Source organism: Ricinus communis, chromosome 3, assembly GCF_019578655.1.
Source record: "Ricinus communis isolate WT05 ecotype wild-type chromosome 3, ASM1957865v1, whole genome shotgun sequence".
In the NCBI taxonomy this organism is placed as follows: domain Eukaryota; kingdom Viridiplantae; phylum Streptophyta; class Magnoliopsida; order Malpighiales; family Euphorbiaceae; genus Ricinus; species Ricinus communis.
Window position 1 is genome coordinate 22401476 of NC_063258.1, and position 72089 is coordinate 22473564.

At 28.0% G+C, this 72089-nt stretch overlaps 3 protein-coding genes across 3 annotated transcripts; all 3 read right to left on the minus strand.

Annotated features, from left to right (window-relative positions):
* Positions 1 to 7445: 7445 nt before the first annotated feature.
* Positions 7446 to 11050, minus strand: LOC8262026 (probable receptor-like serine/threonine-protein kinase At5g57670). The gene is made up of 9 exons (XM_048371633.1): positions 10575 to 11050; positions 10348 to 10475; positions 10084 to 10202; positions 9868 to 9983; positions 9279 to 9689; positions 8811 to 9065; positions 8460 to 8617; positions 8156 to 8371; positions 7446 to 7842 (listed from the first exon to the last, which is right to left on the minus strand). The coding sequence occupies exons 1-9, from the start codon at positions 10708 to 10710 to the stop codon at positions 7546 to 7548; spliced, it is 1836 nt and encodes a 611-aa protein (XP_048227590.1). The 5' UTR covers positions 10711 to 11050; the 3' UTR covers positions 7446 to 7545.
* Positions 11051 to 13428: 2378 nt separating this feature from the next.
* Positions 13429 to 15944, minus strand: LOC8262025 (PTI1-like tyrosine-protein kinase At3g15890). Its single transcript, XM_002534297.3, has 4 exons — positions 15819 to 15944; positions 15529 to 15688; positions 14985 to 15247; positions 13429 to 14558 (listed from the first exon to the last, which is right to left on the minus strand). The coding sequence occupies exons 1-4, from the start codon at positions 15863 to 15865 to the stop codon at positions 13859 to 13861; spliced, it is 1170 nt and encodes a 389-aa protein (XP_002534343.2). The 5' UTR covers positions 15866 to 15944; the 3' UTR covers positions 13429 to 13858.
* A 28845-nt stretch (positions 15945 to 44789) lies between these two features.
* Positions 44790 to 46157, minus strand: LOC8267914 (protein GLUTAMINE DUMPER 2). The gene is made up of 2 exons (XM_048372470.1): positions 45291 to 46157; positions 44790 to 45082 (listed from the first exon to the last, which is right to left on the minus strand). The coding sequence occupies exon 1, from the start codon at positions 46055 to 46057 to the stop codon at positions 45545 to 45547; it is 513 nt and encodes a 170-aa protein (XP_048228427.1). The 5' UTR covers positions 46058 to 46157; the 3' UTR covers positions 44790 to 45082; positions 45291 to 45544.
* Positions 46158 to 72089: the final 25932 nt, after the last annotated feature.

Below are 72089 nucleotides of genomic sequence, written 5' to 3' on the forward strand. Positions count from 1 at the left end.
TAATTCATGCTATGGTGACTACGTCGTAAACTATACAATACATTTGTTATAAAAATAAAAATTTATCTAATGTAAAAGAAAATATTCGAACTTAAAACGTTTCACTCTCAAAAATAAATATTTTTATCACTTGAACTTGATATTAAATTTTATTATTTTATAACTATAAACTATTAATTAATTAATATATGGTTTTATCTAGCATATAAATTGCAAAAGATTTTTATCTAGATTTAGAAAATTAATAACAAAGCTTAAAGCGGCCACAACAACAAAAATTCATTTAATCACAATAGACCGTGTTAGCATATCATTTTTAAATTTAAAGTCTTGATACAATGATGTCAATAACCATTACATACAGTAAATAATAGAAAATAGTTTCCATTAATATATAGTTCATATGATCCATTAAGCTTTCAATGAATAAAAAAGAAAAAGTTAAAAAACAATCCCCTTGTTCATAAAAGATAAAGAATCTTTTTTATAGGAAGAATCCTTTTAAAATTAAAAAAAAAAAAAAAAAAAAAAAAAAAAAAAAACCAACAAGGAAAAATAAAACATACAAAGCAAAACCACCATAAAAATTACTTTTCATGTCTCTTGATCTCTCTTCATCTTCCTTTAAGCCTAAGCCCTCTATGTTTCCTTTAGTTGTTGTCGGTTTCGCTGCATTAGTGGCAGCCCTTTTTCTCCTCTTGTTGTTTTTCACGTTTAGCTGTCTATTATATCATTTATAGCTCTTTTTTTCTTCTTTTTCTTTTCTTTCTTTTGCAATTTTATCCTCTCTTGGCATCCTTTAAGGTTTGCTTTGAGTTTTTCAATATAATTATCTATGAAAAAGATCTAATTTGTTCATATCTTATCAAGATCTGTAGCTTTTCTGATTTTTTCAAGTAAGTATAATTTTGAATTCTAAAAAATAATACTTTATTTTTTTCGATAAAATCAATTTCAAAAATTTAAAATATTGAATACATTTAGTCAGAATTTAGAAGAAGCTAATCCGAGTTAGCTTCTTCAATAATTTTTACATAAAAATTTTATATTGGGTTTTTCAACTTCTTTAAATGGCATAATAATTTCAATAATTCTCCATGTGATTTATGTTCTATAAGTTAATCTATAAATAAATCTATTCATTGTGTTGGAAGAAAGATTTGTGTGTCATTAATGTCAAATCCATAATTGTCCAAAAGAGAAAATCTGTTAATTATCCAAAATCAAAAGGGCAAAAGAAAAAAAAGAGAAGAAAAATCTTCTGATATCAGATTGAGGGGATAATGAACAAAAATAGAGGGTCAGGGTCCGCTTGCATGTGAAGTGGGAGGTGGGATCCAGAAGAAGCAGACACAATGGTGGACCCAACCACAACCCCCCCTTCACGTGCGGCCCCGGCCCATGCCAGTGTTAAGGGGTTGCATTGTAGGCTAGCCCTTGTCTGAGCAGAAGTGGTCCATGATATGCCCTTCATTACTGCTGCAGTTCTCACTTTTGTCCGCTTGCTCAATTCAGTCAACGGCTTGGATTAAAACATACTGTATCAGCCGATTCAATCGAAAATTGGTATTCAATCCGATTTAATAATTTATTATATGATTAAAATTTAGAATTGAATTAAATTGAATCGGATTAAATTAGAAAACATTATCTTAATCGATTTTTATTGTTCTAGTTTTGAAAAGACTGATTAAAACTCTATTTTTCCTATTTGAGTTTTCAATTATGAAATTATTGTTTCACTTTCTACATACAAAATAATTGAAGGTGTTGAGAGAGGGATACAATGTTTATGCCTCTAGCAAGAATTAATTTTATCAGAATATTATATGAATAAATGAGGATTTAAATTTAGAAAAGAAAATATCCAATATTAAATTAATTCATTTAACAAGTAAAGGTATTATCAAATTCTATGAAATGTCAAGGGAAATTAATTACCTTCCAATGTGTCGAATCGTAAAAATTATATTTACGATTTATATTTTATTAAGTTAAATAAACAAAAGAAAGAAAAACTTGGGAGCAAAAAATATTTTACCCTTTACAAACAGATAAATTATGATTTGTTTTTTCAAAACAGACAAATCATGGTTTTACACATGGCTAAAGACAAGAAAATGTTTAGCTATCCAATTGCAAAATATCTGTCCGTCATTATTAATATAAATTCAAAGTCACAGCCCACAGCCTTGAAAGGATTACGATAGAATTTATTTTAGAGCAATTCTTTTTTTTTTTTTATTTCACCTATTTATCGTTTTTCTTTGAGAATTGAATACATGCATCCTTAGAGAAAGAAAAGTTTAAAAAAATTTATCCTATCCATCTCTTTTCTTTTCTTTCGATTTTTTATATTTATCAAAATTGCGTCTTTTTGGTTTATTGCTGATATTTTTTTTTATATTATCGGTAATTTTTATATTTGTATTTATTAATTTTAATAGATAACTATTAGCATATTTTTTAAAAAAATTTATAGTTTTTTATTATAAAATAATTAAATTCTTTTTTTAATATGAGTTTTATGATTATCAACTGTGAAAGTGTTGTGTTATCTTTTTATGAGAGTAATAAAAAGAAAAAATAAATTTAATTTAATATTTAAATAATTAGATTCGTCAAAAATACTTATAAAGTCAATATAGCTAGTTCTACTAAGTGAAGTATTTTTTCTGTAAATTATAATTTTTTACACCATTAATACAATTAATAATTATTAAAAATAAATATTTACATATATCTCTTGACATTTAATATTTATTTTAATTTTTTATATTAAAATGCATTTGTTATTTTTTATTACTGAAATATCTATATTTTTTCTAAAAGAAATACAGAAATTCATAAGTTTGGATACCATTAATTATTACTTTTCTCTTTTAGATTATATTATTAGTTAATACTTTCAAAAGATTTAATTTATTTTTATTTTTAAACTTAATATTAAATATCTAACTAATAAAAAATAATTCTTTTATCAAACTAGATATTTTTTTTTAATTTTAAGGTATGACAATATTAAATTACACTTTTTAATTAATACTTCTTTATCCCATTAGAATAAAAGACTAAGCATTGTAAATACCAATGTAGTTTTATGCTATTCTTTTTTTTTTTCAATATATTATGAGTTAAAGATGTTTCAGTTTTTGGTTTTAAAAAAAAAGATATTTTAATCTTTGTAATTTTGATGAATATGTGAAAGATCAAATAATAACTAGTGAACTCAAGACTTTTTTTTTCTCATTGTTTTATATGTAATTTAATTTTATAAAAAGTTTAAAATAAAAAACGATGTTAATATCATTACTATTCTTAGATATTATGTTTGGATTGTGCCAAATCTCGAGCAATTAAAGATATTAATATTTTATCTTTTGTTAGAAATGAAGATTTATTATTGCTAATAATAAATGCTAAATTCTAATTTGATTTATGTAAAAAAACTCTAATTTGATAAATTTTAATTTTAAATGAGTTTAATATTATTATATAATCAAAGATATAATTAGAAATATTACTTAATTATATTTTTATAAATATTCAAATTAAAATATGCTTTAATTAAATATTTTGATACTTATATTAAATTTAAGAACCAGCTTTGTATTATTAATTAAATCTTGTACTAGATTGACTTATGTTTAAAAGCAAAAGATATAGCAGTTATTAACGGAATAAGAAAAAGAATATAAGAGTGTGTTCACTTATAGAAAATTATGTCTAATTTTTTTTAAAATTAAATAAAAATAAAAAATAAAACTTTGTATTTACTTGTGCTATTTTTCTAAAATGAAAATAGAAAACAGTTTTTATATTTTTAAAATTATAATTAAATTTTAAAAACAAGTTAAACATGTTCACTTATTTTAAATGAAAATAAGAAATTTTTACTTCATTTATTTCAAGAAGTTTTATGTAAGATAAATATATTTTATAAATTTTTTACACTTTTCTTAAAAATTAAAAAATAATTCCAAGTAAGAGAGCTGATATAGTTAATATGGTAAAATATCTGGAAGAGAAACATAATTTTCTGTACATTTTAACAATGTGTGTCTCATATTGTGCCCTTGTACAATTTCTATACAAATATTGACACTAAAATATTGTAAAAGTAGATTAAAAGCTTTTATTTGAATAAGTGAAATTTAGATTTTGACTGTTTTTAAGAAATCACTATTATTAAATTAAGATGTCAATTGTATGAATAATAAATTTTGCAGTATGTATAGTAAAATAAATATAAAATAGAAGCTCTTTTTAGAAATATATTTAATAAAATATTTTAGTTCTCAAAATTTTAATGGAAATATCAAGCTTCGTTTAATTGTAGAATTTATTATTTTTATTTCCTAATTTTAAAAAATAATACTTTTTACTTTCAAAAAAATTTATAACACATATTTATTTGTTATTATATAATTCCTTTTTTCATTTGGATAATGTTTAAAATTTAAAATATAAAATTAAATAAATAAATCAAATTATTATTTTTTTTAAATGAAAATAAGTGTATAAAAATATAAATATAAGAAATAGACATATTAAAACTCAATTTTCAAAGTCTTTTAAAGTGTAGCTAAAATTTTAAAATTATCAAAAAATATTTTTTATTTTTATTTTAGAAAAGTAAAAAAATAAACACAAAATTTTATTGTTATCTTCACTTATTTTTTTATAAAAAACTGATATAGTTATTTTATAATTAAACCTACCTCAGTTTCTCTTTTTCTTTGGGAGAAATAAGTATTCTTTGGAAAGTGTAATAAGCCCATGTTAGATTGGCAAAAGGGCCTTCAAATTGATTGGACTATTGTTGGATCTGGACCACTGAAATTTATTGGTGCATCAAAGAACTAACCATTCACCAATATGTTTTTGTTTCAGAATAATGTAATTGTTAAAGAAAAATGAGAAAATTTCACAAATACTGAAAATGGGGCACACTTTATTACAAATACGGTGTCCCATAATTTATTATAAAAATATCGGAATTTTAAAATAATATTAAACATATCTAAATTTTTAAATATAATATAAAAATTACCTAATTTTTTGAAATAAAATATAAAACCTAAAAGCAGATAATAAATCAACACAAATTCATTAAATCAAATAAAAAAAAATAGATTGATGAAATTTTACTTCCAAAATCCAGTTTAAAGCCAAAATCGATAACTATATTAAAAAAAAATATTAGTTTCGAATCTTTCAAATAAAATTATAAATCTTACATAGTTGTTTTATTTTTCTTCAAATTAAAACCAACATTGATGAGATCGACACATTTACAGAATTTTTAAAAATAATTAATCAATCCGAATTGATTTTAGAAAATTAAATCTGAAAAAAAAAAATAAAACACAAACCCAGAAATAATGTTAATCTATTATACAAAAAAAAAAACACCAAAAGTAAACCAAAAAATCAATATATTAGAAAAACATATCTAATATCATAAAAATAAATAAAAATATTGATTTGTGGTAAAAATAAACTAAAAAACAACATAATTGAAAGTAAATTATAATATAATAAAAAATAAACTATTTAAAATAAAAATGTTGATTTTTTGTAAAATAAATAAAAAATCATAAACAAAAAAAACAAAAAAACATATTAGAAGGTAAATCATAGCATGATAAAAATAAACAAAAAAATGCTAACTTATTATGAAATAAATAAAAGATATTAAATTGTGGTAAAAATAAACTAAAAGATTAATATACTTGAAGGTAAATTATAGCATAATAAAAAATAAATTAAAATTTGTATATTTTGAAACCAAATATTCTTTTGTAATAAGAATTAAAACAAATATAAATAAAAAATAGAAAAACAAGAAAAATCAAACATAACATGCATATGATATGTAATATGACATATGACACATCAAATTATTTGACCATCTAACGTGAGTGCATAATAAAAGGACACATGGCATACATGCAAAATGTCACACTAAAAACATTTAAAAAAATATCACACATAGCATGCATGTATAAATAAAGATTCTTTCTCATTTTTTTATTTTCTACCATTTTTATTTTTTGACTCCTTCAATTTTCTTGTTCTGTTTCTCTTCTTTAATTATGACTTTATTTTATTTTTATCTTCAAAAATAAAAATTCATTCTCCATTTTTGCTTGAAAGATGCCTCATTTTATCATTTTTTTCACTTATAAAATACACATAACATTTATGCAAATAAAAATAAAATTCTTTCTTTCTTTTTTTCTTTACCACATATTATCAATCATTAACAACTCCATTTTTTTTCTTATTTAATATATTTTGAAATTATTCAATTCTCTTTTCCATTTCTCTTTCATTGAGTACTTTTCTAACTATTTAATTGTAAAGCTATTTATTATAACTATTGTCAATCTCTTTAATATTATATTTAAGAAATATTTACTGATTAAAATGAAACTATTTAAATTTAATAAGAATCATTTAAATGGATTTTGTAGAAAAAATATAATTTTTTTATTAAATATGCTGAATAATTCTTTTTTAATAAAAAAAATATAATAATCAATTGTCAGTTTTTTCTAATATATTCACATTCATTTTTTTATTGTTTGAAATTCTTTAGAAAAAAATGGGAAGACAACCCATTAAAGAAAATAAGAAATAAAAAATACCGTAAAAAGAAAAAAAAAAAACGTATGAAAAAACACGGCAGCGTAACCAAGTCTCATGGCGAGTTCAGTTTTTCTTTATTCCTTTTAAAACTTTACAATATAATTTTTATTGTTTGTTAGATGAAATCAATTGGGTCAATCAGACACAACTGTACCTTACCTCATTTGCCCTAATTTATTTTGTAAACTATACCTTAGTATTTTGCTGGATACTTTTCCCCTTTTTATTCTTTTTCTTCTTTCATTTGAGTTTTATTTGAGATGTTTTTAATGAAGCTGCAATGTTTAGTTTTCCTTTTTCTATTTTTGATAATATAATATTCCTTTTTCTCAAAAAGAAAAATAAGAATTGCGATCTATCAATGCACTTTTTAAAATTTTTTTCTTTTAAATTTTAAAAATTAATTAAAAAATAGTTAAAATTGATATTTCTTTACAAGAAAATTAAGTTTGATAAAAATAATTTAGGAAAAATAAAAGAATCAAATTTCGTTTTTAACACTCGCTATGAATTGCAAATAGTATAAATAAAATTTTATCTTAATACATAATAGTAAAAAATTTTATTTGATTCAGTTGGATATTCGTATCTATACACCAAATTTATAGATGATTAATATGTTTTTTAATTATAAATATAAAATATATGTCAATTATCCAATACTAAAATATAAAATAGTTGTATGTATACATGTTAGTTTTTTTTATTTGTTATGTAATATATCCACCCCTGTAAGTAAGAATCTTCCCATATTAATATTTAGCTACAACCAAACCCATGGCTTAATTTTGTTACCTGAAAAAGGCCCTCTTATTATGAGGCAAAATTCTTGTCCTTAAAGAAAAAGAACAAAAGAAGAAATTACAGACATGAAAATAAGAAAAGCTGAAACTACAAATAATCCTCTAAAACAATATCAACGGGAACATCATATCCAAAAACCATGGAGTAATCATCCAAGTCTTCAGAGGTAAACTTAGGCATTCTCCAGGTTTTTGCAACTTCAGAGTCACTGCCAGATGTTAGAAGCTCTAACACTTCGCTCATTGATGGGCGCCATATTGATGATTGTCTCACACAATATGAAGCTGTTAGCACTACTTTGTGCATTTGATCTTCATCAAATTTTCCTTCTAGTTCCGGATCAGCCAGCTCTGTTAAGCTTCCAGATTCCATCAAAGGCTTTGCCTGCACATTTCAGTGCTGTTTAATTTTTACAGATATAATTTACATTTGGGATAAATACAAAAAGAATTACCCTGTGCTTTCATTCATTGGCAAAAACAGTTCTGCAAATTTTTTGTGATAAAGACTACCATGCGGTTTACTCTGTGAATAAATTGCTGCCAAGTATGCTAACACCATTGCATAGTATTGCACTCTATGGTTTTTGTTTGTGACATTTTCATAATGACTTATTGAATGGAAGTTAGATAAATAATTATAGCAGAAAATTCTCCATGAAGAATATTAAAATGGAAAAAAGCATATATGTGCATACCCATATAAGAAGGTTTTGCTTTGATGAGTCCACAGGTCTCCGGCCAGATATAATCTCCAAGAGCAGGACCCCGAATGCAAAAACATCAGTTTTTTCATCCACAATTCCGTGCATGAAATACTCTGGTGCCAAGTATCCAAATGTACCCTCAATTGGAATGACAGCATGGTGAGTCCACTTGTTAGGAAGCCATTTCGCCAGCCCAAAATCAGTTATCTACACAAACAGTAACAGGGGAATTAACAAAAGAAAATGAAATAAGAAATTCAAAAGTGCTATAGTTTTTCTTGCAATGCTTATTCACCTGTGGTTCATAATCAGGTCCAAGAAGAACATTGGAGGCTTTTATGTCACGGTGTATTATTCTGTGCTTGCAGCATTTATGCAGATAGTGTAAACCTTTAGCCACTCCCAGGGCAATCTTGTATCTTAATTCCCACTCCAGTGACTTGCTTGTTTTTCCTGATGATCATCCAAACATTTTCTGTTTCAATTCCCAGAAAAGTGGTATAATTCTAACATGGTGCAAAAATTCTACAAGTCAATAATGGTTTAATAATCAAAACATAGCAATTTGCCGTGTAAAATGTCTTTAATTAACGCATTCAAGATCAAATAGTCATCAGGTTTTTGTGAATAGAATATGTTGGTTTACCATGCAATGCAGAAGCCAGAGTTCCATTCTGAGAAAAATTGAAAATGAGATAAAATCCATTCTCAATGCAGCAGCCAACTAAGTTAGCAGTATTGGGATGGCAAACATGTCCAATAATGCCTAATTCTGTCAGGAAATCTTTCTCCTTGGTAGCATCCTTGTTGTCCTTAGCTAACCTCTTCACAGCAATTGTTCTTCCATCAGAAAGATCACCTCTATACACTTCTGAATAGCCGCCTCGCCCTACTATATTATCTGTTGAATATTGTTTCTACATCAGATTAGCAGCATAATACCAACATAAGCTAAAAATGTGTCATTGGGCTAGTAAGCCAGTTGTCAAGTGCTTTCCTCAAAGTCAAGTATCCTGACAGCCTATTTCTCTTTGAACATTTGAAAGAATCCAAATGAGAAAAAGAAAGAAAGAACACAAAGAAAAGCACATGAACCTGAAATTGGCATTCTTACCTGTATGGAAGTTATTTGTGGCATTGGCAATCTCTTCATAGCTGAAGCAATTGAGCAAAGGCTGTTGCTTTTCTTTATTGGAAAAGCTGCCATTTCTTTTTCTTAAAGGTGAAGTAAAGATTGAGGAGATAATTTTACAGGCAGAGATTTGCTTTCTTGATTTCGATCCGGTTCTGAACTTGGGAGGCAGCGGTGATTCTATGCTACTTGAGCCTTCAATGCTAATGGAATCATCTTCTGTGCTGTGAGATTCTCCATCAACTTCAGCTAGTACAGTTCTTGGTGATGGACTTTTCTGACTCTTTGTTTCTGATCCATTATCCTTCTCAACAAGGGAATCGGTTCTTCCACTGTTGAAACTGTTGGAAAGATTGTAATTGCATAACCACCTTGAACTCGATTGAGGAATTTCTGCAATGAGTGAAAAATTAACTAGGAGTTGGTTTTGTTGCTACCAGAGAAACTTTCTTGAAGAATTAAGTTAACATTCTATGCTACCAGAGGAGTCTGGTTGGTATTCTCATATCGTTTTAAGGGCTTACTATGCTGAAAAAAGAAAAAGAGAATAGAAAAGAAACAGAACACTCACCTTTCACCAACGTTGAAATTGAATTCTTTGGAGGTTGTTCACATTTCCCAATAGAAATCACTGTACAGCCTTCAGGGGCATGCTTGAAACAATACCTTATAACATCATGCCAAGTTCTAGTCCGCACCAGGAAAAAATAAGAAAAAGGGCAATGTCATTTATGAATGATCAAATGAAAGAACAACGAAAATCTGAAACACAAGCTTCCATTCTCACCTATTTGATCTGCTTCTCAAGCCGTGAAGAATAAGATAGTCAGCTGAAATTGATTTTACTTCCTCAATTAGACCTTTAGATATGCTAGAGCTAAATCCTACTCTAGCCTCCAAATTGATCTGAAAGATAGTGAAATAGAACACCAAACTTGGCCTTAATGACATTGGCAATTCTAATCAGAACATACATTATGCAGGATTACAAGAAAAGTGTATATATATATATATATATATATATATATATATATATATATATATTATATACCTGCTTAGATTGGCAAGTCGTTGCAAATTCTCCAAGCATAGAAATAACATGAGTTTTCGCTTGGCGAATTTGTGATTGTCTTCTCCTAATCAATTCACGCTGCTTCTTCTTCTTCTTCGTCTCACCAACTATATATTTAGCAAAAAAAAAAAATGTAACAAATACAAGAAACAAACAATCTGCACTAAAATTTAATTTTCAGAGTATAAATGGAAAGAGATGCTAACCAAGAACATGGACAGCAACAATGTGGTCATTAGGCTGAGCAAGAACAGTAATTGCCCATGACAGAAGCTCTTTGCTATCATCAGGGTCTAAAGAAAGGCCAATTAGTATTTTAGCAGGAGCTCCTGAAGGGGTCATTTTTTTGACTGTAAAACTCAATGTTTCTTGGCTTTTTTTTGCACAAGTAGTATTGCTGGAATATAATGGACACACAGGGAGAGTGAAACTGAGGAGCTTAATAATGACTAGAAGGGAGCAACAGAATGATTAAGGTTAGTAGATTAGGTTTGATTGTATAATATAGTCTTGTTTAACAAGGCATAGGAAAAGGGTAATTTACAATGGCAAAGAGATTGGAAGAAGTGATTTATTTAGAATTATAAGTCTTATGGTTGGGTGCTTTGAGGTATAAGCAAAGGTGGTAGAAAAATGGGGCTATATGTATTTGATATGTCTTGCTATTTAAGCTAAACAAAAACTTCAGGAATTGGATAGACAAGAAGTACTAGTTTGTGGGATTTGGTAGGAGAGGGTCTATTTATTTGCCACTTAAGAAAGAGAGAAGAGGCCCTTTACCTTTCATCATAAACGAAAACGTTGCAATGAAACTAACGGTTTCACTTTCCACATGGGAGAGAGAGAGAGATTCTTTATTCAATTAAGAGAACGAGACAATTGCAGTTTCGTATTGGACTGTACACTCCAACCTTACATATGGCAATATCATATTTATATACTTTTGTCTTCCTCATGTGCATCAGATGTATATATATTTGATATTATTGCAACAGAATGTGCAATTTCAAATTTAACCCACAAAAAATATCCTGGAATTCTACATGCTTTCATTTCTTTTTTCATCAAATAAGTTCTTTGATTCTGTAATTTTATATAATTTCATAAGTTTTTCTGTGAAATTCGAATTTGAAATCTCCTGGTAAAAGTCTGAAATACCTACAACCGATTAACAACAAAAAGTTATTCATTTCCGAAACATATATATAGTTTTGCAGAAAGGTGTTAATAGCAAGGAGAATTAGATGGTTGCTTTTCCATGAACATTTGACAGTTCGGCACTAGCACATTTCCTTTTAAAAGTTTTGCTTTCTTTCTCCCCTGCAGCTGAAACTTTACTTAAAAGCTCCATTGATGGCACTATTTCTAGCATTTACCTAACCTTGAGCACTCCACTGCTCTACTATATCTTCTTGTGTAAAGTGAGTGAACCCATGAACACTATTATTATTTCAAATTTTTCTTTTCCATTTTTTGTTTGTTATTTACTTTAGGGTGGCCTGGCCCCCCATTACTCTCCCTATTAAATTTGTCAGCAAAACAAATTTCAGAAAATTACAATTACACTGTTACTTCACGAACTTCATTCACAAATTCACTAGATGTTAGAGAGGCAGTCCTACTTACCATCAGGATAGCTGCAGCAGGTGGTTTTGGTCTTTATTGTGTCAGATTCCAAGGTTGTGATTGATGCTACATTAGAACAAAATCAATACACCTTGAGAGATCTGTTTAGCCATTTAGGGTATCAGGAACTCATCCCATAATGATTACGTAGGTTAATTTTTATCTAAAATCTGGAATATATTTCTATTTATATACTAAATTAATAGATAATTAACATATAATTATTAATTTTATATAATAAAATATGTATCATTCTCATAATTATTTTGATATAAATCTAAATAATAATTTCCCGTCATCTAATAACTTGGCCGATTGATCGGCGAGAGACATGGGCAATTTTTTTTTTTTTCGTGTCTAGTTCTCTAGTGATCCTGTGGCATCAGATTCAACTTCTTGTGCTCTCTCTCATTACTTAATTTTTTTTAATAGTAATGATAATGATGATGATGAATTACATAAATATGCTATACTCTTTTGTTGCCAAATTGCTTCATTAAGGGATTTTCTGAATATATTTAAGCCAACTGATTATCAATGATGAGACACTCTTAATGCATTGCTAGACATAATCTTTTAATGAGTGATGCCTAAGCCATGGCAATATAATAGTCTAATGATTGGGTGACTAACACAAAATTCCACCCTCTGCATTTTATGGGTGTATGTACAACATAAAATTCTAATCAAAGAGGATTCCCAATATTTCAAAGGGAAGGAAAAGAAATAACAAAGTGATGTATTCTGAAACATAATTGGATTGTAATCATAAAATACTCCGTTTCTTTGTAAAAGTTACAATATCAAAAAATCAAAAATTAAATCATTTGATAAAAATATATGTAATCTGTGTATAATAGCATAAAAAAGCCAGTAATATTTAGGTAAAGATCTAAATCTAGACAGTATAAAAAATGACTTATATAATATGATCATAAAAATGACTTACATAAATTATATGTATAAATTTTATAACAAGCATTTATGAATTTAGGGTATGTTTGGTTCGACTGATTAATGCAGTTGGTAATTTGTGGCTAATAGTTGGTAGCTAATAGCCGATAACTGGTAGCTAAAGACTGATAAATTGAACTGTTTCGTAAAATTTTATTAGGAGTTGCTGTTAGTATGTTAAATGACGATTGATAGTATAACTTATTATTAAATATTTTTTAATTTATTATATTATATTCAATAATATAAATTATTAAAAATAACTTATAACAATTAAAAATATTATAGTTAATTTTATTTAGCTCAATTATAAAATATTTATAAATTTGATTTTAAAAATAAAAATAAAATTTAATTTCTACTAATAAAAATTTCTAATTTTAAATATCATATTATGAATGTCATAATTATTTAACTATTAAGAATAATTTTAAAATAATAACTATTTATTGTAAAATAAAAAAAATTTAATTATATGAGATCAATTTAAAATAAATTATTATTAATAAATTTTAATAAGAATAATAATGTCCAAATAAAAAATAATCAAATATTCTATAAGCTGATAAAAAAAATACTAAAATAGAAATAATACAGTCAGCAGCTAATTGTGACTAAATCAGCCATCAATTGTTATTTTTTAAATCTTTATTAAATACTTTAATATAACTTTCAGTGAGCAAAAATTACTAGCTGCATCAAATTTCTAAATCGAATACCTTCTTAGTCGATCTTCATATGAATAAGATTTCTTACTTCACATTTTCCTTGTAATTAAAAGAAAAAAAAGTGTACATAAATAAATATTATATATAATGGATCAACAAACTTTCCGCCTGCAATAATAGAAATATTAAATTAATTATTCGTCTTCGTATTGACAAAATATGTGGAGAATAAACAAGTTGTCCTACACATATTTAGCCATTTTCATATTATCACCAAGACGCCTGTAAGGATCTTGCATTTTCTGAACCTCCATTGCACCAAAAACACCGTACTCACTTTCATCAGGGTCGCCGCCACCACCACCACCATCATCACTAGTTTGGTCAAGTGCAAGCAATTCTTCCTTATATTTAGCACTGTCAATCCTTGTTTGCATCACTCTGCCTCTGGAATCGTACCCTTTAAGCATGCTGACCACTTCCTTCATACTGGGTCGCTTTTCGGGCTCATTTTGCACACATAAGGCAGCAACATTGATAGTCTGTTTAAGCTGAGTTTCATCAAAGTTTCCTCGAAGCCTGGGATCAACAAGGTCTTTGATTCTTCCTTTAATGATCAATGGCTCTGCCCATTCAGTTATAGTCCTCTTAACACCGCCGGGAAGCTTTTCTATAGGTTTTCTTCCGGTAATAATCTCTAGCAAGAGGATTCCAAAGCTATATACATCACAACTTTCAGAGACTTTTCCCCACATTGCATATTCAGGTGCTAAGTACCCCAATGTGCCTTTAACTCTAGTTGTCATATGACTAACACCTTCTGGTATTAGCTTTGCAAATCCAAAATCTGCAACTAATGGCTCAAAGTCTGAGTCCAATAGCACATTGCTTGCCTTTATGTCTCTATGAATGATGTGGGGTGTAACTTCATGGTGTAGGTACCTAAGAACATTAGATTCAGAAGTTGTGTTAGAACTTGTTATTGTTTTAGGTTGTTCATAAAAACATATCAGGACATATTGGCTACACTGACACTCAGCACCTGCACAGTGTCTAAAAAAATTTCATTTCACCTTAATTAAAAAGCATATATGTAGATTTATCTGATGATTTTTTAATTACTTTATATGTGAAGTATTAAATAATTCTACCACGAAAGTATGGGTATAATATAATATATAAAGCACCATATTATAATATTAAATATGAGAAATGAAGCTTAGGCTATATTAGAAAAACATATTATTGTGTCTTTTCTCGTAGTTGTAAATTGACCTAAAATTGAATATCATATAGGACTTGTTGTTAAAATTATATAAGGTGAATTTGAATTTGAATTTGAAATGAGAGTGTAGATTAGTCACTAACAAGAGGCCTTCTGCTGAACCAATGACAATCTTCATCCTCCTCCTCCAATCTAATTGCACTTCACCAGCAAATTGACCATGGAGATGAGACAATAAGCTTAGGTTAGGCATGTAATCATACACTATAAGCCGTTGATCTGTCCCAACGCAGTATCCCCTTAGCCCTAGCAAATTCCTGTGCCGAACCCTTCCAAGCACTTCTACTTCCACAGCAAATTCCATTTCTGCTTTTGAGTTCATCGCTTTCAACTTTTTCACTGCAATCTACCATCAATAAACCATAAAAATACCTTCGACTTTAGACTTCATCAAATTTAACTTAAGTGTAAATTATTGAGCCCACAATCAAACTTTTTTAGTAATAAAATGGGAGGCATATATGCTATCTCATCCTTCATACTATAAACTTGCACTAAGTGAGTTTTTACCGTTACAACGAGTGTAAAAAAATGATTATTTCCTATGGTATAGTCTACTGCCTGTTAACCCTCGCATGGTTGAAAATAAAAATATTACATTGTATAAAAGTATCATAAAATATGTACCTGAAGACCGTCGGTGGTTTTACCCCAGTAGACACTGCCGAATCCACCTTCTCCAAGCTTGTTATCATCACTGAAACCATTAGTTGCAGCATGTAACTCCTTGTACGTGAAAAGCCTCCATGAAGTAGCAGTATTATTCCCTCCACCAATTAAGTTTGCCCTGCCAATACACAACCAATCAAATAATATGACTGTAGCTAGTTAACACTAATGGAGTTTAGCACTCAAGCATAGAGATGAAAGATTAATATAGTATATTATTATTGAATATTGTGCATATATATTTATACCCATCATCGATCTTCTCATTGCCACAACAACTTAAGGATGATCCCATAGTGCAAAAAGCTATGGGAGTACTTCCTCTCACAAGGTACTCAGTTTGATTTGTACCCTCAAAGGGAAAGCTTAATTGATCTGTTGTAAACAGAGAATATAAAGAAAAGGAAATAAATATGGCTATTTTCTATTGCAATTCTAGCCGACCCTGGCCGGCCTGTGTTTAGTAAGCAGCTGGTCTGAACGGATTTAACTAAGTATTATTAATGGAAGCTGTTTAATTAAATAATGAGTTGACAATAATTAGAAGTTAGGATTAGCTTAGGTCAGTCATTTTAGTAATAATTAATTAAAACGTAAACACTTTTTTGTCTACCATTAATTATTGCAGTTGCGATATACACTGAGTTAACCTTTTCATCATCTAAGTGCACCTACTAGACTTAGGCTAGCAGTCTGTCGGGAAAAGATTCAAATTTAAAATTTCCTGCCTTTATTTTAACCAGAAGAAAAACTTCCATCCAAGTAAGATCTATAATTATAAAAGACTGATATAAATATGTGTAGACGAGATGATAAGAATTTTTTCTAATTTAATTAAAATTTTAAATTCGAACTTTTGACATGCAGCTTCATTAAAATTTTTAAAACAGTGTTTTATCATCTATAAAAATTTTGCCATACATGTTCTAAATTAACTCTACATATATAATTTGATGTAATTTATTACGATTTAGTGAATCATTCACTAAACAAGTAATAAATATTAAAAAAATACATAAACAAATATTATATTATTGTAATTATAAATATTAAATTTAAAGGTAATTATTGTTTCAGAAAAAAAAAGTAATTATATTTAGTTTAACATATTGAATATATCTAAAAATCTCTTCCTTTATAACGAATAATTTATAAATAAAGAAAGCTACTATAATTCATAAATCTTGACTTATTGATTTTTTATAAATCAAAATAAATAAAAATATTATTTGAACATAAATATATAATGGAAATAATAATATGACTGGACCAAGATTTCATTGACCAACATTTTATCATTTTTCTTATATATATTTATCATCTATGCACAAAAGGAGTTCAATTTTTATAACATGTATACTTTATAGACTTAATATTGTTAAAGAAAAAGAAAAGGAAGAAAGGTGTAAAAAAAGATTGTGTCGTATCAGTGTGTCTGTCTCATGCGAGTGTCTAGGAAGCTGCCAATTGGCTTCATTTTCTTAGTCAAAGGCACCATTTTGTCAACGAGTTCCATTATTAAGTATTTCCGTTGCAGCTTAAGATTACAAACATGTCATTACACACGGACAATGAAAGCATATGCTTTTATTCCTTTATAAATCACAAGTCATTATAGCATGTGCATGCCGTATTTCACATTTATAGGTATATAACATATTACAATGAGTATTTAACCGCCAAGGGCCCGTAGATAAGATAATAACTCTCTGTTTAATCTTTAGAATTACATTTAATTCTAGACTTAATTAAACCATAAAATTATTTTATATTAAATATTATTTAGTACAAATATGTTAATTTATAGAATTAACTAATTTTAATTTTATAATTCTACGTTTATAGAATTATTTAACCAGATAAATAATTGTTATAATATTAAATTACTAAAATACTCTTTGTCCTATATATAAAACTTGTATTTCTTATTTTTTTCTTAAAAAATCTTTTAAGTTTATTCATCCAGTCTGCATCAATTTTTTGGCTTGAACTACTATTTTTTACTTTAGGATATACTGATATAAGCATAGATAATGTGAAATAAATTAAAAAATTAAGGTCATTTTAGAGAAACAAAATAAAAACTCAAGGTTATTTTAGGGATCGAAATTTTATTAATTATGCATTAGTGATCCCATTGGATATGGCTTACTAATATCATGGGGAGCTTGGTTTTAGGTAAGACTTATCTCATAAATTAGTTAAGTCTTTATGATTATTAAGCTCAACCTTTATCATATATACCAAACATAGTGTTACTTACTAATACTATGGCTTAGTTAAATAATCATCACGTACCAAACAAATTTCTTCTAGCTTAACTCGAGTTCGAATTTAGATATACAGCTGCATTACAATTCTTGAGGTAATATTTTACTACTCATAAGTATCCTATTCGACACGCTCTAAATTAATTCTAGATATATGTATATAAAAAAGAAATAACTTTAACCTCTTAGAGTAAGTTATCAGGTTTTAATGGATCTCCCTTCCTCTTCTTCTACCACTTTGTCAATGAGTTCAATTATTACGTATTCTAGTTGCCGAGTAAGATTACAGATATGTTATTACACAGTTACAACAAAAGCATATGTCTTTGTTCTTTCTATAAATTATAATTCCTTCCAGCATGCATCTAGTGTATTTTATACCTATAGATATAACATATTATATTGAGTAAACAAAAAACAAATTTTAACTTATTAGAGTAAATTATCAAGTTTTAATGGATGCTTCTCACTTCCTTTTTCATTTCTGTTACTTATTCAACAAATGGTAGATAATAGATTTTAATAATTGAAACTAAAAATTAAAAATTTAATTACTATAATTGCACTACATGCATACTAAAAAAAGCTATAAATTATAGAAAAGAGATACGTTAAAATTACAATACATGTCTTTAATATAATGAAATAGAATATAAAGCTATACAAGGGAGATTATTTTTGGACATAAAAGGGTACATAACTTGGTAATATGTAATATGTTTGGATAAAGGCGACATTCGATATTCGAACCCTATGAGGGAGCAAATTGCAGACTCGAGGAACAAAAATAAGTTTTGTAAGTTCCATAATGGTCATGGGTCATGACACCGAGGACTGCATTCATCTCAAAAGAGAGATTGAAAAGTTAATTGAGAGAATTAAAAAGTTAATTGAGAGAGGTCACCTTAAGCGGTTCATTGCTGGGGGAGAGGGTCAGTTCGGCAAAAGCAGAGGTTCTGGGGGATCCAGAGGATCAAGGGATAGAGATCAGGAGAGGTCCTCGGAAAAAAAGATAGGACATAAGTGGAGATGTGAACGTGATCTTTGGCGGAGCCATGTTTGTTGCTAAAAGCTCCAAGAGAAAAAGGGGCCAAGTTATGATGGTCGAGCATGAAAAGCTCCCAGATATAGTCTTCTAAGAAAAAGATGGAGAGGAAATTGAGATGCCTCACCAGGACGCCCTAGTAATCTCAGAATTTATTGAGAACTACTGGGTAAAGAGGCTATTCATTGATCACGGAAGCGCAGTCAACATCATGGCTCTAAAGTGCTATAAGGCCATTGGTGGTGGGGTAATGAATCTGAAACCTTGTACGACACCACTTCTAGGCTTAGGTAGCCAACCAGTGCAACCTTTAGGAATTGCAGAGTTGACTGTGGAGCTCGGACAGAAAACTAGAAAGGTGGACAAAATAAAAGGGTTAACCAATATGTGGCGAACTTCATTCATGATAGTCGATATCCTATTCGCATACGACGTAGTCTTCGGGTGACCTATGTTGATGGAAACTAAAGTAGCCATGAGCATTCACTATCTAAAGCTGAAAATACTAACTTCCATAAGGGTAATAACCGTGCTTGGCAATTAGAAGGCATCAAGAGAATGCTATCTTACTAAGTTAAAAGGGATCTTGTCAAGCACTTCCAGTAGAAGCTCCATTACATCCAACTAAAGAGGGTCTGGCAAGGCAGAATTAATAGGGGAATTAAGAATATTCAGTTTGGGTCGAGAACTAGAGAAGTTGGTCCAAATTGGCACTGAGCATTCAGAGCAAACAACTCGGAGAGTAGATCAAGTGCTTGCTGAGAAAAAACACATGTTCGCCAGCTCGCCCTCTAAGATTGTTATTGTAGATCCGAGCATCATCTCCCATCAGCTAAATGTGAGCCCGAGCTCCATGCCCGCGAAATAAAAGAAGAGAAGTCTTGCACCTGAGAGGCAGATATCCATAGCGGAGGAAGTTAATAAACTGCTAAAGGCAAGATTTATCAAGTCAGTAATGTATCTAGACTGGATAGCGAATGTGGTATTAGTAAAGAAGCCGAATGGAAGATGGCAGATGTGTGTAGAGTTCACAGATCTAAACAGGGTGTACCCAAAGGATAACTATCCTCTACCTAATATCGATCAGTTGGCAGACTCCACTAGCAGTTATGAAGTTTACACTTTTATTGACGCTGCTCAGGGGTATCATTAGATTAAAATGTTCAAGTAGAATGAGGAAAAAACTACTTTTGTGATGGATATTGGCACCTTCTGCTACACGGTTATGCCTTTCGGTCTAAAGAACGCTGGAGCAACATACTAAAGATTGGTAAACGATATGTTTAAGGACTAGATCGATAAAACTGTGGAGGTGTATGTAGATGACATGATCATCAAATCAGCAAGGGCCGAGGATCATGCTAGAGATTTGAAAGAAGCATTCAACATCCTAAAAAGTTACCAGCTTAAGCTAAATCCTGAGCCATGTGCTTTTGGTGTCAAAGCTAGGAAATTCTTTGGATTTATGATTTCGCAAAAGGGTATAAAAGCTAATCCGAAAAAGATAAAGGCGATCATAGAAATGAGGCCACCGAGTAATATCAATGAAGTGCAGAAGTTAAATGGAAGGATAATTACTCTTGGCTATTCATCTCTTGTTCGGCACGAAGATGCTTGCCGTTCTTAAAGACCTTAAAGAATGTTAAGAATTTCAAATGGACGGAGGAATGCCAAAAGGCTTTTGAGAAAATGAAAAAGTTCTTAAGCTCGCTGCCCCTACTCAGTAGATCACTGAAAGGGGAACTCTAAATTTATATCTAGTAGCAACTAAAGAAACGATAGCCTCCATATTAGTCAAAGAAGAGAATGGCGATAAAAACTGATATATTACACGAGTAGGGTTTTGAAATGGGAGAGACTAGATACCCTATGATTGAGAAGCTTGCTCTGGTGATCATCACAATGGTCATTAAGCTCAGGCAGAACTTTCAAGCACACACAGTAGTGGTCAGAACGAATCAACCGCTAAGGAAAGCATTGTAGAGGTTAACTGCAGTTTGATCAGCAAGTTTGGAGGTAAGGGACACATATTCCAGTTCTAACTCGGCAATACGGAGATTGGCATTTCTCTTTTTTGCCATGATCGAGTTGATCTGAGTGGTAGCATTCTTAGCCTGGGCATTAGTATCTTGAAGCTCACTTTCCCACTTTTGCTCCCAAGCAGTAAATTCCTTATACTATTTTTGGAGGATATGCTCGAAGTTCTCCGCTTTGACGCGGTCATAAGAGGCTTGCTCAATCAATCGTCTCTCATAATTTTTTTGAGCATTGCCCAAAGTCACAGCCTGAAAGGTCAGACATGTATTTAAAAAGGAGAAGAAAAGAAAAGAGAAGAAAGGAAAGCCACTTGATAAGAGATAAAGTTACCTGAAGGATAAAGGACATTTGAAAGGCATGAAACTCGGAAGGATGCATGTTCTTGAGCTCCTTAATATCGGCTTTGAAGTTGATAAGGCCAGCAAGTTCTTCAGCCAAAGAAGGCATTTGGACTGTAGGACCTGCCCTGTATTTTTTCTCCAAGAAATACCGAGGATTAAGACAGTGGTTGGTGGCAAGAACGCCGACCTCCACACAATCATCCTCATTTGTCAACTGAGGATGATTTCCACAATCTCTAGAAGATGGAGGTCATATTGCCAACGTCTGGTCTTCCGCTGGCAGCTCTAAGCTCAAGTTGGGAGTAGCTGGGTTATCCTCAGTTGTACCATGCTAAGCCGAGGCTGGTGGATGAGCAGGCAGAGCCGAGGATGAGGAAGCAGTTCTCCTGCCTTTAGTGAGTTTGATCTTCTTAAGCTGTTTCAAGTCAATCACTACAGAATGAAACAAGAAGTAAAAGATTATATTAGAGAAGCATAATGGGAGCCAGGAACAGTCGAACAAACAAAGGGCTGAGTAGGTATACTTGAAGAGCTATCACCTTGCTTAGCTCTCTATTGTTTGGACATTTCAAGACCGGCCAAGAATTGATTTATGAGAGGAGTGACCGCAAGGGAAGACTCTCATTTTCTAACATTCAATAAGACTTTACAGTTGTTTAGGTCCTCCCTAAGGTTTAATTTTAGTTGCTTGGCGGCACATGCCACCTTCTCGGGAGATTAGTGTAGTCTGAAAGGATGAGAAACAAGGAAGTACCGATCTCACTAATTGTGAATGGAGAAAATAAGACCATCTAAGATTTTGTGGCCAGCTCGGGCTCTAAGATAAATAAAGGCATGCTCTGCTACACAAGCAACTAAGTAAAAGGAGGAAAAGAAGTACGAAGTAGGAATAAAATTAAAAATTTTATATAATTGCTTAAAAGCGACTAGAAGATGTATGGAGTTGGGATGACGCTGACCTATAGAAATATTATTATCTAAGATAATGGTATTGATAAAAGGGTCGAGGGGTAATCTAAGATTGACTTTTAAGTTCTCTTCATACAACACTAAGTGGTTTTGCTGGAGAAGTGCTATTTCCATGGAAATGCTCACGACACTCATCTAGAGTAAAATTAGAAGGATATTATATCGAGCTCTAAGATTTTCTAAGCGAGGAAGGTCCATAGTAGATGGGTACAGGTGCTAATCGTTCTCACCATCTTTAGAGAAGATTCCTTAGTTTTCATCCTCCCTTTGATTAGAGGTAAGCGCCTCTGCACCGGCTGAATCGCTAGTGAGATTTTGAGAGAGAGTTTGGTCTAACTCTTCTCCGGCATTTCTAGGACTAGTATTTTCTAAAGATTTCATTTAGTAAGATGGAATAGGAAAAGGTAAAGAAGAAGATGAAAAGAGATGCAAAAAAAATAAAATACAAAGAAACTTACTAGTGATAATTGAGAGCTTGTTTGAAGGTACGCTGAAGAAGAAAACGGAGAAGACACAGAAAAAATACTCAAAAATGGCAAAAAGTGTTTCACAAACGGAAAATGACAAACTTCTAGTGACATTTAGTGACGAAGATACTTTTTGGGATTAGGGAAGAACATTCCAGAAACCAGAGACATAACCGTCCTTGGTTTAAAGGCAAAATAATGAGCAGTTATCATTAAAGGCGCGAGACATGAAGCGTCCAGGGCATATGTTAGACATCACAAACATTTGAAATTTAAACTATTTAACCGAGCTTACTTTCCGATTAAATAAAACATCAATTTAATGCTTTAAAAGCATTTCATGTAATAATTATCGAGCTCTAGAGAAAGAGGAATACCGAGTATAAATACTCTCAGAAAAAATAGGGGAAAACTAATGATAACCGGATATCATATGCCAGCCTGTCCCACTCTAAAAAGGTGGGATTGACCATAGATTGATATCCATAATGATTGGAATTGTGGAAGAATGTGTCTTGAGAGGACACTAGTCATAGAGTCTGATATGATCTAGAATTTTATGAGAAGTAAGAGTTTAAATCCTAATATAATTAGGACGACCTACAAATATGGAGTTCTCTCCTAAATAGACTAGAAGACCTTCAACGTCTATATAAGAAATGGGGACGTCGCACATTAGGTACAAGCAATTTTACACACTTAAACACTTTATCCACCCTCGTACAAATTACTGACTTTATCATCGGAGTAAGTGGCCGGACAACCCCATCCGTACTTTCTAATTTATTTTTACAAGTACTCCAGAGATTGAGGTGAGCCTTTAAAAACCTTGTTGATAGCTAGTCTTAATCAACTAAGTTATCAGACATAAAAGGAAGTCAAAAAAGAAGTTAAGGAACAATAACATGAATGATTTTGTTGGCCTTGAGTAATTTTCTTGCACGCATGCATGATAAGGCATATCACAAATGTAGAAGAAGTATCCATTCAGGAAATCTTATGCATTTAGCAAAGTTAGCATATCAATTAAAAGCTTAAAAGAATTTTTATAGCATTAACAATCATCAAGAAGGAGAAAAGCACAATAGTGCCAAGCAAAGCCTCATTAAATTAACTGTAGAATATGTGCAGCGGAGAGGAAGAGTTATAAAGAAGATTTCTTTGGTTTAAGGAGAAAAAAATCTTGTGCTGGAGTTTTCTTTGGTTTTCCTAACATTTATTAGTCTTTATCATCACTAATCTTATTATTAATAGTAGAGCATTGTCTATAGATAGCCAACATTAAAAGATATATATGCTTAATTTTAATATATTGAACTAGTGTGTTGTTTGCCATAACTTTTAATTGCGCCTTAGAAAAGCTTCAGAAGAATGAATGATGTACTCATGGTTGTTCTCTTTCCGTATTCCTCCCAGCTACAAAGCCTACACCTAATTTCTTCCGATCCTCGCTCTCGAAAATTAAAGCTATTTTTAAAAAAATTCTTTTAGAAAAATAGAAAAGTAGAAAATCATATTTAGTTAACATAAGTTTTTAAAATTGAAAAATAAAAAAATATTTTTCAAATTTTCATAAGTGTATACACTTGCATAAAACAAAATATTATTTTAATATTTTCTGTTCAAATAACACATAGCTATATAATATTAAATTCTATTATTTTTTATTATGTTTATTTAAAATAACACATCTGTTTTTATTTTTATTTTTTTATAGTTTCTCTTATTTTAATGTTTGAATTTTTTTAAATGAAAAATAAAAAATAAAAAGTTCTCCATAAATAAACAACCCATAATCATATTCACAGAGAGAAGGATAAAAATTTGCTCATAGGTGTTAGATGAACCGACAATAGTCATGTGGTACCTTTATATCACTTGTAATAATTTTATATAGTTTTATTTTGCAGTATCTTTTTTATAATTTTACATTATGGTACCTTTTTTCAAATTTATCATAGGAGAAGGATAAAAGGAGATTTCTTTTCCCAATACTCATTATTAATTGAACAGACATAAATTTATTATGTAGTAAATTTATGTTACCTTTAATAATGTAATTTTATTTTGCAGTATGTTTTGTAAAATGATACTAGATAAATTACCATAAAATGTAATAATTCGAGTCAATTTTATGCTTATCTTATAATTGTTTAATTAATTTAGAAAATGAAGAATTAATAAACTAACATAACAAAATTAAAAGAACTTAATCGCTTTCTAATCTTGTTTTAGCTTTTGCTAAGATTTATGAACTATTTAGACTGTCTTAAAAGTTAAATAAATGTTTTTTCCTGGAGATGTGAGTTTGATTAGGCTATTAATAGATACCTTCAGCTCTTTTTTTTTTTTTCTTTCTCTGATACGGTATTATATATTAAAATATATATTAGAATTAAAAACGCATTAAATTGCTTTATTATTTATAAAATTAAGATTAAAATTATTAATTACTTATTACTAAAAATAAATTACCGATAATTAATTATAAATATAATTATAATTTATGAGCACATATAACAAATGGAAGATAGGATATTGTAATGAAGAAAGAAAACTAAACACAAAAAATATCAAAAGTATTAATAGTGATGTTGATTTCTCAACCTCGTATGTAGTTGGAGCGTCCATACCAAACAAATCTTACAAATTGACTATCACAAACGATTGTTCCAAGAAATGGCACACATGAAAAATTTATATATCAATAATTAAATTTGTGTTACTGTTCATCATCAGTCTCACAATAAAAAATATAAGTGCTCGTCTCATAATATATATGAGAAGCCAACTATGATATTTATATTTATATTCCATCTCAAACTAGTTAGATAAGCAAAAACAATAGGATGTATTCCATTATATAAGTGTTTAATAAAAAAAATAATTTTATTAATAATAAATTTTTTGAGGAACCAATTCCATTCCTTATTGATTGACTTAATAATTTTATTAGTCAATAATTAATACATTTTGAAAAAAAATATTTATAACTGATAATTGTAGGCCAATCTATTATATTTGAGAAAGACGAAGTTGACTAAGTTCATATCCTATTACAACTAGAAGTCTTAGAGATCATGTTATGATCAAACTCTAGTTAAAGAGTCCGACCCGATATAGGACTCTATTAATAGTCAAGAAAACTAGTCCAAATATGATTATGACATCTTACATTTGCGAAGTCCTTCTTCTCGTAGGATAGGATAGGAAGACCTTCAGTCCATATATAAGGAACTACATATAATATACTAGATGAGTATTATTTTAAAATATATATATATATATATATATATATTTATTTAAGGTAAATTTGAAATTTTAAAAGTTATACAATATAAAAATATTTTAAAAAATTATCAAATATAAAGATAGTTATTTATTAAACATGCGCCTCAAAAAATAAATGAAATAAAAATTATATTTCTTTTTATTAAAAAAAATGTATTCAAAATGAAATCGTTTGAGTATGATTTTTTTCTCTTAGTAATGATTTGTCGGAGTGAATACTAAGTACTTAATTTATATTTTAAACCTAATAATAAATTAATATTTTCAATATGTGGTAATTTTATTTTAATCTACAAGTATACATATACCATAACCATTAATCAAAAAATAAATTAGCAAATCATTAATGCAAAGTAAAAACAAAGTCACCTTCAATTCCCAATATAAAAAACAATAAGATAGTCCCTATAGTTGATGCCATATGCATGTAGACAATCAAATGGTTTTAGTTTGTTAAATTTAGTCATATTATGCCTTCTTATAATTCTTAGAAACTGGAATTAAAATCTAATGTGGCGTGCGTCAAAAGCTGATACTTTTTTTTTAAAATAATTTATATTTATTAAATTTGTATTAAATATTTATTTATTTTACATAAATTAAACATGTGTTGAATATTTATTTTTTAAACGTCAAATGTTTATTATTTATTAATTTAATTATATTAAAAAATATGTGTATTATAATATAAATATTTGTAATATAATTTTAGTTTAACTTTTTTCTATTTACTAACTGTTAGGACGACTTACGCTATATCTATATTATATATATGTACGTTTAAATGAATTAATGATGAATATTCATTAATAAACTAATAAATATTATATCTATTAATGATGAATGCTTATGTTAATCACAAAAATATTTTAATATGCATTATAAGTATAATAAAATACAGATAATGAACATTACAATACCGGATAATGAATATTAATATTAACACCGATGAATAATATATGAAACTAAATAGACATAAACATATTAACTACAATAAATATTAAGTTCATAGATAATAAATATTTAAATATTAAAATTTAATTATTATAGGATATTACATCTAGTGAACATTATACATATAAACAATGAACATTTTAGTACATGTAAATGAACAAAAAATAGTAATATGTACTTGGTCTAATAAAAACTGTTTAATATGTGTTATTAATACTTTGATACATAAAGATTTTATTTTGACATGTGTACTTACTATAGACACATAGAATTTAAGTTTATGTATAATTTTATAATTTTTTTATTAATTTAATGATCATTTTATATTATTATACTATTAAAACCTTAAAATATTTATAAAAATTAATAAAGGCATTAAAATATTTAATCTATTATTATTTTTAAAAATATTAGACAGTCTATTTAATTATATATATAATTTTAAACTATATTATTATTTATAATCAAAATAATTACGATAGTCGTCACATGCGGATAAATGACTAGTTTTATAAATATATAAAAATATTTATTCGATATATTATTTTTAATATTATATAAACTTTCTAGATTTATTTTATTATAATTTAAAAAAATAAAAATTTTATGTGTTAAAATAAATATATATGTCTAAATTTTTTAAAATAGTGACACTAAAATAATTATGACAGTCGTATAAAATATAATAAACCATTAATATATAAAAATTTATTTAATATATAATTTTTAATATCATATTAATTTTTATAAATTTATTTTATTATAATTGAAAGAGTTACCCGATCAACAACCAACAGTAAAAAAAGCAAGAATGAAACATAACGAAGAACCACTTGGCTCTTGCATTGCACGTTATCTCAATTGCATCAATAATGTGTAAATTTGTACGGTGATCAAAAGTTAATGGTATCTATAAAGAATTTCATTATATGATTTTAAAAAAAAGGTAAGAAATCTAAATCAATGCATCACTTATTCCCTCAAGTCTTTAAAGATCGGATTCTTCCTTTCGAATTCCTTCACTTAAAGTATTCAATGAAAGATAAAGACTAAAAAAAAAGGCATAAAAATTGAAAAAACTACTTCATAACACACTAAATTTACACTTTAGTATTTAATGATTAACACATACTTCATTATTTAAAATAAATAAATATATATCAATCATTTATCGGTTTAATATATAAGTAAAGACATAAATCAAATCTTAACAAGAATTATTACAAAATGAAAATGCTATTACTCTATTAGTAGTATTCCTAAGATGAATAAAATAAAAATGAATTACTCGAGTACCAAAGTGGGCTCAAACTCTTGGACTAGAAGACTGGAGTTGCTCCATTCATTTTCCTGGGCCAGACAACTAATTTGGCCCAATAACTGCAGCTCTTGAAATGGGAATATGCAAACAAGTACTTTCAGCATTTTATTTCTTTCCTATTTTTCTCTTCTATCTTTTTTCTTTTTCTTTTACTTTCAACACAGCTCTAAACCAAAACCAATGGCTAAATTATACGTGTATGCATTACTCAATGATTGTATATTCCTCGATAAAATAAGTGAACTAATCATTCAAAGAACCTATTGAGTAATTCAAGAATGCAAAAAAAAAAAGAAAAAAAAAGAAATCAAGAGTAGAAAAAGAAGTTGACCATAAAGATGAGCAATTTGTATCCAGAGAAATCTAACAATCAAGAATTGTAGTTGTCAAACCTTTTTCCACAAAAGAAACTTGAGAGCACCTCATCAGTTGAAATTAGAATTCATAGGTGGAATGTTTTTGATTTGACAAGTCAAGCAAGTGATGCAATTAATTTTCAATTATTGGCACCCTCATCCTCTTTCATTTCCACAAATTTCTTCTTATTTCTTCTTTCCTTTCCTAACCAAACAAGATGGCAGCACACTCCAGTCTCAACTCAAGCCACAAGAAAATGCAAATGGGGTTTTTCAGAAATGGGTCTCTCTACTCAGTGGCAAAAGTAACTTTTTTATAATTTAGAATTTCGAAATAAATTTTAGTCCTTTTGTGTTTGTTCATTTTCTATGACAGTAAGTCGGCCAGCTAAAAGAAGCAATGAGCGTGATCAATAGTAGCATTCAACATTGCAGCAGCATTCAACATGATGAATATACAAATTTTGATGCTGACCTTAATGGATGTTGCTGTAATGGCTCTTGCCTTCACGCTTTCGCCTGTTCTTTTTGCTTTCATATACTTAGTTCATTATATCATTTATAAAAAAAATTAATTATATTGTAAAATATACCATTATTTATTAAATGTTGCATTTGAATTGATTGGTTTTTAATCCAATGGCAATAAATAAGTTAACTAATACAAATACATCATTTAATAAATAATACTACATGTCACAATGCAATTGATTTTGTTTACAAATGACGTCGTAAACTGAATCTATTTAAGAACTGCCCTATGAGCGATTTAATTTTAATGTCAATAAAAATTATAAAATTATTAATATTAAAATTGAATAATATCACACTACAAAAATTTAACAAAAATCTTAAAAATAAATAAATTATTTATATAACTAACTACACACAAATAATAGTATATTATGTTGAGTCTTTTATTAGATATACAAATATATTATATTTTTTATGAAGATAAATTAATTAACTAAAAAAAGTTTATTCTCTGCTTTTACATGATTTAATAAATTTTTATATTTTGAACTATGTAATTTTCTTTTACTATATTCATAACATTTATATGCAAATAAATAAATAGGAGTATCTCATAAAATTAAATAAAATAAATATATTAAAAATATAAATTAAACAAAATTAAATAATTATGTTATAACTTGATTTAATATTAGATTTTATTTTATTTATTTTTAGTATCTTTTTATTGATTACTATTTATATATTTTAAGTGTATAATTTAATAATATTTTCTTACTTTACATATATAAAAATAAAAGTATTATATTATTTTGCAATTTACTAAATTATAGAAAATCTAACCTACAAACTAATTTTTAATTAACTGAATTCTTTACTTGAAATTGAACTATATCTTGAAATATATTTAAGATAGAATGTAATGAGGGATGAAAGGTGTAAATAAATATAAATATTATAATTAAAAATATAATTTTTTAATTGATAAGATAATTATTCAATTACGAGAATAGAAAATCTTGAAAAATCTAATTAAAAATTAAAATTATAAAAAAGGATTCGAAGAAAAAAAAGATATTTAAATACTTAAAATTTATAATTAAAGTATTGTATTTTGTAATATAGTATTTGAAAAGAAAACTTTTTAAAGTGAAAGTTATAAATAAGAATTCAAAAGGGCATAGAAATATGAAATAACTAAATATCCTAATTAAAATGTTGGAAGTTGTAATATAATACTTTTTAAAATAGTAGAAAAATATTTTAGAATAGATTAATTCTCTAAAAGTTAAAAATTAGAAATTATATGACATGTCATGTAGGATAGAGAAAAATAATATTAAAACATTGCTCTCATATATATATATATATATATATATCTATATATATATATATTTATTAAATTTAAAAAATTTAATTTAGAAACTATTTTTAATAAATATATTAAAAAATATATTTTTTAATATAAAATTAATTCTATTAACATAATTCTTTTACTTAAAATTAAACTCTGTAAAAAATCTCAATGAAATATATGTAAAATAGAATGAAAAGAGAGATGAAGAGTATAAATGAGTATAAACGTGATGAGTAAAAGAAATTATAATTAATAAAATAATTATACATTATGAAAATAATTTTTTTAAAAAAAATAATCAAAAGTTGAAATTATAAAAATAATTTGAAAAATTATAAAATAATTAAGATTTATAATTAAATTATTTTATGTTGCAATATGATACTTAAAAAAAATACCTACAGTGGAAGTTATGGAAAAGAATTCAAAAAAAAAAAATTGAAATAATTATATTTCATAATTAAGGTGTTAAAGCTGTAATATAATACTTTATATGAAATAGTAAAAGATATTAAAATAATTAATTCTCTAATAATTAAAAGAATAGCTTATGATTCATATAATATGCTATGCGGAAGAGAGAAAACAATGTTAAAGCTTTGCTTTTACATATATATAAATTTTAAAAATATAATCAAAAGTTGAAATTATAAAAATAATTTTTAAAAAAATTATAAAATAATTAAGATTTATAATTAAGTTGTTTTATGTTGCAATACGATACTTAAAAAAAATTATCTAAGATCGAAGTTATAAAAAAATTCAAAAATATGGAGAAAAGTGAAATCTATATACCATAATTAAGGTATTAAAGTTGTAATATAATATTTTATATAAAATAAGAAAAATTAAAATAATTAATATTTTAAGAATTAAGACAAATAGTTTAGGATTCATATTATATGCCATATAAAAGAGAGAAAACAATGTCAGAATTTTATTTATATATATATATATATATATATATATTTCTTATTTAAATATAAATTTTTTTTTAATTTTTTGTGAGAAACTCAATGAACCGTAAAATACACGACATAGATAGCTATTTATAAAGATAAAAGCTTATTTAATATACAATATAAATAGCTATCCATAAAAATAAAAATTCGTCTATATAAAATAAAAGCTCTTCTCACTCTATCTAGATATAAAATTAATGACTATTTTTAGTAATTAATCCTATGAAAGCGTCACCACATGCATATGCATGCAACCCTTTTCCTCGAGGAAGATGAGGAATGTAGGAAAGTAAAATATTTAGGCAATTTCTGGCTTATCAAAGTATTACTTGCTACTATAGTATGTATAGACAACTTGTGACTATAATTTAATAATTATCTATTAATTATATCCAAATGCGCCAATTGTAGGGATGTTTAAAACCATATCCAACCTAGCATGATTAATCAACTAGTTTAATATTTGCATTTTACACAGAACTTAATTAAATTTATTATAAATTATACAATTTTATATTCATATTTTATAGATAAATTTATTATATTTTATATAATAATTATGTTAATTAATTTTATATTCAAAAGAACAATTTTCTTTTGCTTTTTGGCTGCTCTCACTTGTATGAAATTAAGAAAAATAGCTTCTAAGAAAAATCACTTAAATATGAAATTAACCACACCAAGCCTTCAATGTGGGCAAAAAGTGTCACTATAAACTTCATCAATTCATGCTTCATGTTACAAGGGTTGATCCACTATGGCCATTAAGCCAATAATTAAGTGGATTGTATTTTTGCACATCACTAACGCCATTAAGCCACCAATTAAGTGGGTTGTATATGTTGTATAAATAGGTGATTAATTGGCACCTATTTTACATTTAGACACCAAATTCTTTTTTTTAATATTAATAATAGGTAAAACAAAAAAACTTATGTCAATAAATATTTTATATCCATTTGAACATTATATGATTGAATTCATACTTAATTATTTAATATCATTATATGTAGATAACGATTCAGTATGTTTTGAATATATATAAGAATGATGCTATAGGCTGAACTTGATCCATAATAATATGGATCAAAATTGAATTTCAAAATAAATTCTTATAATTATCCTTTTCATCCGCTATAAATTATTTTTTTTACATATTGATATATATGTTAATTATTTATACTTATTATTAATGAATTGATCTAATTAATCCTTATATCATTCTTAATTTAATTCTTACCATGATATAAAATGAGTTATAATTTGATACCTACCATAAATTGTTAATTAATTTCAAAAAAAATCTATATTTGATGTTGCTTATTATATTATAATTACTATGATATTTTCCTTTTTAGACACAAATTCATAAAATCGATCTATTAATCTTCATACAAAATTATGAGATGATATGAACAATTAAATTATCTTTTCAATTCTACTTTAGTTTGATACTAATATATTTCTACTCCCTTAAAAGAATGGCATCTGCAAATATAATCAAGAAATATATCTTCAAATTTATTGTAGATTCTTTTTATCATGTTACTTTCGACTCAGTTTATTATAGAATGAGAAAAAAATTATTGAAATTGATTTCTACGAATAAAAAGATTATGAGCTGATATAAAATAATTAAATTTTTAATTAAATATTTGTTACTCTACTTTAATTTGAAATTAATACATTTTTACTCTTAATAGAAATTGTATCTACAAATATAACAAAACAAAAAAAATCAATTCAAATACTCCACAGAATCGTATAACAAAGTAAAAAGGTATTTGTTTTTGAAACATGCTATTTTGCATGTCTATAGAGTTTTGAAAAATCCAAGCATTTCATAAATAGATAGAGAGGTAGGAACCTTTCAAACGAACCGCACTCTTTGATGTATGTCAGGAATCTATTGATGAGAAGGGATTGGAAAAAACTTGAACCTAATTCCTGTAATGATGTATATAAGCGCATAGAGCGATTTATTTGATTATAGACATTTCTAGAATACTTTTAACAGAGGAATAGTCAATTTTGAAAGAACTTATTGTCAACCTCTTTTAGATATGAATTAATAAAAATTTCAAAGAAATTAGACTTATAAAATAGAGAAATAAATAGATAATTTTGAAAGAACTTATTGTCAACCTCTTTCGGATATGAATCAATAAAGATTTTAATGAAATTAAACTTACAAAATGGACATCTCATTAATTAATCAATATCAAATTTATATTACAAATAAATTTATTAGGAAATAAATACTTTATCCCATCAAAAACAATAAAAATAAAATAACCTTTTAAAAATTTCATTTGTAATTATCTTTTGTATCTTCTTCGATAAAAGAAAAATCATCACAAATTAAGAAACATCACTATGAATGATTATATAGTGAAAAGGAATATGAAGATGAACACTTTAAATATACTAAGTTAACACTTTAAATTTTCTATACAAAGAAAAATCCATAAGAATAAAAGAACATAAATAAATAGGTGGAGATTACTTACCTTATGAAAATAGAATAAGCATTAATTAGAGAAATAAAAGAAAGTTAAATTTTAATTAGAAATAAATGGTAATTATATTAAATAATAAAGAAAAAATAAAAATAGTATATTATCCTTCTTGATCCATATTTATTTAAGCATTTTCCTATATAATATATTATGTAACTCTTTTTTTTATAGAAAAAAGTCATTATCTCACAAGAAATAATTAATGCAGCATTATTTGGCATCCCTTCTTCAATTGTTAATACTGATAAGATGTTACTACCATGGATATGGTTATATATCAACATAAATTAAAGTCATGCATTAATAATGATTAAGACCAGTAAATATACACTTGGGCTATATTTGACATACAGAAATGACAAGACAGAATTAGATAAAATAAAATGAACTGCTTCAATTTAATATTTGATATATAATGAAAGATGAATACAAGTTAAAATAAAACATTAAACTAATCACAATACCCATTATTTTTATCTTAGTTAAAATAGTAATTAAAAATAAAAATATTTAATAATAGTGTCTAATTATATATTCGTAATTATTGCCTAAATTCTAGAATTTTATACATAAAAGTAATAAGTAAAATATTAATTTATACCAATTTTGATTTTTTAATAACAAAACTTATTTTAATATATTTTAGTTAATTATATTTAAATCTTAATATCTTAATATGAATTTTACAAAAAAAAAATAATACTATTATTAAGTTTAATTAAAAGCTTGAAAGAACTGGTAAGGGGAATTATGATTAAAATGCTTATAAACAGAGACCCCAAGTGTGGTAATGAAAGTATATCTAAATATAGAATTGCAGGGTCCTCGATCATCCAATTGAGGGAGTATGGAAAGATCCACTACCAGCAAAAAAGATAGAAAATTATATCAGTAGAAGCATTAAACTTTGATATGATTAGACTCCTGGAACAAATTCTAGGTGTCTCTTGGGATCTTTTTATGTTAAAAAAGAAAATATGTAAATTGATATGAGTGGAACATTACACAATCCTTATCATTTGAAGATTTTCATTTTTCTTCATAAATATATATATATATATATATATATATAGATAGAGATATACCTCCATCCCCACTCCTTTCCTTTTTCTATATCTTCCAATTAATGGTGACAATCACCATGCACCCATAATGAGAATGACAACTGTCTAATTCACATGGATTTGCTTTTCACCTCAAAATTTGAATTACAACTTTTCAGTGAAAAATATTGTTTTATATTTGTTACCGTTAAAAAATTTTACCTTGGTTTAACATAAAAAAAAATAAGATTTTATATTCCACCACTTAATAATTTAAAATTTTTAAGTTGATAAAATTATATATTTTTATATAGTATCAGAATCGGCTTTTGTATATCTATATATGTTGTTGTACATCGATAAATATATTTATTAAATATGAAAAAAAAAAAAAATAAATTTGTAAAATACTTATAGTGATGATCAAATAATTTAAGTTTTTATATCGAATAAAATAAAATAAGTGACATCAGCTAAATATGAAAAACATCAAAAAAAAATTATATTATAATTATGATCACCACCTAATAAGAAGCAAGGCTTTTAGTCACAATGCTAATAGCGGAGAATGAGGAATCTATTTAGAAATGAAAGGAGGAGAGAAAGAGGATGAAGGAAAGAGAAGGAGCATCTGCCTTATCTTTCATGGGGAGAACTGAAAGAAGGCTGTTGGAGGAATAGGGAATAGAAGGACACTTGGCAATGGCAAACATTTACTTACTTTGTTTATAAAAAGTAGAGAAGAAGAAGAAAAAATAAATAAATTGACAATAAAAAGACAATAGGCTATTATGCTATTTATATCTCTTTGTTCTAGTTTTATAGTACAATGGTTCCTTATCTTTGAGTACCTATTTTTCTTTTTATTCCATAAATCGTACAAGGGTTTAAGCAAAGCAAAAGCATTCTCTTGCTGCCGCATCTCTCTAGTTCTCTTCCACTATTGGGATTGCCTTATGAACTCATAACTCTACCCAATAAATTTTCTTTAAATGCATTGTCCAAAACCAGTGATTTCATATAAATATTAAAAAAAAAAAAATATTCTCCCTGATAAATTTAATCCTTCCAAAATTAAAAGTTCAGTTTAGAGATTTTAATTAATTAATAGTTATTTCTCATTTAAACAAGTGATTTTTATAAATTCTAAATTAACAAATGATAATTTGATTGAATTTTAGTCCCCTCAATTAATCAGCTATATATGAATAAGAAAAAGCGCACCTCAGCTAATTTAATGAAGCCTATATATTTAAATATTATTTTAAAATTTAGATATAAATAACAAACTTAGATGTAAAAATATTTAATAGGAATAATGATATAAATGGTCACAGCTAAATTACCCTCGCGCCCTGAACTATAGGGGTTATATCAAGAAAGTCCCTGGACTTTAATTTAAGTATTAAAAAATCCCTAACGTCATATGTCGTTTTACTGACTGAAAGCTGACGTGGCATCTTCATGTGAAAAATAATTCTTTTTTTTTTTTAAATGTACATATCAGTTTAATAGGACACATCAGCAACACGTGTCCCACTCATCCTCTCTCCTTCCTAAGTAAAAACGGAAACGATTCTCTCTCATCAATAAAGAAAAGAAAGAGTTCACCTTCCATTAACTGTCTATCTCACCTTCTAAACTCATTTGAATCGATTACTTTTGTTTAAATAATAAAAATGCCTATGTGTTGCTGTATTATTATGGGAGTGCTTATAGGAGTCATTGTATGTGTGCAACCGCTTTTCACAATACTGATTTCACCATTGCTTTGCATCATGGTGGTACCTTTAGAGAGTGGGGCTATTTTTATAGGGAAGTAGGTTGTAAACTGTTTGAACTTGATAGAATTTTTTGGTTGTAATAGATATTTGGGTGAAGCAATTAGGTCATAATGGGGTGATGATGTATTACTCGAAAAAGCCTAATAATGACTTTAAATCAGGATTAACAGTTTTAGAAAATGACGCTGGAGTGTTTAAATGTCATTACATGTTGCTGATGAAAAAGAAATAGATGTTTATGTCAAGCATCTATCATCATAGCAGTTAAAAGAAATGGTAAATCTTAGAAGAAAGAGTGGTATTGTGATAGAAGAGATTCTGGAAGAAAATGTAACTAGCGACAAGGATAAGGGTTCTAAAAGAGTTGAGAGAGAATGTGCTGGACATGGTAATGAAGAGTCTGTGAATAAATTATAAAGTAGAGCTTTACATTTTAGAAATGCCTTACATAGTTGTTTAAATGGAAATTTCTATATTTTATCTAATTTATATGTGTACTCTGTTTGCTAACATAGTTGTTTCAACTAAAGCAAGTAATTGTTTGGCCATATTTATTTATTTACTTTCATAACTAACAAGATATCTATTTCAAATGCAATATCTAACATTACCAACCAAAACATCAAACATTTCATGAAACTTGCCTCTTATATTAATAATAATCCTGAGTACAAGAATAATATACTAGTTAATCCTATATGGCTAAATTATAATAACTTAGGGCGATGGTGATACAAGTTACAAACTATTGGGATAATTGTTGTGAACTTTCTGCATATGCTTCTTCCACCAACGAACACTTAGCAGTACTACTCAGTACTGCTCAGTGTTATAAATCTCCAAAATGTAGCAAATAACATACCAAGCCAAATCATACATCTCTTTCATGCCTCTTCTCTTTCTGCATTCTCTTCTCTCTTTCTTTCTGTCTTTTCCATTCTATCGATTCTTCTCTATAATTCTTTGATCACAGCTTTCGTCCTTGGTTGTATAGGAGGATCCACTCACATAAAAATTTAGCATGGTTGATTCTGCATACAAAGTAACCATATGGACTAGTTAAACACAACTAAAGCAATAGTTAAACAACCAAAACCATATTGTTACCTCGAGATTTCGATATTCGAAGAATCTTCTGCCTAAATTTCCTTCAGTTCACGAAGTTTTTAAGATTGATTCAACATTGCAAAAGCGGTTTGGTGCTAGAATTTATTCGTTCATGTTATCCATTACCAAAAAAAGACTTGGATTTCAAAGGATTTTGATTTAGAGTTTATAAAGACTATGTTTCAATGAAAGATGAGGGAGAGAAGAAGGAAGCGAATCATTTCTTTTTAGGGAGGAGAGAGGATGAGTGGGACACATGTTGCTGATGTGTCCTACTAAACTGATGTGTATATTTAAAAAAAAAAAATTATTTTTCACGTGGAAATACTACGTCAGCTTTCCATCAATTAATATAACGACATATGATGTCAGGAGTTTTTTTTATACTTAAATTAAAGTTCGGACTATTTACTGCTACAAATTAAAGTTTAAGGACTCTGTTAATACAACTCTTATAATTCAGGGACGGCGCAGGTAATTTAGCCAAATGGTCACTGAATTTTGTACCTAGTTTCATTTTAGTCATAAAATTTTAATTTATTTTATTTCAGTCATCCAACTTTAGTTTTGGTTGCAATTTAGTCACTTCACATATAAAAAATTAAAATATGGCAAGAACAACTAATAAGAAAAGTGTAATTAAGTAAGAAAAATGTGACATGTCAATTTTTTTATTGGCAAAATGACTAAATTGCAACCAAAATTAAAGTTGAATAATTAAAATAAGTTAAATTAAAATTTTCTGACCAAAATTAAACTATGTGCAAAGTTTAGTAATTATTTATATTATTATCTATATTTAATATACTGACAAATTTTGTTGTTATTTTTTCATGTGATACCGAAATCTTCATGGTAATTTAAAAGGTCATTGTATTATGAGTTTATTTTAATTAGTTCCTATATATTATTTGTGTTGTATGTAGATTGTGTATCCCTTTTATTTTTATCCATCAATTTTATTTATTATTTATTAATTTTAGTTACAATTGTGAAAGTTTATATGTCGAGCAATTAAAAATGAGGCAACCAAACATGTCCAATCAGCAGATGGATACTAAACTTGAAAATGAGTTTGCAGACTGGTTTAAAAGTTATGTAAGTTATTTTTACATAGTACTTAATAATAAAACTAAGCTTTTAATCTTCGTCTAGTAACAATTGAAAATCCCCTTAAATTGTAGGCAATTGACGATGAAACAAACTAGCTAATAAATGATCTATTAAGAGGTCACTTCATATCAGCCGTTACCTATTTGGGGTATTTTGTTAATGGGTTTAGATTCCACAGTTGGGCACAGTTCAAGTAGATCAACAATGAATAACAGAGTATGCCTATAAGGTTCAAGTTACAGTATGGTAGAGAGTAATTATTATAGCCAACTATTAGAAGTTGTATAGTTGGAGTACTTGGGGTTGCCAATAAAGAAGATTGTACTATTTAAGTGCGATTGGTTTGAACTGCCACCAAATTTAGGTACAAAAGTACATACCGAGTACAAGCTTGTCAATGTAAACTATTAGTGCAAGTTTAATCAGTATAGGCAAATCAGGTATATTATTACACATATCTGAGCTTGCATATAATAAGAGTGACTGGTGAGCCATTTACAAAATAAAAGAGAGATATGATGTGGATGTTCTAGAGACTACATGTAAAAATCTACCAGTTGTAATACCACCATTTCAGGAGGATCAGTTGAACGTATACGTGTCGATACAGTCAGACGAAGACCTGAAATCTTTGAATAATATGGTGAGTTAATAGAACTAGGAGATGAAACTGGTAGTAGTGATGATGAATTGGAACTTGATTTAAAAATATACAACCAGAAAAAAGGGTCACATAATAGTGATACTTAGGCATATAAGTTTTTTTTTTTGTAATTAACTCAAATGCATTATGATTTTTATTTATTTTATGCTATTTTACATTGACTGTTTTATATATTAATTTAAGCTTTTTTATGAATGTTGTTTCAAAAAACTAATGATATTTGCAATACTGGAAAAAATAAAATAATTCAAATGACAGACAGATGTCCTTGTAAAGACCGTCGGGGATGGCCTACTCCACCATCCTTACTTCTTATCATGGAGACGTCCCAGACACATTCTTCTACATCTACCTCTACATCCAGTTCGAGGCCATCATTGCCTTTACCATTCTCCTTACACCTACAGATTCTTCAACTTCTAATATTATTCCACCATTCAAAACTAGTTCACCACCCGTTATTGCTCCACCTCCCACTACACCTGTGGCACCACCTGAGGGGACCTCACTTGTCGGATCATCATCGGAGAGTTTGGAGTCCCATATATGGATTGAGAATAATAAGTAATAAAACTTTTTATTTTGATATTGATAATTGCTATAACTATATTCAATATTCTTGTCTAAATTAACTGCATTAAATTTTTTATATACAGACTGGTACCCTCTCATTTCTACTCGATAAAGGCCACGAAGATCTTCAAGAATGCCATAGAGCGTGAGGTGTATGTGTAGTGATTTGTGCCTATGGCGATGAAGGACTTGTAATACTAACATTCAGTACTTCTTTATTTACAAGTGATTAATACTAACATTCTTTTATTTTATTTGTTTTTTTAGAAATTTTTCATTGGGACCCGAGGTATAAGGACCAGCTCTGACTTGCTTAGGATAGGCAGGCAACTGAGAGATACTACGACATGGTATTCGGCTGGAAGATGAGCGAGAAGTGGCCTCGATGTGTTGCAGAGAACGCCTGGGCCCACTAGACAGACTACTAGAAGAGGCCTGAGATGAAGGTGGCCTTTGAGACCCACAACAAGAATCGTTTCAGCAAGATTACCAGCCTGGGTACAAGCACTACTCGTCACATTACTGGATCGAGGTCGACTATCGACCACCGGTGAGCACTAGTAAAAATGAATATTATGTACTTTATTCACAAGTATTAATTAAATTTATAACAAATAATAATAATCTTTAATCTAACCATCTTATTTTATTCAGGCCAGGGAGTTGGGTCGCGAGCCTATCGCCTTTAAGCTATTCCACCGGTTGCTTAACAAAACCGATAGCTAGTTTATTGACATCAAATCCCAACATATCGCTGTAAGTTACTTATAACATATTAAAAAATCTCAAACAATATTTCTACTGTTTCAATTTAATATGATAATTAATTTTAATTTTTGTCTATTATAGGATACTGTTGAGGAATGGGTAGTTGCTACATTTCATCCTAGCGAGGGTTCTTCTAATCCTCCACTAGTTGACATGTTGCAGCTGTTTGTCGATGTCATCAATGGGGAGAAGCAACACATATATGGGCCGGGCTCAGAGGCGCCCACCTTCACCCAGCCCCTTAGCTGTCGCAGCTTCAGCAGCACTAGCTCTTATCACTCATGGGAGGCGCATAGACGCGAGATACAACCGAAGCTAAATTAGGAGTATGGCGCCCGCATAGCAGATCTCTAGCGAACGATGTAGCACATGGTTCGCATGTTTGGTGTTGGCTTCATTCCACCATATGCGCCTACTCCAGTTGATACGTCTACGACTGCCACCCCAGATCCTCCAGCTCAGGACTATGGTGACTCCTCATCCACTGCCTCCGATTAAAGACTTTTCTGTTTATACTTTGCGTTATTATTTTTTTGTATAGTATTATGACTTTGCATTTTTTGTATATCATTATTTATATTTTTTTAATTTCATTTTGTTATTTCTATTTCAATTTTTGAAATATGCTAATCAATTTAAAAATTTAAAAATACTAATTAATTTTTTTTTAAAAAAATTAATATATATATTTACCAATAGATTAGTGACGGCTTTAAATAAATATTTTTTAAAAAATATAAAAATGGCACAGATTAGCGACGAAATTTAAAAATAAATTTACGCCTTAGCAAAGGTATATCGATGGATTTTTTCTGACAATTTAAAAATGGTGTCAATCATTGGTAAAACGATTCAACAACGCCTATCTACCTACGCATTTAGCAACGCTTGACTTGGTCATTGTCGCCATCTATACCGATGGCCAATCTAGGTCTTTTTAGAGATGTAACAATGCTTTTTTTAGTGACAACCATCACCCGTTGTTATATCATCGGTAAAATATTTTACCGACAGCTTTAGCACATATATCAACGGATTTTTCCGTTACTAAATACTATTTTTTTGTAGTGACTCTTCAATATTCATCCTGGAGAGACAAACCGATCGACTCTTCCTAAGGAAGGATGTGCCGATCGATATATCATCATGTGTCGTTCAATACATGGTGGTTTGCCTTTATAATTTCCAAAAACCTATATTTTGACTTTTGGACCTAAATCTAAGGAATACATTTAAATTTTAGGTTTGAACATCATTGAGCTAAAATTAAAATTATATTAAGTCTAATCAGTAAAATAAAAGAAGCAAAATAAGATGTCATCATATGATCTATTCTTCAATGAGTAGTCATTTTTATCTTTCTTGTCAGTTTTGAATTTATCGAATGCCTCTCTTATTCATTTTTAACTCTATTAGATTCTTGAGGTTTTTCGGTCACTTTTCTTATTCTTCCCTACGCCATTTGAATTGTTTGATTAGAACTATTTAATTGAGATTGTTTAACTTGGATGTTGGTAGCTCTTACTCTTTTTGTTCTTCCAACTTGTTTAGTCACTCCTTTTGTTCAACACGGCTCTACTGTTTTTTAATGCTTGTACATCGGTTGTTCTCTTATCGAAATCTGTGTGCATTTGTTGTATTTTGTTATTAAGGAAGTTGATTGCAAACTAGAGGGTTAGATTTATATGGAAAAATATGTTGGATGGAGAAGAAGTTCGTATAGAAGCTTTTTATGGTGTGTATAAAGAGAATGATGTTTGAGTCATGTAAAAGAGTAAAAAGAGGAAAAAAAATGGGATGTATCTAAATAAGAATAAGACGTAAAATGAGAGGAATTTTTATTTTGTTATTATCATATAGGGTGCCAATGATAATATAGTAAAATTAGTTTTTTGATAAAGATAATAGATAATAAAGAGAAGAATTGAAATGAAAAATAATAAATACTCTTACCATTAATAGTCCTAATCAAATGTGATAGTCGTTTTTTACGGTAAATTGATCACATCTATTTAATAAATATATCAAATATAATAATATTTTTATGATTGATATTGTTATTTTACCTCTTGCTCTTTTTGTATATCTTATTTCATGTTTTTCTTCGGTTTGATCTTTTAAATAATCTTTTTATCAATTCTTAGAGTTATTCTCTAAAAAGATCATTACTATCCGAACTGTTCAAATCATGACAATCCAATATCACTTGCCACTACTATATTTATATAAAATAAATAAAAAGAAAAAGAAGAAGCAGAGAGAAATCAAGATTTGAGATTTAGGAAAGGAAAGAAAAGAAGAAAGAAACATTTGATGTCATACCACCAGCAGATACCTACTTCCACATAAAAACTTTCCTAAAGGCACAGTGGAACAACTCCCAATTCCTTATACACACAATGATACCTTAATAAGTGTGGCTTACTTCAGAAAGCATTAACTTATGTACCCAATCATTGTTGCTCATATAATAGTTACATACGTTTGCAAATATAATGCAGACCACCGATATAGGGACACATCGCTTAGCACAAAAAATAAAAAAATAAAAGCCCCTACTGTTTACCTGGTGATCAAAATGTACCCACTTGGTTACATATCAATCTCTATAAAATGGCAAATGCAATCTAGCACTATATAATGTTTCTGTTTTATTTTTTTCTTTAAAATAATAATAATAATAATATTTTTCAAATATTGAATATAATTTCCTTTGCTATTCGAAATATGATCTCATCTTATTATTAAACTATTTTTTAATTACAAATAAAAGGAATTATTCAAATTAAAATATATCTTTACGTCGTAATCGTGAAAAAACTGTTGGCCTTCCAATTTTTAAATATCTAATATAGAATATTTGATGAGTGATTGAATTAATGTTTTAAAATAAAATCATTGCTTTTATACAAAGCATTGCAAGCTAAAATTACACGTACCCATTTCTAGCTACTAACAGGTAGCAAATTAAAATAAATAAAATTTACAATTATTATTTTAATTTCAAGAATATATCATAAAATACAAATTTAAGAATTTCATATTATAAAAACCCTTAAAAAGCTCATAAATTTTTTCCTAAGCAAGTATTTCCTTTAAAATTTCCAAAAGAAAATGAAGGAAAAGGTGATATATAGTTTTAATAAAATTAATTTTTATAAATTTAAATAGTGCCGTATGTGTATAGTAAATTAGAATGATTTATTACTAAGAGGGTAATTTCGAGCTTCCAAATGACCTAATCAGAGGTCCACTTGAAAGAAAAATACTTTTTTTTTTTTTTCTTCAAATGGTGTGGGTGTTTATGGCCAGGTTGCCCCTCAAACTATTTTAAGATCGCATTTTCCCATTTTTGTCCGAACACATTATTTTCGAGTAGGGTCATCCTCGATTGATAAGGAAATAAAATACTTCATTTTTCAATTAGACTCATTGGAATTTTTATTTATTTATAAACATTTTAAAAGAAATTTTTCATATTTGCCTAAATATACTTGAAAAGAATGTTCTGAATTAGTTAGACTAATTTTATATTATAAAAAAAAATTCAAAATATTCTATGGTAGGATGATTGAACCTTAATTGGCAATAAAATCAACAAATATTTAGATTGATTCGGTCTATCATGTGATTTGTATGCTAAATTAATTGTACAGTAATATAATATGTGACTTTATTTATTAATTGTTATATTTTTATTAATTAATTTATTTATTACCGTTAATAATTTGATAAAATTAACTAGTTAAAATATAACAATTAATAAATAATACCACATATAAATCAATTTACGAGGTGGCATACTAAGTTCAAATGAAAATTTTTCTGAAATCAAATATCTCACAACTAACTCCATGAACTCACTACAGTTTGCAGCAGAGGGTATGAATACACTTTGACAGAACCAAAATACATATTGTATAAGAAAAAGAAAAACAGAAAATTCAGACTCTACCATCATCAAACACACAGTATCACTGGCATGGGAAAGCAGTTTCATCTCGCCGCATCAAAAAGTATGTATGTTACACTTATGTATGTCCAGTCTCTCGCATTACATGTGCCACCTTTATCTTCTTCTTTCTTTCTCTTGAGATCTGCAGTTGGGTGGCAGAGTGACATGTTTATGAAGGATTTAGAATTACATTATGGAAAATGAAGGTGATGATACTGAAAAAGGAACTGCTGATTCTTCATTAAATCTCAACGAAAAATTTACATTTTCCGGAATTGGAAAACATGAGAACAAACAACCAGAATAAAGAAAGGCAGCTGCTAAACGAAAAAAAAAAAAAGAAGAGTTACCAATTGAATGTAGCTCAATTAGTAATGGAGCCCTCGTCCTCTCCAGGACTCTAAGGTTTCGAGTTCAAGCCCCAGACAGAGCAAGCTAATAAAAGAAATATAAAGTTAAAACCAATCTAAACGTGCAAGAGCTCATTTACAGACACCCCAAATCTTCAAAACCTGTAACAGAGCTCTCTTTTCTTTCAAGATCCCAATCTGTCTAATTAACTTGTTTAAACCTAATCAAGAAAAAAAGAAAGAGGGAAAAATAATCAATGGGTTTGATCTGATATTGATTCTTGGGTAGTTGTTGTCTCCAATCTGCTACTCTGTTCTTGATCACTCTGCTTCACCGTCTCAGCAGTACAATTCTCTGTAGATTTTTCACTCTTTTCACCGCAGGAACAGCTTTTCGTATCACCAAAAGAAGAAGACCTACTAGACATTGGTGTAGCCAAGAAAGTTGGCTTAACTTCACCCGCCATAATAACCAGAAACTTCTCTTCAAAAACAACACCTTGTCGTTGTTTCTCATTGTTATCTCCTCCTTCGCCTCCACCGGCTTCCAGGTCTCTCTCGCCGCCTTCGTTCCCGTTCTCGAGGTACCCAGATAACTTCCAGTAAGAGCAAGCAAGTATCAGGAGAGCAAAAGCTATTAAACCAAGCATGGCAGCTAGCCCACCAAACAAGTACGGCACAGGCGAATGCCATGGCGAGTGTTGTGGAACCACAGGGTTTGCTGTCCTTGCTGCTGTTACGTTCATAGGGCTTCTTGCTGCTGCCATCTTCAGGTCTTTGTTGTTGTTATTGTGAGAGAGAGAGAGAGAGAGATTGAATTATGAAAGAAATTAAGAGGAGTGTGGGAGATGAAAGATGGAAGGGAAGAGAAGGGAAAGGGTACTTATAAAAGGAATTGGGGAATTGGGAAATTGGTGATTTATGTCGTCATTTTGCATGAGAAGTGGGGAACTGGAAATTATAATTATAGGGCCCATTCCTTTTTCGTTTTCTTTGTGTTTTATGCGTACAGTAAAATTGCACTCATGAGAAAGGAGAAGGGCAGGTATATGCAACAAATTATATATATATATTATATGCATAATGAATTCAATTTTTAATGTCAGCATGTAACGTGGAATAATCAACTAATGTGAATATAGACTGTTGGCTAATCGTTAGTTGGAAATTTTTAAATTTTCTTTTAATATTTATTTATTTTATTTTATTTTCCTATGTTTATTTTATAACAATTAGTTATTCCCTATCAAAAAATACTACTGGAAAATGATTTATACAAAGATTTATGGAAGCATATGCTATGAAAATATGTAAAATGTGCTATACCTAAAACAATATAAGAGAATAATAGGTATTTTACTTTAAGCTTCTCAGTGAACTAATCAGAAAAAGAAAAGAAAAATGTATTCAGTAGTAAATGTAAGTGGATAAAACATGAAAGGCGTATGTACATTAATGAATACATATATTATATTTGTATGGATGTGCATGTTCGTGTGTGTATGCGCACACAGACACTTGTTTAGCCATAATAATCTTCTTTTGGATCAGATTCCTCTGTGGCCCGATTTGTGCGTTTTCTATAGCTCGAAGCAGATATAATAGGTTTTCTTTCTTTTTCTTTTTCTTTTCTTAAATAAATAAAAAAAAACCCTATTGGAAACCTTTTATTTGATGTAATAGCTAGGGTTAGATTCTCTCATTTAGATAAAAAGAGGTTCGTTCTTTTTATTTTTTTCCTTCACATTTCTTAAATTTATAAAAAGAAAACGAAAAAAAAAGAAAGAAGTTATACTTAAAAACTTTAATAGATGTGGAGAGTTGATGATAATTGATAGGACATTGGGTCTCTCATAAAAGGGGTCTCAATATATTACAAGAATGGTAGTGTTTTGGTTAATATGTGAAGCCACTGTATATATCTTGTGTACAAGAATATCCTAGACGACAATTAGAACATAAAACAAAAGGCAAGGAGAGGGATAAGAAGAAAGCTTCTTGAGCTTCATCATTTGCCTTTGTGGTGATGTGATTTAAAAACTGGGTCTCTTAGTTTCTTATGATTAAATATTTATCTGGCTGTATGTATGTTCTTAGTTATCTTCCATTTTGTACTCATGCCACCCTGCCCAAATGAAATGATGTTAGGCCCCTATGCAACTTGCCTCATTTTCCATATTTAAGAAATCTTCTGTTCCCTGAGTGATGTTTATTAAGTCATCAACTTTTGTGTTATTCTTATTATTTTCTCCTTCAATTAAGTGGGCTGAAGAATAATTTAATGATATGGTTTGAGACTTGAACCTATATATATATATGTGCGTGTAGAGAATGTGGAGTTTTGACAGTATTTGCCTAATTAAGGTATATATTCATTTAAACATGAATTACAAGATAATTCTAATTCTTATTTATTTAGAATAAAAGTCGATATTTATATAACTCAACCTGTATTATGGTATAAAATCGTAACACGGTTGTAGATAGAGCTGCAATCAAAACGAGTTGAGCCGAGTTTAGAATAGGATTTAAATTTTTGTTATTAAATCAAATCTCAGTTAAATTAATTGAGCTTATTTGAGTTTATTAGAGCCTTAATAAATTTATCCGAATGTAAATTTCTTTTATAATAATAATAATAATAATAATAATAATAATAATAATAATAATAATAATAATAATAATAATATAAATTTCTTATCAATTCATTAACAAAATCATATACTTATTATAAAAGGTATAATATATAATAAGTTTATTAAAATTTTATGGTTTTATTCTAATAAAGAAGTTCAAATAGATACTTTTATATATCTATATAAGTCAAAATATAAAAACTCTAAATTAAATGGTAATTCATGAGATAAGAATCCAAGTTTTATCTAATTTAAGCTTGGCTCATTTATAAATGATCTATATTTAAAGAGCTTAAACAAGTTTTATTGAGCAAAGTTCTAAATAATTCATAAGAAATTTAATTGGTTTATAGTCTAGCAGTGCAGAATAAGAGAAGGAAAAATTGGCAATAACTTTATATATTTTCTAAAAACATTATTTTTATAATAAAAAATTACGATAGTTTAAAAAATTCTATAAAAAAATAGAACGAGAAGAGATTTATGAACTATATTACAAGAGTCCTTTCTCTCATAATATTATCATAGAACAAAAAAAAAATTCTATTAATTATCAGTTAATACAGCGACTCGAACCCGACACTTTCCATTTCTCATGGCACACAAGCATTGGCGTGGTTTACAATCTTCCATACTAATTTGAGATTGAACAATGAGTAAATAAGAAGCTAAAATAAAATGAGAGTTGAGAGATTTTGCCATATTTAGTAATTAAGGTAACATGGAAACGGTTTGGGGGGAAAAAGCTGAATGAAAGACATGAAGTTGGTTGCGCATAATCATCCAAACGGTTGCTTATCAAACATTTTTAATACTCGAAACGGTTTCTTCTGTAATGCGTGAGCTTTTTGGCTTACTCTTAACCTTTTTTCTTCCTCACTTTTCCTTTCCATATTTCCTTTTTTAAAACAAAAAGAAAAATAAAACAATTTTCTTTATTTTTCTTTTGCTTTTGTCGTTTATTATTGGTTTACTATATATAGGCCTTTCAAATAAAAATTTAATTATGTTTATTGGGATATATATATATATATAGTAACTTGTGTATTGGCGGGCCACTATTTTCGTCAACATCTTTTCCCTACTTTTTATTTTATGGATGTGCCTTTATTTTTAAATAGGTTCAATTGGATTAAACTCAAAAAGTTAGACGGTTAAAGGAGTAATCGAGTAGGGTCTATTTATAATATTGTCATAGTTGGAACTCGATTTGGTTCTATAACTCGAAACTTGATTCGAATTTAATTAAATATTTTTAAATTTTATTTTATTTTACTTTTTTTTATTACTATATTAAAAATAAAATATAATAAAAATAATTTATCGAAACAAATGTTATAAAGTTTGAACTAGATTCATCAAACTATTTAAACTACTTGAGCTCGAAGTACCTCATAAATGAATCTGATTTGATTATAATATACGTAAAAGACGGTTAAACATTAAAAAATAAAGTTGAATTAGCATTCAAATTGTACCACTAAATAGGAATACATATACTGCCATTACATATGCATTTTACAACAATCCCTATCTAATCTAATGGATGGAAATTCTATCCACTTCATTAACTCTATACTTCCACTCCTAATTGACAATTTAATTAGTTCCATCATTAGGTACTCAGTGAAATTAAGCATCGAAGTAGCTTCTAGGAAGAGGATAAGTACATAATTTGTTCATTAACTTTTGCAATGTCGAGCCGTGCATATGAACATGTGATCACTTTAATTTGAAAAAGACCTCAGAAATGATCAGTAATGGCTGGTCCTAACACGCAAGTGAGATAGAAAGATATTTATGGCTGAACTAAATTATTAAATGTTGCTGTTTCTTAATAGAAGAGAAGATCAAAAGTTTAAAGTTGCCTTCCTATTATCCTATAGGAACTGAGTTTCTTAAAATTCAGCAACTATGACTTTACGACCATAAATTCATTTTCTTCATATAAAAAAAATCTTGATTTTTATAAAAAAAAAATTAGCAGTTAATAACCTAAATTCGTATCAATTTTTTTTAATTTAATTAAAATTTAAAATATAAACTTTAAGTATGCAGTTATATTAAAATTTTTAAAATTATAAAAGAAAAAACTAATTGCCTAGGAATATAATTACAAAAAACGTTAGATCTCAGCATGGGAAAGAGATTGGATTTTAATAAAATCCAGAATCATAATATAACTAAGACATTATTTGTTTGTAGAGAAATTTTTTATTTTCTAATTTTTTTAAGAATAAAAATAGAAAATTTATAAAATATATTTACTTTATAAAAAAAATTATTTTCTATTTAGATAATATTTTATGTATAAAGAGTAGACTTAAAATAAATGAAGTAAAAATTATCTGTTTTTATTTAAAAATAAATTACTTTCTATATAAAAAAAATAAAAAAAAAATGTTAATCTTGTTTTATTTTTTTTTTAAATTTAAAAACATAAAAGACCGTTTTCTATTTTTATTTTAGAAAAATAGGACTAGTAAACACAAAGTTTTATTTTCTATTTTTTTTTAATTAGTTTTTTATAAAACTGCATAAAAAGGCCATTAGGATTCCAAGAGTAAACTTAATAAGGTTATTTCTGTAAAGGGCAAGTTCAATATTACAGCTAAAGATAAATTTTCTAAAAAATTTTATTAAAATCATCAAATTCAACTCTAGTGAATAAAAAGATAAGCACCATCTGCATCTTTAATCTTTAGGGTCAGTTTAGTGTTACTTATTAAGTTTTTTACTATAACATATTCGATGAGAAGTGACGATTAGTTTATATTTACGTGAAAAAAGGAGAGAATATTTATATTATATGACTCGTGCTATTATTATTTATTTGAGTATCAATTAAGCATATAAACAAGATTTAGATTTTATCCAAAAACAATAAAGAAGAGAAATAGTGACGTAAGTATATCAATTGAATTATTGGAATTGGCCTAACAGCTGGCTGGCTACACGAGGAAAAGGCAAAGTTATATTATGATAAGAAGAATCGGAAGCTCAGGTGAGGCATGGAGAATAGGACATGTTTTTGTACAGTTGATGTACGTACACATTGAGGAACATGGGTGGGTCACACTCCGCTGCATGGTCATGCATGCCATATCCCTGCCTGCCTGCATGTCTTTTTTTGCACTTCAGCAATTTCATGCCTGCAGTCTAACCTCTGCCGATGAAACCCAAGTTCTACTTTGTGTTTGTGCAGCCCCATACCCAATTTCTTTTCTTAAACGAGCGGTTATATTTTTTTCATTTCAATTAGACCTATTCAAAAGATGGGTCGGATCGGATTTAGCCGGGTTTGTAGTTTTTAAGTCTTGGCTCAAATTTGGCCTGCTTTAAAAAAAAAATATTAGACTTTTCGGGCTCATTGAGCTTGTTAGACAAGCTTCAAAGATACAATATTTCTAAATATATCTAAATAATAATCTGATTTTTCTAATTTAGGTTGTGATGGGTTTAAATTATGTACTCAAAATCAAAAGATTTTGAATAGATTTGAGCAAGCTGGTCTAGTACTCAAGTCTATAAACATATCTAATTTTATTGAAAAGTGAATTATTATCTAGCTGTAGTAAATATTGAATATGTACGTATTTTTTTATTTTAAAAAATGAACGCCGTGAACTTCATATCTTTATGGATGTAGATGAAAAGTGGAATGCTAGTAGAAAGGAATAAGAACAAGTTAGTGGATAAAAAATTAATTAGACGTGGATAATAAATTTTTAACCACTAAAGGTTTAAAAAGGACCCACTAGAAAGTTGAGGGATGTGTATGTGGGTTCCATATGTATATAATGGTCAGAATCCACCACTCAAACGTACACGTCAAGGACAAATATGGGATATCCATTCACCTTTGCCATCCGATACCATACATTACATTCCCCTCATCATCATCATGATCACCATCGTGAAGTGACACTATATAATCTCATGCATTTTGATTTATTTTTTAATATTAATTTTTTTAATATTTATTTGATAAGTTGATAATTATTGCTTAAGTATTTAACTAAAAATTAAAATTATAATATTAATTAAATTAAATTAAAAATAAGAATATTAAAAAAAGTATAAAAATAAAATCTAGATATTTTAAATTAAATTGTTAAAACAAAATTGTTAAAGTTGAAATGTGAAAATATACATTTAATTTAATAATAATAATAACTCTCTCCGCTATCATGTTAATCACTCGAATATAGAATCTTAATTAACTAAATATTGATAATTCATGAAGAATAATCATAAGAAAACCATGTTCTAACCAAACCCCACTTCTCTAATTTCTTCTCTTAATTAATTAGTCATACAATGTAGCTAACCAAACGTATCTCTCTTTCTCCTAATAGGTTAAAGCTACTTTTTACAATATTTAAAAACTTTTTGGTGTTGCATTTTATGAATATTTAATGACCTTCAAGTCGACATTAGTCTTCATTAGGTATGATATATGATAGTAATATGGTAATTAATTAAATATGTTACCCAATTATATCCGATGGATTCTATTTAACTATAGCTAGTTGAAAATTATTCATTGTGTACTTCCACAAATGTCATTATTGTTTTTGAGACTTATCGAACCATTTTGATAACCTCATCAATTCACTCCTTATCTACTTCAGATTAGATGTTTCTTTCCATTAGTCTTTTATTATTGTTATTTTTACTATTACAACATTGGATTTTCTTTTTCATAGGCGGGATCAATTTTTTGTCTGGTTTTTTAGTTTTTTTTTTTGTTTTTCGGTTTTCAAAATAAAATATATTCATAAAGTAATTTTTCTTTTTCGACTCTTTTATTTTTTTAAAAAAGAAAAATTAATTTTCATAATTCGGATAAAAAAAATAATTTTTAAAATTTTCTTTTAAATAAACATTTTGAATTTAAAAGTTAAAAAAAATAAAGTAGAAAACAAAAATGCTACTAAATAAGCTTGAAATATTTGTTTTTGAGATTCTCATGCTTGTTGAGTGCTTATTTATGATAGATTTTAAAATTCTTTATTCACTATCAAATATTAAAAATATTATCTCAAAGATCTTTAAAATTGAAAAACAAAAGGAAAAATCAACTAAGTTTGAAGGAAAATTTGGAGAAAAATTCTGTTTCCATCAACTCTTATTTTCCTCCATGATCGAGCTGAAGTGATGTACTTTCTGATTCGCTCACGTTAGCATGAAGATAAAGCCAAATATATATTCTTGGGGAACCCATTAATTATGCATCAGACATGGAACAATTTTCTTAAAAATCAAATTAATTACCTCTTATATATATGGACTGAATATGCATTAAACTTTGGTGTTAATTAAAAAGATATTATTTTATTGAAGTGGGATTGCCACTACCTTGATATATATATTTTTAATGGGCTACTAATTAGATACTTGATTTGTTTATTAAGTGGGGTTTACCACCATTATGATTGAAATTTTTGGCTGCTTTCATTTTTCAAGCAACTTCTTCATTCCCTTCATTTTATACTTTTTTCTTTTCTTGTTGGCTCAATAAGAAAATCAGAGACCTATTTCACAATCTTGACAAGAAAACATAAATATAAATTATTGGAATAGAATTTGAAATCTAATCATTTCATAATACTTTCCACATCATCTATGAGATAATAATAGATCTTCTTTTAGTTTTATTAGAGGTTCAGCATAGTTTGTGGGCTATATAGTAGGGTATTGCTCTCCTATTTATTATGAAAATTACAATTCAAATCCAAAGCTTTTCATTTTAGAAAAAAATATAATTTAAAAAAATTATGAAGAGAATCTTTAGTAATTTTATAGAAATTGATGAGGATTTAAAAGTCAGTACAATTTGTAAATGTGGATAAAGTGTAATTACTAGCTAATTATAAGATGTTCACAATATATATATATATATATCCAAATAAAACAGATAACAAGAGATATGGTGGATAAGGCACTTGAGTGGCCTAACCAAGAGGCTTAAAGAATGGGCTAGCTCATATTAATTAATTTCACTTTAATGAAAGGCTAAACCCTAATAAGAATGTACACTAAAAGCACCGGGGCCACCACCAATATTAGAGTAGAGTAGGATAATGTTGGAATCTATTGCCACAACAACATATTTGAAACCTAAGGCAATTAAAAGAAGAAAAAGAAAAAAGAAGGGTGAGCACATGTTCCCTTCTTGAATAGAAATATTATTGTGATTCTACTTATTACAATTAGGGTATTATCCTATGAATATATTAGAATACTCAAGCAAAAGCTGCTTATAAAGAAGTATGAAATGTAAAATGAAATGAATAATAAAATTTGACATGAATTGCACAAGGCTTGAACTCAAAGAATTTAATACAAGGTTACAAAATTCCTCTCCATATGCATGTGAGGAATCCTCATCCATGTCTCTTGCATGATTGAGCTCATGTAGTATATATAATATACGCTTAATTGCCAAAAGAATCCTCAAGAATATATACTTGTTATTAAATCTAGTATGTAATTTTTAAATTTTTAATTTTAATATTAAACTTTTATACTGATTCTGATAAAATTATCAGTTAAATTTTAGTGAAAATATAAAAAAATTAAGTCAATGTTAGAGTTATTAACTATTTTCACTATTAAAATATAATAATTTAAGTACATAAATTATTTTTTTTCTTTTCTTAATTTTAAAATTTTATTAATTTTTATGTGTTTAAACATAATATTTTAGTAATGAGAGTGTTAACTTAACCCTCTTTTCTTATATTGTTGCTGGAGTTCACCCCACGTCAATAAATTTAGTTGATAATTTCATTAGAGGCCAAAATCTATATTAATGTTAAAATTTGATGCTAAATTGAAAATTTAAAAACAACAAACTAAATTTGATAACAAGGGTAAAATATAGGATTGTTTTGGCAATTAAGCCTATAATATATTTAAAAAACTTGGCTAAATATATATTTATGTCTTTGAAATTGTATCGATTAGTCAATTTAACACTTTAACTTCCAATTTAACATAACAGACACTTGAGTTTTACTCTTTTTAATATCTAAACACCTATAATTTTCAATTTAATTTAATATGCACCTAAACTTTATTTTATATTAATAATTAAACACTTTTGTATAATACATGCGGACGTATTGAATGAAAACGCATGTCAAATAATATTAAAATATCACAAAAAGACAAGTTCATATATTTGTTAGGTTAATCAAAAGTTAAAGGGTTAAACTGACTAAATGACCAAAGTTTATAGACATAAATATGCATTTGACTAAAAGAGATTTAAAAATAAAATGCATATTTAGATATATAATTTCAACTATATTAAAATTTTAATTTTTTATTTAATTTAACATACACCTAAAATTTAATTTTATATAATAGGATACAAACAATATTTTTTATAATATTAAAACACCTAACATCTAATACACACACAGATATATATATATATATATATATATATATATATATATATATATATATATATATATTGAATGACATCATATTTCAAAAAAATTAAAATATTTATCGTATTACATTAAAATATTAAAATCAACAAACCACTAAAATTTAAGTATTTGAATATCCCTTTTTATACAATTGCAAATAAAAATATAAGAATAATAACAAACAAAAATAGGATCAAACTAACAGTGCCAAAAGACATAAAATAATGCCAAAGAGCAGAGAGGTCATGAAACCATCGTACACCTGTAAAGCCTTTCATGTGGGGAAATTGGGCGTCAAAAGCAACCTTTCCATGAATCAAATAGTTGCTTACATATGCAATTTCTTCCTTTCGTAATATATTAAATCAATGTATTTAAGTTATGAAAAGAAAATCGAAAAATAAAAGAATTGAATATTAATCACAAAAGAAAAATTAAGGATTTAATTGAATATTAGCAGTAAAAATATTTATTGATAACATAAAATAAATAAATTCATCAATCATATGACTAATTGTGACCTCAAGTGATAAAATTCGAATCTCATGCTTTGTTTTGAAAAGAATTTAACATATGAAGAGTTGATGTGTAAAACTATATAAGTAGTTGCATCAAAGAATTGTTCTTTCTTTTACATAGAAGATTAAATCTTTATTAACAAAACAAATTTTCTTTTTTCTTTTTTTCTCCAAGAAAAAGAAAGAAAGAAAGAAAGAAAGAAATTGAGACTGTGAATGAAAATATTTGGAACGGTAGAAATGTGTCATTCTCTTATCCTCTATGGTACGTAATTGTTGCCCACATTATCACATGTAATCTTGGTTTACCATGTTATAAATATCCACATTCACAAAATATATATATATATATAATAAATTTAAAAGATATACAGGTGATGAAAGTCAATTATATAAGTAATTAATTTTAGTTATTTTATTTAGTTATAGTTGGACTTCAATTTTATAAATTTTGATCTCTTGTGTTTTTATTTGCTTATGAACTCTACCAATTATCCGGATCATTCATTCATATTATGGGTATTTCAACTCAGTTCGGTTTTAAAAAACAATTTCAATTTCAAATGATAATTCAATGTCAAACTCAAATGCTTAAGAAAAAGCATTAAAGCATCTGATGTCTATAAAATAGAAAAATACTAAATAATAACAACCAACCATCTAAGAAACTAGTTCTTATCATTTTAGTTATAAATGAATTCACATATAATAAATTAATCTCTTCTCATATTATTAATGAATTATATATTCTATCAATTCTCACCTCTTACCTTCTTCATTTAATTTAATTTTTTAATATCATATTATTGATGAATTCTACATCCTACCAGTTCTCATTTTAATCTTATGGTAAAAATTTGTACACCTTCATTCTTCTAATGAAATTTTTTTCTCTTAAAAAACTATTATTTTCTCTTTCATACATATTTGTTTCTCTATTTTTAAAAGTATTTATCTTAATTTAAATGTATTATTCTAAAAAAATTAATTTTTATTTTATATTTTCTTTTTTTTCCTCTTAAAATGAAGTATTTAAGAACTTTATTTATTTCAGCTAATTTTATTTTTATTTTTCTTTCTTTTATTGCTCTTCCATCTAAACTTTCTAACATTATCTCTTTCATTGTTCATTATATTTTTTAACATATATAACTATTTCTTTTTCTTAATTTTGATTCTCCTATTTTCAAAAGAAAAAAAAAAGAAAAATTCTTAATCTTCATGTCTTAGTTTTTTACTTTTATCTTCTTGCCATTTATATTATTTTATTGACAAGTGGCTACAATCTTCTTCAATTCAAGTTCTTTATCATTTTTATGTTCGTTATAAATTTACTTTCCATAGACTGTCTTTATCCTCTTTCGTTTTTTGTAAGTTAGGTTTATGAATTTCAAACCCGCAGTCTCTCTCTAAAGAGTGCTTTAAGACATATTTTTTCTTTTCTAGATGCATCTTTGCATTTTATTAAAGCTATTTTTATATATCTTAGTATTTTTCTAGAAGTTTATTATCGCATATCGTAGAATAGATGGTGCTTTTTCAATTATTTGAGGCTATTTTTTTGATTTGGCATTTTTTATCTTAATAATTTAATTAAAAACATCATTGGTTCTTCCATATTAATTCTCTTCTTTTTTTAGTCATGCAAGGTTTAGATTTTTAAATTTATCTTGATTTCTTTCAAGTATTTTATTTTTAAAAAATAATATTAAAGCGGAAATTATCATGTATTGAAACTCAATAGCTACCAATTTATGAATATATAATTATTTAATATTTTAAAATTTTATTATATTTTATTAGCAATTATGTATAATATATTGTTAAAATTATTTATTAATATTTTATAATATTTAATTTTTCCGTAAAACGAGCACTCATCTAGTTATTAACAGATTCTAAATTCTACCAATTCTCACCTTATTTAGATCTTGATGTTGCTATTTTCATTTTTCTTTAAGGGAGTGGACACAACAATATAACTTTGATTTGACACTAAAATGGTCCCTGCTTTTGTCTTATTATGTTTTTGTTTCTAGTTTTTTTGTTTAAAAATTTTAGTTTAACTTTTTTTTTGTTACATAGTATACTTTCTCTCAAAACCTATTCATTCAATTATCATACATCAAAATATTACTATTTATAATATGTATAACACAATATGTTATTATTTACCTTAATAATGTGTTAGAACATTTTAAATGTAAATATCTTTAATTGAGATCATTATGTAAAACTCTAGAAATAAAATATTTTATTGTTATTTAAAATAACAAAATGACTAACAGTTATAATTTGATTAAGACTAGCTCGAAATACTAAATTTTTTTTAATTTAATTAACTAACAAAATTGAGTGAAAGGATTTTTCTTATTAAATTCGTCAATCAAAAATTACATTTATTATACATAGATAAGTCAACATATTGACTAACTGGTGCTGACATGTACCAGTGGTAAGAAAACAGGTAAAACTCATGCAACTACCATTACAACTAATTAATAGGAAAAGTTAAGTATCTCGAGCAGTACAAAGGAGCATATAAATATTGTAAGCTCAATTTGGAGATAAAATTATGGAATAAATAGGAGGTAAAGGCTTGGTGAAGCAATCAACAAGTTGGTTGACAAGAGGTAACAAACAACATGAACCACTCCTTGTTGGATCTTCTCCCTAATAATGTAACAATTAGGGCTGAGCATGGATCTCGGTGATTCCCGCCCGAACCGAATAACCGTACCGAAAAATACCAGAACTGAAAAAATCGAAAGTTTTTATAACCGAATTGAACCGATCCGAATTTTTTTACTATTACGGTATGGTACTGGTTCTTTAGTAAAAATCGTACCGTAACCGTACCAGAACCGATCCGTCTTGTACTGATCCGGACCAAACCGTAGAATCGAATTTTTTACATATATTTATAAATAATTATTTATATTATATAAATAATACATATATTAAAAAAAATAATACATATACTCTATAAAAAATTATTTTATATTTATCATTTATATAATTCAAGCAATTGTTATCGAAATATAAAAAATAATACATATTAAAAATAACTATAATATTATAATATACTTTATACTCTATAAAAAATATAAGTTATATATATTAATATGTCATATAGTATATTGATACTAGTAATCTAGTATACATACTATAATACTAGATTTAAAATTTATTTACTATCTAGAAATTTTTGACAGTTAATTAAAAAATGACTTAATTTAATAAAAAGTTATATAAATTAGTAAAAATTATAAAAAGATATTATTATATAAATATAATATTATTTACTCTATATTTATTAATAAATTAATTTTTAATTATATAATATTTTTATTTTAAGAATAATAATATTAATTATACTAAAAGTATTAATTTATATAAATATTAAAATTAAGAAATAAATATTTTAAAAATTATTTTTATATTATTATACTAATAAAGCTTAAAAAATAAATATTTAGAAATAATTAATTTATTAACTTTTAAAATATTATAAATTAATATTAAAATATAAAAAATATATTAAATTATATTTATAAATTTAATTTTTTTTTGAAAAGGATCAAACAAAACTTGAGAAAAAATTGTCAAAACATCTTTTAATAATATAGAAGTTTTTTACTTCCTACAACAGCGGAGGTCCTCATTTGTTGTCAAAATTGGCTTAGAAGTTCAAATAAATCTATCCAATTAGAAGAATCAATAGAGAATATTGAAAGCATAGAGTCAGGTAACATTTCTTTACTTCTTACATATGTTTGTTTATTATTGATGCTGTTAAGTCTTATTGACGTAATTTTTTACTTTTATTGTAGAAATTATTCAAGATCCTGAGATTGGTGAGTCCCTTATGCCAAGATTAAATGTGGAGTGCTAATTTTGAGGGGAGGTAATAACATTCCTTTGCTAATTTTGGACATGTATTTTAGTGCTACATAAAGTTTATAAATTTATTTATTTTAATGATTGCCATCTGTAAAATATTTTTATGCTAGCAGTAATATATATTTTAATGGTTTGTATTTGAATATTGAATGAATTATTATATTTGCAAGTGATTAAATTGCAAAACAGGTTGTTCAAGAATGTGATTGCAATTTTAATTCAGATTTTTATGCTACTTTTTTAGGTTGGTAATCATATTTTCTCTAAATATATTTGATTAAAGATGAGATTAAAGTTGTGTTTTTTAAATTTTTTAGAACCGAAAATAGCACCGAACCGAACTGTATTGAACCGTAAAATTGGTACAATACGGTATTGGATCCTTTTATGTTTGGTACGGTACTGGTACCTTCAATTTTAAAATAACCGAGGTTTGGTATGGTACTGGTGATTTATAAATAACCGAATTGGACCGATCCGTGCTCAGCCCTAGTAACAGTTTATCTTAATATGTTTAGTACGTTCATGATAGACTGGATTATGAGCCAATTAAATGGCAGATTGGCTATCACAATAAATAAGGTTGGCTTTGTATGATCATGTTGCAAATCATGTAAAAGATAGAGTAGCCATTGTAACTCACAAGTTAAAGCTGCTAAAATCCTATACTTTGCCTCTGAAGATCACGTGAAAATGATTGTTTACCCTTTAGACTTCTAAGATATTAAAGAGCTACCAAGAAATATACAAAAACCTAAGATAGACTTTCTAGTATTCACACAAGATCCCCAATCTAAGCCTAAGAAGCTCTTCAATTAGAACTCAAAATTGGATAGAAATAAAAGGTTGTTGGAGCTGCTTTGATGTATCTTGGTACTGTATGAACCGCAGTTAGATGGCACTTAGTAGGAGCATCAAGATACTAAGAAAATTGTTGAATAACAAAAGAAAGATCAGGTCTTATAGTACACAAATATAACAATCGACCAACCAATCTCTTGTACTCAATACTATTAGAAAGTAAAGGCTTGTTATGCTCCGATAGCTTAGAACAAGCAATCATTAGTAAGATAGCAGGCTTAGCTCCAAGAAAGCACATGTCTTTTAGAAAATCTAAAGCATACTTCTTTTGGCAAAGGTTAATGCGAGCAAAATATCTTGCCAAATGTCATATGCCCCAAAAAGTATCTTAATTGACCAAGATCTTAAATTTTGAAAGTATCATAAAGGTATGATTTAACAACTCACAATCACATTATCAACATATATCAGGAGAAAAGGTATAAAAGGAGTTACTTTGAGAAATAGTGAGGGATCAAAAGCTGCTTGTTGGAACCCTTTCTATGTTAAAGCAGTAATCAACTTAACATTCCATTACTTACTTGCCTGCTTCAATTCATAAAGAAATTTGACTAACTTGCACTCTTTGTTTGAACCAACCACCTGAAAACCTTGTGGAACTGTCACATAGACCTCTTCATTAATATCATTATGTAGAAATTCATTGTTGATATCAAGTCATTGAAGATGGCAATGTTTAATACATGCAAGAGCTAAGAGAATTTTGATAGTTGTCATTTTAACTACAGGAAAAAAAGGTATTTGTATAATCAATGATATGTTATTGAGTGTAGCCTTTAGCTACCAACCTTGCCTTACATTTGTTCAATGTGCCATCTACCTTAAATTTGTGTTTATAAACCCATTTGCAATCAATTAGTTGCTTTTTGACAAGTAAATTAACTATATTCCAAGTATGAGTAGCAATTAAGGGATCTAATTTAGCCTACATAACCTTTTTCTAACAGTAATGTCTAATGGCTTATGTATAAGATCTTGGTTCTGTAAGATTAGTGATAGACATGGAATAATACTGAAAAGTTGGGGAAAGATGGTCAAAAGTTAGGATAAAAGCTAAAGTATGTGGTGTGATAGTTGTTTTAAAAGTAGTTTTAGGTTTTGGATAATGAAAATCAGTGAGGTATAAGGGTGGTTTAGAGACTCTATGTGATCTCATCAATTCTAGAAAATATGTCTCTTGAAAGAGATTGCTAAGTGAATTGAATTGAGAAGAGACAAGAGAGGGAGGAACTATTAAATTAGATATGGAAGAGGATGATGCAAATGGTGAAAAAGAATTATTAGTTCTAGTGAAAAGGTATTATGAGAATAATTTGAAGTTGGAACAACAATATGTGAAATATGGTCAGAGAGTAGAAAAGAACGATCCAAGTATGGAATTAATGCAATAAGTAGAATAAAAAAATATGAATAAATTGTATTGAAAATTGATGCAAAAGAAAAAAGATTTTCATGAAAACAATATGTCTGGATATAAAAACTGGTTTATTATGAAAATTATACAACTTAAGACCTTTGATAGCCTTTTAATAACTAATAAAACAATACTTGATAGCTCTAGGATTAAACTTGGATTGATGAGCAATAGGGGTGAAGGCAAAAGTCAAACAACCAAAGATATTCAAATGAATGTATATAGGTGAAAATTTATACAATAGTTCAAAAAGGGATCTTATTATTAATGATAGGAGAAGGTGTTTTGGTTAATAAGATAAACAGAATGCAGGATATAATCTACCTAGAAAAATAAAGGTAAAGAAGCTTAAAATTTTAGAGCTCGAGCTACATTAAGGATATGTTGATATTTCCTCTCAATGACAATATTATATTGAGGGTGTACACCTAAGAAAGTTGGTAAATGTTTCGTATAGAATTAAAGAAAATTGGCATGTTGAACTCAAATCCATTGTTTGTTCTTATTGTTTTGACTTTATTGAAAAATCGAGTATCAACATAAGAAATGAAGTCTTGCATGAGCTGTCTTGTTTCAGATTTAGTTTTCATAAAAAAATCATGTAAAATGACAGAAATCATTCCATAATTTTCAAAAAATATATCTACGTCCATAATGAGAAATAGTCTTGATTGATCCACATATGTCCATATGAGGCAATTAAAAACAACAAGAAGAAACTTATGAACTTAAAGTGAAAGGCAACTTCTTCCGTTTTGCAAAATGACAAATGTCACAATTGTCAATGTGAGCACAAATGAATATTAGAATCAATATGTTATAAAATTTGCAATCTAGAAGAAGCTAAATGCACATTATATAATGTCAAAGTTTAGAAGAAAAAATATTGGTAGACAAAGCAGTATCAAAAACAGTATAATTACAAATAAAAATTCAATCTTGATTTAGATGATATAGTCCATTCTTCTTTCTATCTGATTCAATTATCTTTCAAGAATGTAGATCCTAAATAAAGCAAGAATTGTCATGAAAAAATAGAAAACGGTTAAGAGAATTTGTAAGTTTACTGGTAGAGATTAGATTGAAATGAAAGATTGGAATATAAAGAACATTCTGAAGAACTAATGCAGGATTGATCTTAACAGTACCAACATGTGTTACTTGAACTTTTTGACCATTTGGTAAATTAATATAAACAATAAAGACTTGCTTATGAGAATCAAAAGAAGAAAGAAAGTAAATAATATGGCCAATAGAACCATTATCAATAATCCATTCATGTTCCATTTCTTTAGTAAAAACCAAACAAGTATGAATACATGGATTAGTGATTTCAAGAGAAAAAGGAGGCAATTAAAGTGTTTACATGAGCAACAATAAGCTTAGAAGTGGAAACATCAGATTGAATAAATGCCAAGATTCTTGCACACTGCTTAGCTGTAAAGGACAGAGAACTAGTAGTATATCCAACATGAGGCTTAGCATGATCATCACGCTGGCGGCATGCTTAACACATGCAAGTCGGACGGATTCACATATCAAGGAAAAGTATCATGAGAGTCATCAAAAGATTGATTAGCTTCAAATTAATTAGTAAAAGACTGGCTAACATTACCTATGGATTTGAAAACAAATCCAACATCCATGCTTTCTATGACATCTATCAACAATATGTCTAAGAATACCACAATGAGAATATATAGAATTCTTTCCTTATTATAGAAATTATTTCTTTACCAAAATAGCTATGAGTGGAACCATAGGTATAACCAAATCTAAGAAAATTTTGACCACCATTATATTGAATAGAATCATTTCTTGCTAAAAAAACATTAGTCTTTACAGAACTAGTAACACCTAGTTGTATGTCATGCTGTAAAATCATAGAAAGCACCTTATTGATGGAAGGCAAAAGATCCATGAGTAAGATTTGAGACTTCATAGTTGCAAGATTATTATTCAAGCCTTTGAGAAACTTAATAACATAATCATTTGCATGATAGACTCTCATAGTATTGAGTGCACCACAATCACACTTTGGATCACACTTGCAATTAGGCAGAGGCCTTGAATTATTCCGTTTATTCCACGAAACTTTCAAATTAGTAAAGTAATATGCAACAAACAAAGCATTTTGATAAAAAAGTTGATATTTCTTATTATAAATTAAAGATACGAAAGTAATCCCTTTAAGAAAATTTATCTCTCATATCTATCCAAATATCTGCCGCATTGTCTAACTAAGAAATACTTTGTGCAATAGAAGGAGTAAGTGCAAAAAAAAGCCAGAAAATTGACATTGTGTTGCAACATTTCCACATTGGAAAAAGTGCATCATTCTTATTTGGAGGAGTAATCGAACCATCAAGTCTCAACTTGTTCTTAGAATTAAGAGCGAAATGCATTGCTCTACTCCAAATATGATAGTTAGTACCATTCATAGCATTCGATACTGAAACTAAAGACGGATTCTCATTGGGATGCAAGTAATAAGAACTGTTAGCATTATTTTCAAGCCGTACATTCACCTTTATTATAGGAAAAGAAAGAAGAACTTGAATGTGAAAACACAAGAAATCATAAAGAGAAGATGAACAAGAAACAAATATTAAGCCTATTTAGCTAGAAAAGAAGCGAAAAGAGCATAAGAAGCTATGATACTATAACAAAATTGATTGAGAATTTTTTCTCATTGAATTCATTAATCAACAGTTATATTTATTATATACATATAAGTCAACACAATAACTAATTGGTACTCATGTGGACCAATGATATAAAAGGAGGTAAAACTCATGTAACTACCGTACAATTAATTAAGAGAAAAAGTTAAGCTACATCCTAAGCTACCTCAATCAGCTTATTATTAACTGATATTGAATAGTAAATGTCTTTCAAAATAAGAATGTTGATTGAGAACTTAGATTTCAGTAATGAATTGAGAAACTGATGAATTTGTAAAGAAAAAATCATTAGGATTTCAAATAACAAACTATAATATTCCTTGAATGTGATGTTTCTTTTCATCAGCCTACTTTTTGGCTTATAAAGGATCATATATTTGGGATTGTTGTTAGCCATTGAAAATATGGATCTTAATTTTTCTATTTAATAATATTTATTCTTTTAAGTTATTTTCAAACATGTTTTTGAAAAAAAAAATTATTAATTTACCCGTTTCGTTTAAAAATAATTTTTAAAATTAAAAAGTAAAATAAAATAAAACTTCCCCATATACTCGTTAGCTCTCCAAGTAAACTTGGAAACTTGATCATATTATCTCCTTAAATTTTTGAACCAAATTATTCATTAAACGCAGTAATCTACCTCTAGAAAATTAAGAAAATGATTTTGAAAGGAATGAAGAAAAAAGAAATACAAAGGAAGGTGTCCAATCAAATCATATAGCCAATTTCCAAAAATCAACCAAGGCACCTATCCTCTGAGTGGCACCCAATAAAGTAAAATTTCATTGTATGAGGAGAGCATCATCTTAAAGGCATTTTATGTCTCCTAAATGGTACGTAAATAATGACATGAAATAATGTTCTTTCTTCACATGCTTATCCAATTTCAACCTTTTGTTGCTTGCTTAATGGAATATATTTATGGAAGGTCCATATTTTTTGTGTTTTTCCTCATCCAATGAATCCTCCTAGGTTTTGATTTTTCCTTTTTTTTCAATTCCAAAATAAAATTTAGTTGAAATCTATATATTTTGACATGTGTACTATTTTTTATACATAGAATTCAAATTTATGTATAATTTTATAGCTTTTTTAATTAATTTATTAATTAATAAGTTACATTTCTAATTAAAACACCAATTCTAATTTTAAAAATTATGAAGGATATCTAAATATAGTTAATTACTAGTATTTTTAAAATATTATAAATTAATATTAAATATTAAAAATTTATTAAATTATATTTATCAATTTAATTTTATAATCGAATAATAATGATGGTCATGCAATGCACAGACACATAACTAGTAAGAAAATAAATGTTGTGGCATTACTACAAAAACATAATAATATGATAATTGAGTTTTTTTTAATCTCTTGAAATATATTTATCTATTTCAATTGTATATCTCTATATATACAATAAAACAGTAAATAAGTGACATAAAAACAATTTGATAAATATGTCTTTTAACATCGGTATAAAATGATTGAAATATGCATTAATAATTTAATATTTAAGTTATATATATATATATATATATATATATATATATATATATATATATATATATATATATATAATCTTTTAATTATTTATTATGATGAATACCTTTAGAATCCGTAAATTTTACTCTTTCTCTTACTATAGTCATGAACTTTATTGTAGAAAGTTATTTATAGGAGATTTGCAACTTAAATGTCTAATGTTTGGTTGCAAAATCTAAAGTGAGTGACCCACCAAAGATGCTCTTTTCCGGATTATTTCCTCTTTTAAATGAGGCATGATTTAGCTATACATGGATCTCTTGTAATGTGGTGCTTCCTTCTTTTTCAAAATTTCAAACCAGTCTTGTCATTTTTGTAATAGCATACGTGTCTACTCACCGAATAATAACATAAATGATTACTAAATAAATTTTATATTTAATTTTATTTTAATTATAAAATTCTAATTTTATTTATTTTGGCTATTTAATTTAAAATTTATTTTAATCTAAAAATTTTACAAATAAAATATTGACACATAGTAAAAATAATTAATAAAAATATTTGGTTAACATTAATTTAATTATTACATCTTTAAAAAAAATATATGGTTATTATTTCATTAGTATGCATGTTATAAAATTATGCAATATGCTGCTAAATTAGATAATATCTTTAATTGCTATCCGTAAATTTTTTATTTCACAATCCCATATAGAAAAGTTACATAATTATCTTTTTTTTTTAAAGGCTAAAAATGACATAATTCTTAACTACAAAATCTATTAAAATAAAGTACCAAGTCCTGTAAATTGCTCACTAATTCATGTACAAACTTGTAAATGTTTTTGTTACGTTTGCAATAGAATAAATTACACAAATCGATAGTACATATATATATATATATATATATATATATATATATATCCAAATTACATAATCATTTTAGGGATAAATACAACATTTAAAATGAATCATATTATGCAGATCCTATATAAAATTATATAATTTTTTCATTGTCTTTTAATAATTTTTTTCATTATATGTACGATAATATATATTATGTAAATCAATAGAAAACTTACATATTAAATAAGATGGCTACATAATTATTTAGCTAAAAATTGAGATAATAATATAAATGGTCATTAAATTTTACATATAACATTTACGTTTATTTCATTTCAGTCTTTATTCTAATTTAATCACTTAATAAATAAAATATTGATAAAAACAACCAATATAAAAAAATAATTAAAAAAGTATAATATACCAATTTTTTAACGATAAAGTGATAAATTACAACTAAAATTAAAATTAAATAATTAAAATAATATAAACTTAATTTTTGTGACTAAAATAAAAATATATGTCAAATTCAATGACTATTTATACTATCATCTATTTTATAATTATTTAAAATGCAATAAAGGATGTGAGTTTTCCATTAAATAGTGATGCACAATCAGGTAGTTTTCTTTTTAAGGGAGGGAACAGTATTTGGTAATGCTGAAAGTAACCCATGAAAGTTGCCTAAGAAACTTAGCAACCTGTCATAATTACAATTTTTGTATTTATTCTTAAACTTTTTTTCTTGGTATTTATTAGAAATTCAAGGTATTGTAATAAAACTCAGGGCATTTCAAATCTAGGCATTTCAGAATTTCATTGTGAATAGAATAGGTATAAGGTGGAGCAAATAAATTAAATAATAGCTAATCCCTAGTTATTGTGATTATTTTAATTATAAATATCAACATAAAGTTAGTTCATAGAAAAGATTTAATAGATTTTTTAATTATTATTATTATTTTAAATAACAAATAATAATTTAAATATTTAAAAAGTATGAATGTTTTAATATTGTTAAGATTCTACTAATGTAATACTTTTAAATTTAAGATAGTTATTAAGTAACTTGATAATTATTTGATATTATAAATATAATTGATATGCAGTTTTTAAATTAGAAATTATTATAGAATTATAGTATTAATTAATATAATATAAAAATAAAACTAAAATAATAATCTTTAAAATCGAGATTATTTTTAATTAAGAAAAAACTTATTTATTAATATATCAATTATATGACTTATGTGTAAGAATAAAGGTATATATTGCAGAAGTTTTACATATCTTGATTTATTAATTATATAATTTATTAAAATATAATTTATATACTATTTTTATGTTAAAAGTTATTTTATTATAGAAAATTTAGTCTATTAATTAATATAAATATTAAAATATATGAAAATATTAATTTTTAGAATTAGATTCATATTAATTAAAAAATTTATTTATTACTTACTAAATTAATTATACAATAAATATAAAAGAATTATACACGATACAATATTTATATAGAGCCAAGAGCTGTTCATTCCATAATCCTTATGCTGTAAACTTAAGGCAGGAGAGATCCTCAAGCTAAGACCGTATAGAGGCACCTCGCCATGTGAGGTCTTTCTGCTCTTTTAGATCTCGGTAGCCGAGTTAGCCCTTTTGGATCATAGAAGAACAGATCGTGCAGACAATTAGTTCATTACCATGGATCAAGAAGAAGAGAATGAAGAAATTTAGAAAGCCATAAGGGAGAATATTATGCTCATAGATGAAATGAAAACTTGCTTGGTTTCATTACATCTCGACTTCTCCTCTTATAGAGGAGTGTAAATACAAAACGACAGAAAAAGATAAGGTGGGAATCTTATCTTTGACACATGTCTTCCTTAGAGGAAGAGTTGAGATTTTCCACTTACAAAAGATAAGTCTAATAATATACTGACAGCTCACCGACAACTCACATGCATATTAAGACGACAAGTCTTAATAACGCACTTATTTTACACATGTGAAAGACAGAAAATAATGCACTGAAAGATGAATTTGACACTTCATCTTTTATTACATATTATTATTGAGGAGAAGGCTTGTCTTCACGTCCAGTGCACACACCATTAATTTAGAAAACACTGTCATAGTCATCGTCATCCATAGGTTGAGAATCTTGCATGATGGCATCCTTCTGTTCATTGGTCAGATCCGGATCATCTAGTGGAGTTGGAAGTATGAAAAATGGAATGCTCAATAATGGGATGTTCAGTCTCAGTCCATAGATGTCCATTGTAAGTGCAGACTAATGGTGTAGAGATATCGGTCGTCCCTAACTCATTTCTTAGTTATAGAGCCTGCTTTAGATCTTTTGTAATTGTTGGAGGAGCAAGATGCAAAGGCACTTCAATCATCCTCCAATAATGACAGATATTTTGAGTTGCATAAGTGTCTTCTGAGAACTGAAGGTAAGGCCTGTGAAGGATGAAAATGGCATGATATCCTGAAGCTTTGGGATTATTGTCTATAAATAATTTGTTCTCATGAATAACCTTGAGAAGTTCCTTTGTCCATTGGTACGGGGTTTTGAACCAAGTAAGGTATCTCCATGGATATGTTCCATAATTTGTCTCATTATTGAAGAAGTGTAAAAGATCCATAACGGGTATTTCAATAGCATGATAACAAACTGTAGAAAGGCACCATAAGAACCACAATTCACTTTCGATCTGTGGATGGGTAGGAGAAAGGTGATAAATCAAACACCAAGGGTAATCTGGGTAAAAGAAGTTGGGTTGAATGGGCAGTGAGAAAGTTTTTTGGAAAGTTGTCAAATAATGGAACACCAAGGGTAATCTGGCAAAATCAGTGACTTGTCTGGTTGTGAGGTTGGCGGAAAGATCTGGTGGAGAGGGAGGTTGCATAGTAGGTTTTGAGGATGAAGAGGCCATGAAGATTATAGGAAGATTGAATGTTGAAGTGAGGAGGACTATAGGCTGATTTTGTGGCTTTGAGAGTCTGGATAAGAAATCTGGAATGAGATTTCTCGTCCCTTTTATATGCTGGACTTCAAAATCATACCTGCTGAACCATGATTTTAACCTCAATAATTGAGGTTCAGGTAAGGTCTTTTGGTTGGATTCAAGAATTTTTGGAAAAGAAGAATTATCCATCCAAACCAAGAAGTGTTGTCCAATCAGAAAAAACTCGAACTTCTTTATCCCATATTTGACTGCCAAGATCTCCTTGTAGGTTGTGTGGTAATGTTTTTCTGAAGAAGAAAACTGTCCTGATGCATAACCACACAGTTGTTCTCTGCCATTGAGATTTTCAAGGAGGATGGCCCCCCACGCATAATCAGACGCATCCGTCTAAAGGATAAGATCTCTTGTAGATGGGATAGTGAGAGGTGGAGGATTGTGGGCCAACTCTTTTAGTTTTTGGACAGCTGTAGTCTGCTCTGTTCCCCAAGGAGGAGGGTCCTTTTTTAGCATCTTAGAAAGATCACATGTGTAGTTGGACATGTGTGATATGGCTTCTCTGATATAATTGAGAATCCCAAGGAACTGTTGAATTTGCTTTACTGAGAGATTCTCTTCTGGGAAGTTCTCAAGCTCCTTTGTCAGATGCGGACCATACATGTATTGACCATTGTTGAAATGCATGTCAAGAAACTCTATCTCTTGCCGACCAATAAGACTCTTTTTCTCTGACAGCATGATGCCATATTTTTGAATAATAGCGAGGAACTGTTTCAAGAGTTGATGATGTTCCTCAGTTGTTTCTGAGAATAGGAGAATGTCATCAATGTAGATCAAAGAGGAGTAAAGGATAGGCCCATAGATTTCTATCACGGTCTTTTGAATTTGTGAAAGAGCCGTTTTGAGCCCAAATTGCATGACTGTCCATTGATACTGGGCATTTGGGATACAAAAGGCTGTTTTATATCTTTCTGAGGGATGGATACCCAATTGCCAAAAACCCGCTTTGAGGTCAAATTTGGAATAGAACTGGGCCTTTTGGATATGGACTTTAAGGTTCGAGATTCGAGGGAGAGGAAACTTGTTATCTTGCAAGAAATGGTTTAAAGGTTTGTAGTCTATAACAAGTCTCTTTTTTCCTCGGATCTTTTCTCCACATAGAAGGCTTGACAGGCCCATTGTGAGGTTGTGGGCTCAATGAGGCCTTGTTGTAACAGGGTTAAGCATTCTGATCTGGCAAGGGCTAGATCAGTAGGGGACATTCCTAGGTGTGTGGCCTTTGTTGGGTTGATATCTTCATTGAGCTTGAAAGGGAGGCTGATATAGAACTGTGGATTTTTCCACAAGGGAAGAGGATGTTGGAACTGTGAATGGGATTCTGGACAAAAAAGAAGGAATTTCTCTGTGTATTGTAAAAATAGTGGACCTGTATCTGCTATAGTGAACAGATTAGAGGTCTCTGTATATGGACGAAATTGCCTCTTGAATTTTATACCATTGGAAAGAATCTGGAGCTTCTGAGCCTGATGATAAACATCAAACCCTATCAGGAGGTCTCTGCCTGGAAGATCTGAACTGATGATATGCGTCCATACCACGCAATCAGGAAAAAACTGTATCCCGATTTTCTGCTTTGTAATCAGAGTAGTCTTGAAGGTTTGACCATTTGCTGCCCTAAAAAACTGATCATGAGGCTTCCAGTATTCAGATGGAAGGACTTCAGGATTCATCATGCTTCTTTGAGCTCCAATGTCAAAGAAAGCTATGACTGAAACAGGTTTTGCATATTTTGAAAGCAGAACTTGAATAGGAACATAGGGGACTGGAGGAATTTTGGTAGAAAGTTGAGATAACTCAAGAAGTGGATCTAGAGAGAAGGGATACTGCATTACATCTCTCAAGATATCTTTTTCTTTTTCTTCTCTCAAAGAGAGACTGATCATTAGGATTGGGATCTCGCTGTCATCCGTGTCTGAATAGGACTCTTTTGAGGATTCAGTGTAGTCTGAATATTCTGCCTCGATCCCAA

Excerpts from the sequence above, each read along its gene's own strand:
- LOC8262026 (XM_048371633.1), bottom strand. The coding sequence starts at position 10,710 with ATGACCCCTTCAGGAGCTCCTGCTAAAATACTAATTGGCCTTTCTTTA. Across the intron at positions 10,203-10,347 it reads CGACTTGCCAATCTAAGCAG|ATCAATTTGGAGGCTAGAGT; the intron begins GTATATAATATA and ends ACTATCTTTCAG. Across the intron at positions 9,984-10,083 it reads TTGAGAAGCAGATCAAATAG|AACTTGGCATGATGTTATAA; the intron begins GTGAGAATGGAA and ends GGTGCGGACTAG.
- LOC8262025 (XM_002534297.3), bottom strand. The coding sequence starts at position 15,865 with ATGGGATCATCCTTAAGTTGTTGTGGCAATGAGAAGATCGATGATGG. Across the intron at positions 15,689-15,818 it reads AATGAGAAGATCGATGATGG|GGCAAACTTAATTGGTGGAG; the intron begins GTATAAATATAT and ends GTGTATTGGCAG. Across the intron at positions 15,248-15,528 it reads AAACCACCGACGGTCTTCAG|ATTGCAGTGAAAAAGTTGAA; the intron begins GTACATATTTTA and ends TATTGATGGTAG.
- LOC8267914 (XM_048372470.1), bottom strand. The coding sequence starts at position 46,057 with ATGGCAGCAGCAAGAAGCCCTATGAACGTAACAGCAGCAAGGACAGCA.